This window comes from Tenebrio molitor, chromosome 2 (genome assembly GCF_963966145.1).
Source record: "Tenebrio molitor chromosome 2, icTenMoli1.1, whole genome shotgun sequence".
NCBI classification, from domain to species: domain Eukaryota; kingdom Metazoa; phylum Arthropoda; class Insecta; order Coleoptera; family Tenebrionidae; genus Tenebrio; species Tenebrio molitor.
In genome coordinates this window covers 3,823,013-3,895,101 of record NC_091047.1, presented here as the reverse complement: position 1 = coordinate 3,895,101, position 72,089 = coordinate 3,823,013, and the positions used below count along the sequence as shown (strand labels likewise).

Here is a 72,089-nt window from a genome sequence, read left to right as displayed (position 1 = left end):
CTGTGGAAAACACTTTCAAAAAGAAGACTTCATTTGTATTTAAGTTAAATACTATTTTATGGTTATATTTTGAAATGATTTATATTGGGTGGCTACTCAAGGCATTTGTTTGTACACATCCAAAAATGTCGTACCTTGTTTCCACCACTTTAGTAACACCACATTAAATTAACAACTTCGCACACAACACTTTTAAGCTTTCCACAACACATCCGCTTTCTGCGGTTGCCTCTAATAAACTAAAGTTTTGTGTGACCTTAAAAAAAGCCATCACAAAAACCGCAAATTCACGTAAAACCAACATATTTTAAAAAACAATGCACAGACCTTTACGGCACAGACATTAAGCCAGATCGAGCGGGAGTATGACTTGGCAACAATGGCTCAGTGGCGCCCGCAACGGTAGTCGAAATCGCCAGTAGTTTGAGTCATCCCCGCAGAGCGCTAGTGTACGGACGTTTTGATTTTGAAGTAAAAAAACTCTTTGTTTTTTGCTGCTTTGAAATTATATTTGTGAATCTTTTCCTTAATGTTCGTTTTTTTGTGTTTAGTGTTGTTATTGCTCTTTGTTAAATTGCGCATTGATTATTATTATTTAAGCGTGAAGCGCCAGTTTTTTTCATAATGCATTTTTAATGAAATGAACAGGCCGGTTATAATACAGCAGGTCGTGAAATTAACAATTAGATTAGAATAGGTTATGCTCTACATTTGTTTCTTAAAATAACAAGACTAATTGAAACAGATTGGTAATTTTTATAACTACAACACTGCTCAAGAGCATATGAATACAAATACCGTGTAATAGCGTTAAATACCTACAATAAAGATAATTATATAAATTTTAGTTTGAAATAAATAAAAAACTTATTGCTGTTCGAAGATTCTGCAATTGAACAATTTTATGTCCGGCAGTTCGTCGATTCTGTTCTGTGAAAAAATATTCGGCAAATCGGTACATCTATTTTTTGTGACTTCAGGGCTTCCCAGTTGTAGTTATTCAAATAGTCAATCAATATATCGCCACAAAACATATTACAATGATGTACTCAAACAATTATTTATTTATTATTTTCTGCAATTAGGTATTTTTGAATTTTTTATGTGCGCACAAGTCGCCGTTGGTCACACTTGTCCGTTTACAAAAACTCGAATGGCGGGAGTTTCCAACAATTCAAACCAAGAAAGCAAGTTATGTAATTTTGAACCATTTATAACCGCGACCCATAACAAAAAGGTCAACGACCCCTCACCTCATTTTAACGTAGTGTCGTGCAAGGGTGACCAAATGGGAGTAACTCTGTACCATTTCCCCCCGAGTGCCCCATCGCGGGGCGCCCTGCTGGTAGCAAAAGCCCTCGGCATCGAAATCGACGTCCAAATCGTGGATTTATTCGCGAAAGAACAGCTAACCGCCGACTTTGTCAAGGTAAACAAACTTTGAGGTTAGGAAATCGTGTGATGTTTTGTTTTGTTAGATCAACCCCCAGCACACCGTCCCCACGCTAGTGGACGGCGACTTCACGGTGTGGGACAGCCACGCGATAGGGCCCTACTTGGTGCGAACCTACGGCAAAGACGACACCATGTACCCGAAGGACCCGAAACAGAAAGCAGTGGTGGACCAGCGGCTGTACTTCGACTGCGGCACGCTGTACCCCCGGATTCGCCAAATCTGCGTAAGCTAGACCGTAATATGCGATTTCGGCCGCGAAAATCGAGTCGAATCAGTTTCCAGTGTTGTTCCTGGGGGAGGAGGAGATCCTGGATGAACACAAAACGTCGCTAGACGAGGCGCTCGGTTTTCTTGACGTCTTCCTCGACGGGAGCAACTTCGCAGCCGGGAAGGACCTCACCGTGGCCGATTGCTCGTTGGTAGCGTCAATATCTAGCATTGTGGTAAGTTGTAGCGACAGCCGTCGAAAAACTGTTAAAAATGTGAACCGGTTGAAGGCGGTGGGCTGGGACATCACTCCTTACGCAAATGTCGCCGCGTGGCTCGCCAGGTGCGCCTTGACCATTCCAGACTACGCCGCCGCCAACCAAGCGGGCGCCGACCAGTTTGGCAAGACCGTCCGCAGCAAGCTCGCCCCCGGCCAAATCTAGACCAATTCAACCGTAGTTTTATATTTTCGTACAAATAAAAATAGCACACGTTTTTCTAACAGTCGTTTTTTTCCACCTTCCACAAGGCCCCACTCCCTCTTATCTCGTCCCGTTGCAATACGCCTCGCAGTCGTTCCAGCCGGCCACTTGCGTCGTATCCAGCTGGATCGACACGATCAGAAACGTGACGATCGCGTTGCAAATCACGAAAATCGTCTTCTTGTTGATGTTGAAAAATCTGGCCGCCGAGAACGTGGGGAAGTTGTCTTTGAGCACGCTTATCAATTGGCGCAGCTCTTCGTTCTCCCTCTCGCCGAGCTCCGACAGGGCGTTGGTGCGTTTGTGCGCCGCTGCCAAAATTTTCTCCGCCTCTTGTTCCACTCGATCGCACAAGAAGATGTTGCCGAAAGTACCCACCTTAAAAGAGACGCGTCAAAGAGCTACTGCAGGCTCCCCACAGGTACTCACAATAAGCCACAAAATAAAACCGACTCTGTAGACCACCAGCTCGACGGTTTGCTTGGACGGTACGATGATCTCTTTGAGGAAACACAACACCTCGAGACTGGTGAAAGAGATGGTGAAGAGAAATGACAAACCGAAGAGGTCGTTGAAGATGTCCACGCTCTCCCCCAACACACACACGTTGCGTTTTATTTTGTGCAAAGAGCTAACGGGATCGTTGTTTTTGGTCGGGTTCTGGGAGAGAATCTTCGCTATGGAGCGGTACCTCAACACAAACATCTTCAAAAGGACGTAAAAAAGAAAATAGATGAAGAATTGAATGTAACCTTGGAGGTACTCTATAGCGTATTGCTTGTAAAAGTCTGCACCCATCACTTTTGCCCATATGCATGTCTCATAGATCTGGGAGGTTACGAAGAGAATGTTTCCGGTAGCGAAAAACACAATGCCGAATCTAGTGGTACTTTGGTCGTCGGCTCTTGTTGTTTTAAGATTTTTCAACAATTGGTACCATTCGCGTTTCTTCCATCTTCCTATTACCACGGAATGTATGGTGAGTAAATAGAAGAGAGCGTCGAGAGAGACTTGGATGAGAAGTCGCAAGCTGCTGTAGCTGACATAGTAGGGTTGTCTGTAAATACCAGAAACGAAGACTCCACCAGAATAAATTCCTACCATGAAGAGCGCTTGTAGTGTTGAGGGGAAAGCATCTACGTCTACTTGTGTATTTGCCGGGGTCACCGCTAGGACCCGTCCTATTTTGAATGCAACATTTAACAAGTCGAGACTCATTTCGTTTAATACTTCACCGATTGTTACGACATGTACCTATAATGGTGGCACCATTAAGTAATCCAGATTTAGTCGGTTTTTTATCACAAAAAAAAAAACAGTTGGACATGTCATACACAAATAATGGTATAGGGGCATTTACGTTGATTTATTATTAAAGATGTTGTCTGCAGACAAAAAAATGTACGATCAATTTTTATAGCGGGTCAGCACAGGGGTGACAGTGCGATCGCTCAAATTTTGCTGGTCCTGTGGCGACAAACTCAACACTTTTGGCCTTAGAAGAATATGTACTATTGGGGACACGGAAAACTGGGCAGATGTGTCATTCAGTTGTCAAAATTTCTAAACCATACCCTAGCTACTCATAATCAAGTTGACAGTTTTTTTGAAAATATCAATTATAATGACGGTAAAGGTGCATTTACATTGACACTTTTTGAAATGACAATAACAGACTGCCCAGGATTCCATGTCCCTCATTGTACAACGTGATCAAGAATGACTGAATCTGTTGGTAACAATGAAAATTTGAATGATTTTGGTACCACTGTAATCTAAACGCATTTCCGGTTGTCAACTTTGACAGAGTTGACAGGCGAATTTGACGTTTACCATCAAAGGGTCATTTTTGTAATAGAGGTATTTTCATATTTGGTGGCGGAAACAAAAGACTGAGAAATGTCACAAAAATGTATTGTCAGTGTCAAATTTGTCATAAACGCCGTAAAAAGGAATGTCTAGGTAAATTTAAACTTTCGCTCACGACCTTCTAAATAGTCGAGACCCTTGGCTCTCTCCGGCCTGTTCATTTGAGCAAAATACCATTATGCACTTGTAAGCCGTTTGGCGCTAGCGAACGGGGAATTTGAGTTCGGAACCACGCGGTTTGAAACATGGCTTTCTGTCATTGCGTTGTCACTTTGTCGGATAAAGGCATTTTAATCGAAATTTTCGGTTAGTTAAGCATATTAATTGCATAGATATAATCGTTCCTAATATACATATTCTTAAATACAACGAAATTTATGGAGATGTGAGTATGAATTTAATTATTTCACGGAATTCGGTACTTGCTATAATAGCTGCTTTCCAGGTATCTACGCGAGTAGTTCCGAACTACTCCAGGAGTACAACAAGTGTTCCATGTAATTTGTGGAACTACTCCAGAACTACTCCGTTATACCCTTCCCCTGCCCCCTGAAGTACCTACCTAAATTTTGGTACTCGGAGTTTTTTTGTGGTGGGGATGTTAAGAAATGTCAAATATACGGCGGGAATCGGACTCAGATGACACTAATGACAGTGTACAGTGCAGGAGTAAATTCAGCGTTCCAAGCGGCACAAACCAATGAACAGTTCGGCGTAGAACTGTTCGGAGTAAATTACTCCCACTTGGAAAGCAGCTAATATCCACAACATTGGAAGTAGACGAAGGAAAAGAAAATGAAGATTTAAGCAGGCAAAGGAGTGTTTGCGGTGACAGAGAATGTTTCAGTCGGGATCAGTACATTAGCAGCACTATTGGAAAGGCTTGCCTACATTATGTTAGTGAAGAATATTTTTAAAATACATTTTAAATTATTGCAAGTCTATTACTCATTAAAAGATTTTTGAAATCCCTACCTGGGCAAATATTTAAACTTTCTGAAGCCAATTCATTGAATGTTTTTGTCTTTTTATAATCCTTACACGTCTCCAAATAGCACTTTACATGTCATCTTTTTGACATTTAACGTTTCGCGCCAATTTCGGCGCCGGCAAAGTAGCGCCAAACGGCGAACGCCGAAAACTGGCAAATGAACAGGCCGGAGAGAGCCAAGAGTCTTGACTATTTAGAAGGTCGTGCTTTCGCTAAATTGATTGAAAAAATAAATTCTAAGGAAACCAATTTTTGTCAGTGGTTCAAAAGGAAAAGTTATTCTCATATAATCAAACGGATTACAAATTTTGTCTCTAATTCGATGATGAATAACTTTCTTATGGCCAATTTGCTGCATTTCTGTCGAAATCACGAACGTCTTTGAGAAATTTGACACTGACAATACAAATTTGTGACATTTCTCAGTCTTTTGTTTCCGCCATCAAATATGAAAATATCTCTAGCATGAACATATCCGACATAACCTAATTTTTTTTAATGCCGTGTCAAGTTAAAACATCCGGTCAGTGCCAATTATGAAACAGAAAAACTGTCTAAAAAAAAAGAAATTACAATTCCAAAACAAATTAAAATAATATATTTTTTTCTGTTCCCCACCCCTCTTTTTCTCTATCGTTTCCCTCCTCTTCCATACCTCTTTCATCCATCCTATCTCCCTTCCGTCTTCTCTCAGTAGTACTAAGTGAGCTTTATTTGCCCTACGGGCTTTCTGATTCTCGCTCCCACTCCTCTCCTTCCCTATTCTTTCTCTCCCATTTCTCTTTCATCCATCTCCCTGCCGTCTTCGCTCAATATTTCTTCCCGTTCCCTTCTCTCCCTCTCTCTCACTGTCCTCGCGTCACCTCCTGCACCTTCTATCTTCTCCTTCCGTCCCATTCCTGTTCTCTCTCTCTCTTTGTTCCCACCTCTAAATCTCGCCATCATTTTTCTCTCTCACACACATTCTCTCCCCTCCCTATTGTACTTCGATTCTTTTATTCTCTCTCTTCTCTCTTACTTATCCGTGTCTTTGTCCTCTACCTTTTTATTCACCCTCTCCTTGTACATTTTCTCGCCAGGTCGTCTTCTTCTTCTCTCCTTCTTCTAGAATTTTTTCTTCAGTTTCTCCTCCCTCTCATCCCATCTAAACCACTCCCCGTTTATCTGTATTTTTCTGTATCCTATTTTCACCATTTTACCTCTATCTCTCTCTTCTCTGGCCAACTCTCTTAATTTCTTTTGTGTTTCCTTTTTTTCTTTTGTCAAATCGCCATCTATATACATCCTCACATCTTTTTTTTCCTTCAACTTACTCTTATTTAGCATAATGTTCTTCTTCTGCTCCCAGCTTTCTATTTTTCCCGGCATCATCTTATCTTTATTTATCGTAAATGCTTCCTTTACATTCACTTTCACCCTTATCTTCCTTTCTAACCATTCTTCCATTCCCCTCCCTATATTTCCACTTATGTATTGCCCCTATTCCAGTTATTATAACATTATTCTTCCTCTCCTTCTTTTCTCTTTGTTCGAATTTATTTGACCACACGACTGTGATTAGCGTTAAGTACCCAAAGCTCTCAAAGTACCAATTTGTAAAAACTCTTCTGAATTGTTTCCAAGAAGTTTTCAGACACCAGAGAGATTTCTTGTCAACACTGACGTAAGCTAAACACTCGAAATAACAGGTTAGAAATTATAATTAATATAAGAAACTTACAAAAATGACAGGATATGTTTTTCTTACCTACTAACGAAACAACACTTGAAGGATCATTATCGAGGAAATTTTTCATATTTTGGTTTAAGTGTGCTTTCGATTATTTAGTCAAAAGAGAGACGTATTAAATGATAGTCAAACAATAACTTCACCGACACATTTCCAATTACTACATCCATGCCAAATTATTGGCATTTACTCCTGGATATAAAGACATCAAGAACGAAACCGTCCCCCAAAAACTGTACTCGTACTCCATGGTGACACTGATTACTGTAGGAGTTGGTATTTCTATGCGATACAGACAACCGTACTACGCCCAATTCGTCTACATCAAAGCTATAATTCAGATTCTCCTGGACTCGATCTTGTACGTCCTCAACATCTGCACGATCTTGACGGCCTTGTGGAAGCGGCCTCAATGGTACAAGCTCACCAAGAATCTGAAAACTGTACAAAACAACAACAACATCGTCGAGAAGTCGGACCGCTTCTTGTTCGTCTTCTACAATCTGATCTATTGGGGGTACCAGATCTACATGACATTGATCTTCTACGACATCATGGGGGTCGAGTTCCTCAAACAGTTCGCAATCGAGTACCTCCAACTGTACGGACAGTTCATCATCAACTTTACATTCTATGTGTTCTCAAAAATGGTACTGGTCAGGTACCGATCCTTGAGGAAAAATCTAGAGAGTCAGGTGCGCCTGGTCAGGAAACTGTCGAGCAGAAGAGTCGTCTACTCCCTCGACCACCTCAACAGAATCAAGTACGACATCTATTTGTTGAAGGAGTCAGTCGACATCATCAACAACCTCTTTGGTTGGCCGGTACTGTTGACCATCATGTTCTCAGGACTCCAGATGCTGGTCTACATGCAAGGAATCGTCGTGGGGGCTTTTAACACCTTTGACACCATTATCTACACGGTCATCGTCATGCTATGGCATTGCGTAAGTCTCTCCCAACCAAAAAGCAAACTCGTCACTTTCTTCTAGGTGATCACTTTGAGCAACATCTTTCTTTGCGATTCCGTGTCCAGCGAGGTCAACAAGATTCTATCTGTGGCGTACAGCTTGGACAAACACTCTCTCGGCGACGGTCGCAACGACCTCACCAAGTTCATCGACGTGGTCAAAGACAACTTCCCTACTTTCTCCGCCGCGAGATTTTTCGACATCAACAGATCCACGATTTTCGGGATTTTCGACGCCACCATCACATTTCTCATCGTCATGATCCAGTTCGAGTCTAACAGACTGAGAACCACTAGCTCCGGTCAGAGTTGTGGTTGCAACGGGACCAGTGAAATATGATTGGCCTCACAGCCACCCCTGTGCTGACCCACAATCAAAATTGATCGTACCTACATTGTTATGTTTGTAAACAACATCTTTAATAATAAATCACGGTAAATGAGACTTAACTGTTATTTGTATGTGACATGTCCACCTGTTTTTGTTGTCGTAAAAAACTTGTTAAATATGGATTATTTAATGGTGCCACCATTAATATGTCGTGACAGTCGGCGAAGTACGAGTATTAAACGAAATGAGTCTCGACTTGTTAAATGTTGTGTTCAAAGTAGGATGGGTCCTAGTGGTGACCCCGGCAAATACAGAATTAGACGTAGATGATTTTCTTCATGGTAGACATTTATTTTATTCTGATGGACTCTTCATTTTTGATATTTCAATTAGGTACCTATAGTAGCAACAGTGAGAGAGGAAATGAGAGGAAGAGAAGAAAAAGGGCAGGCGGAGAAAGCAGATTGGATGGAAAGGATGAAAATGATAGAGGAAAAGATGGAACAAAGAGGAAAGAAGGAGGGGAAGGATAATGTTATAATAACTGGAATAGGAACAATAAGTGGAAATATAGAGAGATGAGTGGAAGAATGGTTAGAAAGGGAGATAGAGTGAAAGTGAATGTAAAGGAAGCATTTAAAATAAATAAAGATAAGATCATGCTGGGAAAAATAAAAAGCTGGGAGCAGAAGAAGAACATTATGCTAAATAAGAGTAAGTTGAAGGAAAAAAAAAGAGAGTTATTTTCCAGCGGATTTAAAACGTAATTTTTACATGCCTTTTTAAAATGTTGAATCAATTAAGATTTACATTAAAAAATTGATCGTCAATAAAAAATGCTGTAGGGAAAAACTCGTCCTTGAAAGACGTCTGGTTTGCAAGAAAAAAGCAAAAAACTGTGTTAAACGTGGCTGCAAATGCAAAAACGTAGACGCGAATTAAACAAACGCGCAATTTTGCAGAATTTTGATCATCCCTTTTCGCAGAAGCGCAGGTGACATATTTGACGTTTATCTTGCTAACCTTACAAACACTTACAAAGTTAAAGACAACATTTGGACGTAATTTATTATACTGGATGCTTTAAGGACTAAAACACGATCGGGATATTTTAGCAAGGTAATTTAGTTCACGTACGCTTCCTGTGTCTTCAAATAAATTGACGACTCTCTTAACCTCACATTTTGTAAAGCCTACATTTGGATAGTGTTCCACGAGAAAACGATCTGTGTCATTGGAGTTCTTACGACACTCTCCATAGGCAAATTTTTGTTCCTTTTTCAACAATATTGAAATTTCTGCCGCTGTAGTCTATTTTTAGAGTACATATTTTCAATAAATTTTCACAATTTGACGTTTCTAATAAAGCACGCCCAATTTTGACAGACTTTAAAGGATGTCCAAAATGTTGCCTTGCAATTGATCATCAATTGTTTCAAAGATACCTACTCAAATACCTTCAAATTTTACATTAAATTTTTAACGACAAAATCTAATCTTTTCGCTGAATCAGACAAGTGATTTATTTAATTGTTTGTGTAGACCCCTATTTTTTAATGTTTAACAATCTAATAATAATCGCGCATAATTTTCGATAAAGGAAACATGTGTTAAAATTACATTTTTTAACTTGAGGTAATTTTATTATTACTAATTGAACCTTCGCGGTCTAAAATATCTGCATTTTAAATTTCATAAAAATCCGTTGGCTAATAAGCGAGATATTAGGCTCGAAAGTCTTAGCTGAGACACCCTGTATATAGATAACGATTTGACAAAAGACGAAAGGGAAACACAAAAGAAGTTAAGAGAGTTGGCCAGAGAAGAGAGAGATAGAGGAAAAAGAGTGAAAATAGGATACAGGAAAATACAGATAAACTGGGAGTGGTTTAGATGGGACGAGAGAGAAAGGAGAAACTGAAGAAAAATTTCTGGAAGAAGAAGAGAAGAAGAAAACGACCCGGTGAGAAAATGTACAAGGAGAAGGTGAATAAAAAGGTAGAGGGACAAAGACACGGATAAGTAAGAGAGAAGAGAGAGAATAAGAGAGTCAAAGTACAATAGGGAGGGGAGAGAGTGTGTGTGAGAGAGAAAAATGATGGCGAGATTCAGAGGTGGGAACGAGGAGAGAGAGAACAGGAATCGGACGGAAGCAGAAGAGAGAAGGTGCAAGAGGTGACGCGAGGACGGTGAGACGATCGAACACATGCGGTGAAATGAGAGAGAGGGAGAGAAGGGAACGCGGAGATGAATGAAAGAGAAATGGAAGAGGAGAGAAAGAATAGAGAACGAGAGGAGTGGGGGAGCGTAATAACATTTTTTGCCTGATTGAAAATTCTGTAGTCATTATTAAGTTGCGCAAGCTCATCAGTTACCTACTTTTTTTTGGAAATGTGTGGTCAATTAACCAGAATCATTTTTTGCCGTCTAGCTCTGTGGCAGTTAGACTGTTGCAAACGGAACAGTACAGAGAATAAGTCAGAGAATTTTCAACCAGAAGAATACTCCACAAACTCAGTACTTTTGGTTCCAGTTTCTCCACAGAAGAACAATTGCCAAGAATAGAACTATCACGATTAGCAACGGTCTTTCTGGATCAAGTAGTGCTCTTGCAAAGTAGAGCAAAGGGTACCATTTTTATATTGTCTTATCAACATTGTCACACGGTCCAGACCGATCTGCACCACATATTGCGCCGATTCTGGACCGACTTTAGTACCTTCAACATCATACTACAAACTCCTTGTTCTTGCAATGGTACCAAAATCTACACTTTCCTTCCTTTCGAACGTGTTGACCACTCTTGGGGCCAAACTCTCTCCACAAACACTCAACCAAAACTGGTTTCGAAGTTCCACGACTTGAACCAATTCCCTTTGCAAATCACAATGTTTTCGAGGTACCCTTACATGATCAAACCGCTACCGAAAGCTCTGAAAGACAAATCCTATCTACAGCGACTCGACCCACTCCAAGAGTTTTGGAGGCATCGACGCCTTCGTTCTAGGAGCGCTGGCAAAACGTCTCAATTTTGACCCCCAAAGGGTGGAGACTTTCGAAGAGGAACTTTTCGGGAGGAAACTGTCGAATGGTACCGCTGTAGGGTCTCTAGGTGACGTGGTTGAGCGCAAAGTAGGTAGAGTTCAACAGTAACAATCGTTTTTTGAAATTAGCTTTCTACGAAAGTACCCAAAGCTGTCAAAGTACCAGTTTGGAAAACTCTCCTGAATGACCTGTTTCAGTACTGTGTCTTGTTTTGTGAACACAACATTTAACAAGTCATATTATTTAATACTCCAGCGATTGTCGTGACATGTTAATGGCCGCACCATTAAGTAATCCAGATTTAATCGGTTTTTTACGACAACAAAAACAGTTGGACATGTCACACACAAATAATTGTTTAGTCGCATTTACGTTGATTTATTATTAAAAATGTTGTTTACGAACAAAAAAATGTACGACCAATTTTGACAGTGAGTCAGCACAGGGGTGGCCGTGAAACCAATCATATTTCACTGGTCCCGTTGCAACCACAACTCTGACCAGTGGTGCTAATTCTGTGAGACTCGAACTGGATCATGACGATGAGAAATGTGATGATGGCGTCGAAAATCCCGAAAATCGTGGATCTGTTGATATCGAAAAATCTCGCCGCGGAGAAAATAGGGAAGTTGTCTTTGACCACGTCGATGAACTCGGTGAGGTCGTTGCGACCGTCGCCGAGAGAGTGTTTGTCCAAGCTGTACGCCACAGATAGAATCTTGTTGACCTCGCTGGACACGGCATCACAAAGCAAGATGTTGCTCAAAGTGATCACCTAGAAGGAGGTGACTGATTTGGGTTGTTGGTTGGGAGACACTTACGCAATGCCATAGTATGATCATGACGGTGTAGATGATGGTGTCATAGGTGTAAAAAGCCCCCACGACGATTCCTTGCATGTAGACCAGCATCTGGAGTCCTGCGAACATGATGTTCAACAGCACCGGCCAGCCGAAGAGGTTATTGATGATGTCGACTGACTCCTTCAACAAATAGATGTCGTACTTGATTCTGTTGAGGTGGTCGAGGGAGTAGACGACTCTTCTGCTCGACAGTTTCCTGACCAGGCGCACCTGACTCTCTAGATTTTTCCTCAAGGATCGGTACCTGACCAGTACCACCTTGGAGAACACATAGAATGCAAAGTTGATGATGAACTGTCCGTACAGTTGGAGGTACTCGATCGCGAACTGCTTGAAGAACTCGACCCCCATGATGTCGTAGAAGATCAAGGTCATGTAGGTCTGGTACCCGCAATAGATCAGATTGTAGAAGACGAACAAGAAGCGATCTGACTTTTCCACGATATTGTTGTGGTTTTGTACAGTTTTGAGATTCTTGGTGAGCTTGTGCCATTGAGGCCGCTTCCACAAGGCCGTCAAGATCGTGCAGATGTTGAGGAGGTACAAGATCGAGTCCAGGAGAATCTGAATTATCGCCCTCATGTAGCTCAACCGGACGTAGTCCGGTTGTCTGTATCCCACAGAGATGCCAACTCCTACAGTAATCAGTGTCACCATGGAGTACGAGTACACTTTTTGGGGGATGGTTTCGTTCTTGATCTCTTTGTGTCCTGGAGTAAATGCCAATAATTTTCCAACCTGTAGAACGATCCGCAACGATCTAAAACTCATTTTTGTTCAAACTTGGCGACTTTGGGAGTTGAAGTATTAATTGGAAGTGTGTCGGTGGAGTTGTTGTTCGAGTAATACGCCTCGATTTTGACTAAATAAACAATCGAAAGCACACTTAAACCAAAATATGAAAAATTACCTCGATAATGATCCTTCAAGTATTGTTTCGTTAGCAGGTAAGAAAAACATGTCTTGTCATTTTTGTACGTTTCTGATATTAATCATAATTCCTAACCAGTTACTTGGAGTTTTGGGTTATGTAAATATTGAGAAAAAATCTCTCTGGTGTGTGGCAACTTCTTGGAAAAAATTACAACGATGACAGTTTCTTATCTCTGTCATTGTCTTCCATTATTATTGCCAAATTATCAAGAGATTCTTCTGATCCCCTTTGCAAACCTCCACCGGCATCTCCACAATCTCCGTTCTTAGATTTCTTCCTTTGCAAAATTTTTGACGCAAATCAATGTGGAGTTGTTTTTCAAACAATCTAGAAACATTTTTTCCTGATTTAAAATTCTGTCGTCATTATTAAATCAATAGCTGCTGCGGTGGTAAACAAAGGTATAATTACCCGTTCGAGCGCGAAGTCTTTTTATGTTATTTACCTACCGTGTTAGACCATGTCCAACTTCGTGATCGTCAATTTAGTTGTTGTGCAAGCTCACCAGTTACTTTTTTTGGAAATCGGTCAACATCCAAGCAATTGCCACTTGGACAGTGATGCGTGGTCAATTAACCAGAAGCATTTCTTGCCGTCTAGCTCTGTGGCAGTTAGACTGTTGCAAACGGAACAGTACAGAGACGAAGTCAGAGAATTTTCAACCAGAATACTCCACAAACTCAGTACTTTTGGTTCCAGTTTCTCTATAGAAGAACAATCCTTTGCCAAGAATAGAACTACCACGATCAGCGACGATCTGTCTGGTTTCGTGATCATTGTCTGGACTCTGGAGGTACTGGAAGATTTTCTGGATCAAGCAGTACTCTTGCAACGTAGAGCAAAGGGTACCATTTTTATATTGTCCCATCAACACTGCCACACGATCCAGACCGATCTGGACCACACATTGCGTCGACTCTGGACCCAGTTTAGTACCTTCAACATCATACTACAAACTCCTTGTTCTTGTGATGGTACCAAAATCTACACTTTCTTTCCTTTCGAACGCGTTGACCACTCTTGGGGCCAAACTCTCTCCACAAACACTCAACCAAAACTGCTTTCGAAGTTCCACGATTTGAACCAATTCCCTTTGCAAATCTCAATGTTTTCGAGGTACCCTTACGTGGTCAAACCGCTACCGAAAGCTCTAAAGACCAACCCCATCTACAGCGACTTGTCCCACTCCAAGGGTTTTGGAGGTGTTGACGCCTTCATTCTAGGAGCGCTGGCAAAACGTCTCAATTTTGACCCCCAAATAGTTGAGAATTTCGACGAGGAACCTTTCGGGAGGATACTGTCGAATGGTACCGCCGTAGGGTCTTTGGCTGACGTGGTTGAGCGCAAAGTAGAGTTCAGCAGCAACGGTCGCTTTTTGAAAGATTACGGGACAGGAGAAATCGAGTTTGTTTCGGCATACGACTCCGACCAGCTGTGCATGGCAGTACCCAAAGCTTTCAAAGTACCAGTTTGGAAAACTCTACTGAACTGTTTCAGTACTGCGTCTTGGTGTGCGATTGGTGCTGTTTGCATCGTGTGCATAGCCTTTTGGAATCTGATCAGACCATCAAGAAACATCTCTCAAGCTCTTTGGGAAGTGTTTGCGTACTTTGCTGGGATACCCTTCAAGCTAAATCCATCATACAGTCAATTTCTCTTTTTGACGTCTTGTCTCATCTTCAATTTGATCATTTTTGGAATCATTGAAGGTTCCTTTTTTACCAGTTTTACCACGACCACTTTCTACCAAGACATTGACACTCTTGAAGACTTGTACGAGTCAGGCCTACCGATTGCCACAAACTTCTGGTTCCTGGTCGAAGATGACAAATCAGATTTGATGGCTAGATTGAAACAACGAGTGGTTGGAACCGAAGACGACCCTCTAGATCTGGTCGCTTTTCATGGTAACGTCGCCACTTTAGCTAGGAAACAAGACTTGGAACTTTTGATTCCAACAAAGTACTCCGACAAGGGTGGTACTCCTTTGATACACACCGTCAGCGAATGCCACACTACTCTTCTCCTTGCCGACATTCTACCAAAAGATTCAGTCTACTACGATGCTTTCAAGTGGGTTGTTGTGGGATTGTTCGAAGGTGGTTTTACCTCCAAGTGGTACCGCGATGTAATCGATAGTCTCGTGGTTGAAGACGCGGTTGCTTCGTACCGACCAGATTTTGCGCCATGTACCCTTTACGACATACAGGCAGCGTTTTTGGCAGTACTCACAGGGTACTTCTGTTCTATTCTGACATTTCTAGTTGAAATTGTCTGTACAAAAAAGAACAGAAATAAAACTCATTGACAGTTAAACAGGTAGTACCGTGTATTCATTTTTGAAGTACCGAAATAATCGATAACATTCTATTTTCATCACAGTTTTTAATTTTCTTGACAACACAAACATATTTAGCTGAAAATGAAAAATAAACAAATGTATCAACTTGTTGGTGCAGCCCCTTCATTATTTTTCATTTAAAAGGTGATAAAAATAGTTCGGTTATTACTGAAGATTGTAATTGGGGTTTTACATAATTTCTGAATATTATTAGATAATCAATAAATGATTGACGTGTAAATAGAGGAATGGCTTTCTTTGAAAATAACAGTTTAGTCCTCACTTTCAGTATTAAACAATGTCTGGTTTTTTGATCGTTAATTTGGTGATGGTCCAAGCCCACCAGTTCCTTTTTTTGAAAGTCATTCAAAAATCAACTGATTGCAAAGTGGAGGACGACGATCTCTGGTCACTCTACCAAATGTACTTCGAGTCGTCCAGTCCATTGACAGTAACGATGTTACAAGAAGGTGAACACTTCCTCGAGGTACGGAAGTTCACAGAAGGAATAATCCACAAGCTTGGTACTTTTGACCACACCTTCTTGGTCCAAGAGAAATTTCTTGGCAACAATTGTACCAACACAACCGAGTTCAGTACCCCAGGACAAGTGGTCACTGTGTGGAGCGCAAATGTGTTGAAAGAGTTTCTAGATCGTCAAGTACTGCTTTTTCCCCACAGAGCGAAGTACGCTCTTTTTATAATTTCTGATCAGCATTGCCAAACAATCAAACATGACCTAAATCACACATTGGTGCAATTTTGGTCTAGGCTTGGTGCACGCTACGTCATCGCCCAAGCTCCTTGTTGCGGTGGTACCAAAATCTACGTCCATCTACCTTTCAAGCGTGTCGAGAACTCCTGGGGAGCGACTTTGTCTTTGGACGCCAGTCAAGTACTCGACAATTTTGAAGTGATCACAACTTCGGTACACAATTTGAACCAGTTTCCTTTAAAAGTGTCCATGTTTCCGAGATACCCTTACGTCATTAAATCACTCCACAGGTCTCTGAGGACCAACCCCATTTACAGCAACTTGACCCTATCGAAGGGTTTTGGAGGTCTGGATGCTCTCATTCTACGATCGTACGCAGAGCATCTCGATTTTGACCCAGTGGTAGTGGACCACAAACATAAAGAACCTTTTGGAAGAGTACTTCCAAATGGTACCATCACAGGATCATTGGGTGATGTAGCAGAGCGCAGAGTAGAAGTGAACTGCAATGGTCGTTTTATGTTAGATTATGAGACGGACGCGATCGAGTTTACTGTCCCGTACGACACTGACAAGTTCTGTATGGTGGTACCCAAAGCTTTGAAAGTACCAACGTGGCGAATGCTTTCTAACTGTTTCAACGTCTTGTCTTGGTTAGTGATTTTGTGTATGTGTATCACTTGTACAGTGTTTTGGTACTCGATTAGACCAACCAGAAACGTGTCAAAAGCGATTTGGGAGATGTACTCGTATTTGGTCGGCATTCCAGTCAGATTCACACCGTCCCTTGATCAATTCGTCTTTTTGACATCTTGTATGGTCTTCAACGTCATCATTTTTGGAACGATCCAAGGTACATTCGTCACCGATTTCACAACCACGCTTTTTTATCATGACATTAACACTCTTGACGAGTTGTACGAATCGAACCTACCGATAGTTACAGATTTTTGGTACTTGGTAGAAGACGACAACTCAGAAGTCATGAAGAAGTTGGCAAGTCGTACTGTGAAAACCAACGGTTTTCCTTTGTATCAAGTTGCTCATCATCGCAACGCCGCCACGCTTGACAGAAAACAAGATCTGGACCGGTTGATTAAGACCAAATACACGAGTAAAAGTGGTACCCCACTGGTACATATGGTCGCAGAGTGCTTCACGGTGCACATGGTCCACATCGTACCCAAAGGTTCAATCTTCCTGGACACTTTTAACGAAGTTATTTTGGATTTGGTCGAAGGTGGCTTCATCTCCAAATGGTACAACGATGTAATCAGTACTTTGAGGAAAATGACCAGTACCTTAGACTTCACTCCCGCCACTCTCTACGACATGCAAGCTGCGTTTAGGGTTATCGCAGTTGGTTGTTTCGGCGCCATTTTGGTGTTTCTTTGTGAAGTTGTACTGAAAGAAATGCAGAAATAAAACAAAGCTAGTACCAAAAGCGTTTATTACTTGATACAAAAATTTCCCATAACTGTTAGTAATTTTTGATGACGTCTTTGATGGCGTAGCGGTGGGTCAGGCCCCAAGTGTTGGGGGAGGTTCTGACGAAGGGGTGGTAGACGTAGATATGGGTACTACCACACAGACATGGTGTCTCAGCTATGACATTTGCAGCACCATACTTAACCCACATGGTTTGCAAAATGTGACTTAAGTCACTGTCGAGGGTTTTGCATCGAGGAGAAAGGAATAAAAGAGCGTACATTGCTCTGGCGTCGGGTACCACCCCTTGATAGTCCTCTTCAAGAAAAGTCAGTAGTGTGTCAGGATTCCACACGACGATCACGTGCCCTTCTATGGAGTCAGACGAAAGCGACTTGATTTTGACAAGATTCCTTTTGCTGCTTCTTCCTGGAACTGTCACAACTTCCACCGGAGACCAATGACCACTCTCTGTGATATTTTTGGAAAGATTTTTTTCTCGTATTGTAGCTGCCATGTCAATGTTTTTCATTATGCAAAAGGCGACTTCGTTTAGTTCGTGTCGATGTTCGTTGCTTTGCAATACCGTGAAACTGAGAGAATGGACTAGAATGAAGTGTTTTTGGTAAATCTGCAAGAGATCATCTATGTTGACTAGATATAGAGGGTTCTGGGGTGGTACCACGAGACAGATCGTTCGGGTGAAAAAAATAACTGAACCGACACACAGTAAGATTTGCGTCATTGTTCAGTCAAGTGGTAAAAGTGGTATTATTGTTCCAATTAAATGCAATAGGGATTGCCGAGCGTGAATATTTTATTTCCTTTGAAATTAATTGACAAGTATTTGTACATCCATATAATTGATAAGGCGCCTAACCAATGATTATTGGCGTCGTTAAGGATTTAACCACAGGCTACAATCGTCAAAGAGTGATTAATGTGAAGGGTGTAATCGTCTGCAAGCTTTTGTTTGGAAATTAGTTTCATAGAGGTTTTTCTTTGGAACAACCTGAGAAAAAAAAACTCATTGACATCATCTAACTTATCAAAAATGACAAGTTTATCTATGTGAAGAAGAAATTACTGCTTGACACGTTTCGAGACAAGTTCACCCAGAAACAACAATATAGAACAAGCATGGCCTAAAACAATTACGTAAAAAGCGCTCTGGATGTCACGAAGCGAAATGGATCGATTTTTTGTGTGTTGATTTTTGTATCTCTTCATCATCACCTCAGCAAGTACGCTGTCGAGTATGTCGTTGATCCATTTCCAAGTCAATCCACTTTCATGCACTTTGAAGATGATGTTGTTGAAAACATTCAGAAAAGCTGAACCTTCTGGTACAATATTGGCAAGGACGAAATTACCAGCGCATTCGTCGACGATGTGGAGAAGTGGTTGTCCATCGTCGTCGGTATATTTGCTTTGGATAAGGAAGTTCAAAAGGAATTTTATGTCAAATACGACGAGATTTCGTTGATAAGCCACCAAATCAAACCTGTTGGCAGTCGGAGCAACTCTTCTCGCCTTCAAACGCCTGACTGCGTCTGAATCATCATTGACCAAACTCCAGATGGTTGATGTTGCTGGTATTCCAAGTTGTTCCACTTCTTCCAAGGTGTTAACGTCTTTGTAATAAATTGTTTTTGTGAAACTCGTGAAGAGGAAACCTTGAATGGTTCCGAAAATGACGATATTAAAGATCATGCAGCCCACCAGAAAGAAAACTTGATGGAACAGTGGTACCACTTTGGTTGGGATACCAACAAGAAACGCAAATGTTTCCCACGACTGTTTGAAGAAATCTGTAGAAGATCCCACTTGGTATGCAAAAACAACAGATGCGGCCAGTGACAAGATGATACATATCCGCGATGGTAAGTCAAAGCAAGTCAAGAGAATTGCCCAATTCGGCAGTTTCAGCGCTTTAGGGATGGCAACGCATACCTCATTGTTTAAAAATGGTATTGTATATTCCAATCCTGCAGAGAAATTAGTAACACATCTGTTGTTAGCACTGAAGACTACTTTTCGGTTGATGACGTCGTGGAAGCTTCCTGTGCTTGTGCCATTGGGCAACACATATCCGTAATTCTCTTTGGTCGTGGTACCAAACGGTACCACATCAAAATTAAGGTATTCTGCTAAAGCCCCCATCGTTAGACCATCAACACCTGCGAACCCCTTAGACCAAGCAAGATTTTTGTAAACAGGATTAAAGCGCAACAGTTTTGGTAGCATTCTTGTAACCACTGGAAAATGCTCGTACACGGAAATGCTCAAAGGGAACCCATTGAAATCGGTCAGTGGGTTTGTGATAACTCTGAAGTTAGTCACGATTTCCTGTAAATTGTAGTACTCTGTCAGTCCCCACTGATTGTCAGTTTTGATGAAAGGACGATAGATATAGATCTTTGAAGTGTCGCAACAACACGTGGTTTGCGCAATTACGTTGACAACATTGTACTCGAGCCAGAGACGTCGCAGAAGATTGTCCATTTCAACTTTGACAGTTTTGCAAAGATGTTCAGTTGAAAAGATGAACTGCAGTGCGTACGTCGCTCGAATTTTGGGTACCACAATTCGATAATCTTGGTCCAGGAACTGGTGCAAAACTTTTGGGTGCCAAGCAATTATCACATAACCTTCGGCAGCGTCAGAAGTGAGACTTTTCATCTGGATCAGTTCCTTGCGCTCTATTGGACTAGAATCTGGGAGTACTCCATGTCGTACTGTTGCATTGTAGTAGTGAAGTCTTCGTAGTTCTATATTTTCGGTTAAAAACTTTTCTTTGGTTTTGATCGATATAATGTGGTCGTAACTATTCATTATTTTTATAGCACTTTGTGTAAACCTGTTTAGTGCAGATCTGTGCTTGCCGGTTTGCAAAACTTGTACTGTTAAGAAATTGACAAAGAGGAAGTGCGATTGGTAGACGAGCCAATAGTCGTCGGTGTAGATCATACATGTTTCCGAAGTTTTTGTGGAAATATTAGTCAAGCTTGTCCCGTTGGTAATAAACAAGAATATAATTATTATTGTATACTCTATTTTGATCATTTTTATTCAACTGGGAGTTATGAGCCATACAAGCTAAATACTGAGTAATTTTATTTATCATAAGAATTCGATATCTGATGACAGATATGAATGTTTGTAGTTATGTGTAAGAAAAACGTGCACGCATATTTATGATTTGGAAATAAACAATATAATTTGGACAAAAATAGTACTTCTAATATGAGAACAAGTGTAATTATTATTATTTTGTTTTCATTATATAAGTTTTCACACAAAAATGGCAACATAGAAGAAATATACCCTAAAAACGGAAAATTGTTATCTTCTTATAACGCAATTAAAATATTCAACAAAGGAGAAGGTTTGGGAAGAATGTGGTCATGAAACTACAACCACAACCACAAAAGGCAAACAAAAATGAATCATCGATCAGATCTATTAGTATTAATATTATATAACTTATCAAAAAATGCAATGTAATATTTTTGACGAACTATTTCTTCAAAAGTTTAGATACAATTTCACATAGAAATACCAACACCGAACAGGCATACCCAAAAATAATTGCGTAAAATGCGCTCTGAAAGTCATGCAGAGAAAAAGATCTAACCCTTGTTTTATTTTTCTTCCTTTTCATCAACTTCTCTGTAAGTATGCTGTCGTCTAAGTCTCTAATCCACTTCCACGAAAGTCCATTTTCAAAATTTTTTACGATTATGTTGTTGAAAACCTTCAGAAAAGCTGAACCTTCTGGGACAATTCTGGCAACCATGAAAGTACCAGCACATTTGTCGACGATGTGCAAAAGTGGTTGTCCATCTCCGTCAGTATATTTGCTTTTGATAAGGAATTGCAAGAGGAATTTTGTGTCCAACACGACGATATTTCGTCGATAAGCTACCAAATCAAACATATTGGCAGTCGGCTCAACTCTCTTCGCTTTCAAGCGCTTGACTACGTCAGAATCATCATTCATCAAATTCCAACAAGTCGATGCTGTTGGCAGTCCCAGTTGGTCTACTTCTTCCAACGTGTTAATGTCTTTGTAATAAATTGTTTTCGTGAAGGTGGTGAAGAGGAAACCTTGAATGGTTCCTAAGATGACGATGCTGAAGACCATGCAGCCCACCAGAAAGAAAATATGATGGAGAACTGGTACTACTTTGGTAGGGATACCAACCAGAAACGAAAATATTTGCCAGGATTGTTGGACTAAATCTTTAGAAGGTGCCACTTGCCACCAAAAAACAGTAGATGCGGTGACTGACAATATAATACAAATCCACGATGGTAGGTCAAAGCAGGTCAAGAGAATTGCCCAATTTGGCAATTTCAAGGCTTTGGGGACGACGGCACAGACCTCGTTGGTGAGGTATGGTATTGTAAATTCTATCCTGCTGGAATAATTAGCAACACATCTGCTGTTAGCACTGTAGACTACTTTGCCATGAATGACGTCGTAGAAACTTCCCGTGCTTTTACCATCGGGCAACACATATCCATAATTGGCTTCAGTGGTGGTACCAAATGGTACCACATCAAAATTGAGGTATTCTGCAATAGTACCTAACATTAGACCATCAACACCTGCAAACCCTTGTGACCACGTCAGATTTTTGTAAATCGGATTGTAGCGCAACAGCTTTGGTAGTCTTTTTGTAGCCAGTGGAAACTGTTCAAATATGGATATGCTTAAAGGAAATCGATTGAAATTTTTTAGTGGATTTGTTATAACTCTGAAGTTAGTCACGACTTCTTCGAAGTGGTAGTACTCAGTAAGTCCCCACATATTTTCAGTTTTAATAAATGGGCGAAAAATATAGATCTTTGAAGTGTCACAGGAACACATGGTTTGAGCAATCACGTTGACAACATTGTATGCGAACCAGAGACGTCGCAGAAGATTGTCCATTTCAACTTTGACAGTTTTGCAAAGATCTTTAGATGAAAAGATGAACTGCAGTGCGTACGTTGCTCGAACTTTAGGTACTACAATTTGATGGTCTTGGTCCAGGAACTGGTGCAAAATTTTTGGGTGCCAAGCAATTATCACATAACCTTCGGCAGCGTCAGAAGTGAGGCTTTTCATTTGAATCAGTTCCTTGCGCTCTATTGGATCAGAATCTGGAAGTACTCCATGTCGTACTGTTGCATTGTCGTAGTGAAGTCTTCGTGGTTCTATATTTTCGGTTAATAACTTTTCTTTGGTTTTGATCGATATAATGTAGTCGTAACTATTCATTATTTTTATAGCACTCTGTGTAAACCTGTTTAGTGTAGATCTGTGTTTGCCGGTTTGCAAAACTTGTACTGTTAAGTAATTGGCAAAGAGGAAGTGCGATTGGTACACGAGCCAATAGTCTTCAGTATACATCATACAAGTTTCCGAAGTTTTTGGGGAAATATTCGTCAAGCTTGACCTATTGGTACTAATCAAGATTATAATTACTATTGTATACTGTATTTTGAACATTTTTATGCAACTGAAAGTTGTGAGCCGTACAAGCTAAATATTGTTAGAAATGTTATTTATCATAAGAAATCGATGTCTGATGATAGATTCGAATGTTTGTAGTTATGTGTAAGAAAAACGTGCACGCATGTTTATGATTTGGAAATAAAAAATCTAATTTGGACAAAAACAATACTTCTAATATGAGAACAAGTGTAATAATTATTATTTTCTTTTCATGATATAAGATTTTACACAAAAATAGCAATATCGAAAAAATATATCCTAAAAAAAGAAAATTGTTATCTTCTTATAATGCAATTAAAATATTCAACAAAGGAGAAGGTTTGGGAAGAATGGAGTCATGAAACTACAACCACAACCACAAAAGCCAAACAAAAACGAATTATCGATCAGATCTATTAGCATTGATATTATCTAACTTATCAAAAAATGCAATGTCATATTTTTGACTATGTAGAACTATTTCTTCAGAAGTTTAGATACAATTTCACATAGCAACACCAACACCGAACAGGCATGCCCGAAAATAATTACGTAAAAAGCGCTCTGAAAGTCGTGCAGAGAAAACGATCTGACACTTTTTTTATTTTGCTTCCTTTCCATCAACTTCTCTGTAAGTATGCTGTCGACTACGTCTCTAGTCCACTTCCACCCCAGTCCGTTTTCAAAAACTTGTACGATTATGTTGTTGAAAACATTCAGAAAAGCTGAACCTTCCGGTACAATTCTAGCAACCATGAAAGTCGCAGCACATTTGTCGACGATGTGCAGAAGTGGTTGTCCATCGTCGTCAGTATATTTGCTTTTGATAAGGAATTGCAAAAGGCGTTTTGTGTCCAACACGACGAGATTTCGTCGATAAGCTACCAAATCAAACATATTGGCAGTCGGCTCAATTCTCTTCGCTTTCAAGCGCTTGATTACGTCGGAATCATCATTCATCAAATTCCAACTAACTGACGCTGTTGGGAGTCCCAATTGGTCTACTTCTTCCAGAGTGTTAACGTCTTTGTAATAAATTGTTTTTGTGAAGGTGGTGAAAAGGAAACCTTGAATGGTTCCTAAAATGACGATGCTGAATACCATGCAGCCCACCAGAAAGAAACTATGATGGAGAACTGGTACTACTTTGGTAGGGATACCAACCAGAAAGGAAAATATTTGCCAGGATTGTTGGACTAAATCTCTAGAAGGTGCCACTTGCCACCAAAAAACAGTAGATGCGGTGACTGACAAGATAATACAAATCCACGATGGTGCGTCAAAGCAGGTCAAGAGAATTGCCCAATTTGGCAATTTCAAGGCTTTGGGGACGACGGCACAGACCTCGTTGGTGATGTATGGTATTGTAAATTCTATCCTGCTGGAATAATTAGCAACACATCTGCTGTTAGCACTGTAGACTACTTTGCCATGAATGACGTCGTAGAAACTTCCCGTGCTTTTACCATCGGGCAACACATATCCATAATTGATTGTGGTCGTATCCCCAAATGGTACTATTTCAAAATTGAGGTATTCTGCCATAGTACCTAACATTAGACCATCAACACCTACAAACCCTTGTGACCACGTCAGATTTTTGTAAATCGGATTGTAGCGCAACAGCTTTGGTAGTCTTTTTGTAGCCAGTGGAAACTGTTCAAATATGGATATGCTCAAAGGAAATCGATTGAAATTTTTTAATGGATTTGTGATAACTCTGAAGTTAGTTACGACCTCTTGCAAGTGGTAGTACTCAGTAAGTCCCCACAGATTGTCAGTTTTTATAAATGGGCGAAAAATATAGATCTTTGAAGTGTCACAGGAACACATGGTTTGAGCAATCACGTTGACAACATTGTACTCGAGCCAGAGACGTCGCAGAAGATTGTCCATTTCAATTTTGACAGTTTTGCAAAGATGTGTAGTTGAAAAGATGAACTGCAGTGCGTACGTTGCTCGAACTTTGGGTACTACAATTCTATAGTCTTGGTCCAGGAACTGGTGCAAAACTGCTGGGTGCCAAGCAATTATCACATAACCTTCAGCAGCATCAGAAATGAGGCTTTTAATCTGGATCAGTTCCTTGCGCTCTATTGGACTAGAATCTGGAAGTACCCCATGTCGTACTGTTGCATTGTAGTAGTGAAGTCTTCGTGGTTCTATATTTTCGGTTAAAAACTTTTCTTTGGTTTTGATCGATATAATGTAGTCGTAACTGTTCATTATTTTTATAGCACTCTGCGTAAACATGTTTAGTGCAGATATGTGTTTGCTGGTTTGTAAAACTTGTACTGTTAAGAAATTTGCAAAGAGGAAGTGCGATTGGTAGACGAGCCAATAGTCGTCAGTGTAGATCATACATGCTTCCGAAGTTTTTGTGGAAATATTCATCAAGCTTGTCCTATTGGTATTAAACAAGAATATAATTATTGTATATTCTATTTTGAACATTCTTAGTCAACTGGAAGTTGTTGACCGTGCAAGTTAAATACTGTCAGTAAATTTATTTTTCGTAAGAAATCGATGTCTGATGATAGATATGAATGTTTGTAATTAAGTGTAAGAAAACGTGCACGCATGTTTATGATTTGGAAATAAAAAAATCTAATTTGGACAAAAACAGTACTTCAAATATGAGAACAAGTGTAATTATTATTCTGGTTTTCATAATATGTATAAGATTTCACACAAAAATAGCAATTTCGAAGAAATATATTCGATAAAAACAAGCTTGTTTTGTTCTCCATAATGCAGTTAAAATATTCAACAATGGAGAAGATTTGGGGAGAAAGAAGTCATGAAACTATTACCACAACCAGAAAAGCAAAATAGTTATTTGTACAACTAGTTATGAAAGTCATTCTATTTTTCATGAATTTGCAGTTTGATAAACGAGGGTGTAGCCCGAGTTAATCAAGCAAATGAGTGAAAAAAAGAGTCTTTCATAACGTATTGTACACGCTATTTTTTTACATATTGTTGTAAGTTGAGAAATTTGGCCTAAAAGGATTTACGAAAAATTTCAAAAAAGTATGTATGCTTTGACCAAGGAGATGGAATAAAATGATGCAAAAAGTACTAGGTACTTTCACTACAATTTTTCGTTTAAAAAGTACTACTTTCATTACGATACGCAAAAAAGAAAATTAATTGATCAGATCTATTAGCATTGACATTATCTACTTCATTAAAAAATACTAGGTATGTAATGTTGTTGAACTAGAACGCTTTCTTCTCACGTTTCGTTAGAATTTCACAGAAAAACACCAATACCGCACAGGCATGTCCAAAAATAATTACGTAAAAAGCGCTCTGAGAGTCATGCAGAGAAAACGATCTAACACTTGTTTTATTTTTCTTCCTTTTCATCAACTTCTCTGTAAGTATGCTGTCGTCTAAGTCTCTAATCCACTTCCACGAAAGTCCATTTTCAAAATTTTTTACGATTATGTTGTTGAAAACATTCAGAAAAGCTGAACCTTCCGGGACAATTCTGGCAATCATGAAAGTACCAGGACATTCGTCGACGATGTGCAGAAGTGGTTGTCCATCGTCGTCAGTATATTTGGTTTTGCTAAGGAATTGCAAGAGGATTTTTGAGTCGAACACGACGAGATTTCGTTGATAAGCCACCAAATCAAACATATTGGGAGTCGGATCAATTCTCTTCTCTTTCAAGCGTCTGACTATGTCAGAATCATTACTCATCATACCCCAACTAACTGACGCTGTTGGCAGTTCCAGTTGGTCCACTTCTTCCAAGGTGTTAACGTCTTTGTTATAAATTGTCTTTGTGAAACTCGTAAAAAGGAAACCTTGAATGGTTCCTAAGATGACGATACTGAAGACCATACAGCCAACCAGAAAGAAAATGTGATGGAGAACTGGTACTATTCTAGTTGGGATACCAACCAGAAACGAAAATATTTCCCATGCTTGTTGGATGAAATCTTTCGAAGGTGCCATTTGGTACCAAAACAGAGCAGATGCGGTGACTGACAAGATAATACAAATCCATGATGGTAGGTCAAAGCAGGTCAAGAGAATTGCCCAATTTGGCAGTTTCAGAGCTTTGGGGACGACGGCACAGATCTCGCTGCTGATGTATGGTATTGTAAATTCTATCTTGCTGGAATAATTAGCAACGTATCTGCTGTTAGCACTGACGACAACTTTTCGATGGATGACGTCATGCAAGCTCCCGATACTTGTGCCATTGGGCAACAGATATCCGAAATTCTCTTTGGTCGTGGTACCAAACGGTACTATATCAAAATTGAGGTATTCTGCAATAGTGCCTAACATTATCCCATCAACACCTGCAAACCCATGTGACCACGTCAGATTGTTGTAAATCGGATTGTGGCGTAACAGCTTTGGTACTCTTTTGGTAGCCACTGGAAACATTTCAAATACGGATATGCTCAAAGGAAATCGTTTGAAATTTTTTAGTGGATTTGCGATAACTCTGAAGTTAGTCAAGACTTCTTGGAAGTGGTAGTACTCAGTAAGTCCCCACATATTGTCAGTTTTTATAAATGGGCGAAAAATATAGATCTTTGAAGTGTCACAGGAACACATGCTTTGAGCAATCACGTTGACAACATTGTACTCGAGCCAGAGACGTCGCAGAAGATTGTCCATTTCAATTTTGACAGTTTTGCAAAGATGCTCAGTTGAAAAGATGAACTGCAGTGCGTATGTTGCTCGAATTTTGGGTACCACAATTCGATAGTCTTGGTCCAAGAACTGGTGCAAAACTTTTGGGTGCCACGCAACGATCAAATAACCTTCTGCAGCGTCAGAAATGAGGCTTTTCATCTGGATCAGTTCCTTGCGCCCTATTGGACTAGAATCTGGAAGTACTCCATGTCTTACTGTTGTATTGTAGAAGTGAAGTCTTCGAGGTTTTATGTTTTTGGATAAAAAGGTTTCTTTGATTTTGATCGATGTAATGTGGTCGTAACTGTTCATTATTTTTATAGCACTCTGCGTAAACATGTTTAGTGCAGATTTGTGTTTGTCGGTTTGCAAAACTTGTACTGTTAAGAAATTGACATAGAGGAAGTGCGATTGGTAGACGAGCCAATTGTTTTCAGTGTACATCATACATGTTTCCGAAGATTTTGCAGAAATATTCATCAAGCTTGTTCGACTGGTAGTACTGAACAAGATTATAATAATTATTGTATACTCTATTTTGATCATTTTTACTCAACTGGAAGTTGTGAGTCGTACAAGTAAAATACTGTTAGTAAATTTATTTTTCATAGGAAATCGATGTCTGCTGATAGATACAAATGTTTGTAATTAAGTGTGAGAAAAACGTGCACGCATGTTTATAATTTGGAAATAAAAAATTTAATTTGAATGAAAACCAAATATGGGAACAAGTGTGGTTATTATTCTGGTTTTTATTATTTAAGATTTCACACAAAGATAGCAATGTTGAATAAATATATCCTAAAAAAAGAAGATTGTTATCTTTTCATAACGCAGATAAAATATTCAAGAAAGGATGATGTGGCAGAATGTAATCATGAAACTATAACCATCGCCAGGAAAAGCAAAAAGACAATTAATCGATCAGATTTGTTAACTTTGACATTATATTTATAACTCATCAAAAAATGCTAGGTTTTTGAACTAGAACTATTTCTTCTCACGTTTCGTTAGAATTTCACACAAAAACACCAATACCGAACAGGCATGTCCAAAAATAATTACGTAAAAAGCGCTCAGAAAGTCGTGCAGAGAAAGCGATCTGACACTTTTTTTATTTTTCTTCCTTTTCATCAACTTCTCTGTAAGTATGCTGTCCAGTAAGTCTGTAATCCATTTCCCCACCATTCCATTTTCAAAAACTTTTACGATTATGTTGTTGAAAACATTCAGAAAAGCTGAACCTTCCGGTACAATTCTGGCAACCATGAAAGTCCCAGCACATTCGTCGACGATGTGCAGAAGTGGTTGTTCATCGTCGTCGGTATATTTGCTTTTGATAAGGAATTTCAAGAGAAATTTTGTGTCGAACACGACGAGATTTCGTTGATAAGCCACCAAATCAAACATATTGGCAGTCGGATCAACTCTCTTCGCTTTCAATCGCTTGATTACGTCGGAACCATCATTCATCAAACCCCAACTCGCTGACGCTGTTGGCAGTCCCAGTTGGTCCACTTCTTCCAAGGTGTTAACGTCTTTGTAATAAATTGTTTTTGTGAAGGTGGTGAAGAGGAAACCTTGAATGGTTCCTAAGATGACGATGCTGAAGACCATGCAGCCCACCAGAAAGAAAATGTAATGGAGAACTGGTACTACATTGGTTGGGATACCAACCAGAAACGAAAATATTTCCCATGATTGTTGAAAGAAATCTCTAGACGGTGCCACTTGGTACCAAAAAACAGCTGATGCGGTGACTGACAAGATAATACAAATCCACGATGGTATGTCAAAACAGGTCAAGATAGCCCAATTTGGCAGTTTCAGAGCTTTGGGGACCACGCCACAGACCTCGTTGGTAGTGTATGGTATTGTAAATTCAATCCTGCTGGAATAATTAGCAACACATCTGCTGTTAGCACTGTAGACTACTTTGCGATGGATGACGTCGTAGAAACTTCCCGTGCTTTTACCATCCGGCAACACAATTCCATAATTGGCTTCAGTAGTGGTACCGAATGGTACCACATCAAAATTGAGGTATTCTGCTATAGTACCTAACATTAGCCCATCAACACCTGCAAACCCTTGCGACCACGTCAGATTTTTGTAAATCGGGTTGTAGCGCAACAGCTTTGGTAGTCTTTTTGTAGCCAGTGGGAACTGCTCAAATATGGATATGCTCAAAGGAAATCGATTGAAATTTTTTAGTGGATTTGTGATAACCCTGAAGTTAGTGACGACCTCTTGCAAGTGGTAGTACTCAGTAAGTCCCCATAGATTGTCAGTTTTTATAAATGGGCGAAAAATATAGATCTTTGAAGTGTCACAGGAACACATGCTTTGAGCAATCACGTTGACAACATTGTACTCGAGCCAGAGACGTCGCAGAAGATTGTCCATTTCAATCTTGACAGTTTTGCAAAGATGTGTAGTTGAAAAAATGAACTGCAGTGCGTACGTTGCTCGAACTTTGGGTACTACAATTCTATAGTCTTGGTCCAGGAACTGGTGCACAACTTTTGGGTGCCACGCAACTATCACATAACCTTCTGCAGCGTCAGAAATGAGGCTTTTCATCTGGATCAGTTCCTTGCGCTCTATTGGACCAAAATCTGGAAGTACTCCATGTCGTACTGTTGCATTGTAGTAGTGAAGTCGTGGTTCTATATTTTCGGTTAAAAACTTTTCTTTGGTTTTGATCGATATGATGTAGTCGTAACTGTTCATTATTTTTATAGCACTCTGTGTAAATTGGTTTAGTGCAGATCTGTGTTTGCCGGTTTGCAAAACTTGTACTGTTAAGAAATTAACAAAGAGGAAGTGCGATTGGTAGACGAGCCAATAGTCTTCAGTGTAGATCATACTCGCTTCTGAAGTTCTTGTGGAAATATTCGTCAAGCTTGTCCGATTGATACAAAACAAGATTATAAATATTACACACTCAATTCTGAGCATTTTTTTCAACTGAGATTTGTGAGCTGTACAAGTTAAATACCGTCACTAATTTTATTTATCATGCCGAATCGATGCTTGATGATAGATACAAATGTTTGTATTTAAGTGTAAGGAAAACGTGCACGCATGTTTATGTTTTGGAAATGGAAACTAGAGTTTGGACGAAAATAATAACTCAAACATGGGAAAACTTGTAATTATCATTTTTTATTTTGCTTTATACAAAATTTCATACAGAAACAGTAATATCGAAGAAATGTACCCCAAGATAATAACGTAAAATGCACTTTGAACGTCATAGAGTGTAAATGGTTTGGTGGTAGTACGGTTTCTGCTGAGGTTGATCATTTGCTCTACTGTCAAACTGTCAACGATGTCGTTGTCCCATTTGACTGTCAATCCAGCTTCGGTCACTTTGGTGATGACGTTGTTGAAGACTGTCAAAAAAGCTGAACCTTTTGGCATAAGATTGCCCATCAAAAATGTGGTTAAACATTCGTCGACGACATGTAAGAGTGGTGACCCATCATTGTCTACATACTTGGTTTTCATAAGAAACTGCAAGTACGACTTGGTCTCGCACATGGCAATATTTCTCTGGTAAGCCACGGAATCAATACTGTCTTGGTATTTCCGAATGGTTTTATTTTGCAATCTTCTCATCAAGTCGGAATCCGCTTTCATGAAGCGCCACACAGTCATTGCTACTGGCAACCCTGATTGGTCTAATTCTTCAAGCGTGTCAATATCAGCGTAGTACGTTGTTGTTGTATAATTTTTAAACAAGGACCCTTGAAAGACTCCTAATATGATGATGCTGAACACCATACAAGCAGCCAAAAACAAATACTGTCCTGTTCTTGGTACCAGCTTGGTAGGCGTCCCAAGTAGAATCGAGAACATGATCCACGATGCTTTTGCAAAAGGTTTGGATGAAATCCAGTACCAAAACATCGTGCAAATGATAGATGTCAAGAGTATCGCGAATCTTGTCAGTCCAGTGAAACATAACGGAGATCCAGTTTGGTAGTTTGGCAGCTTTTGGTACCACTATACACATCTCTTCAGCTGAATTTGGTACCGTAAACTCTATCTCACTCACGGTGTAGTCTACCAGAAATCTACTGTTGGCAGCGTAAACTACTCTGCGATAGACCACATCACCTAAAACTCCAGTCACAGTTCTGTTGGATAGTACCACCCCAAATTTTCTTTTTTGATTTCCTGGTACAACTATGTCGAAGTTGAGGGACTCGGCTAAGGTTCCAAGGATCATGCCGTCGATACCTGCAAACCCTTTGGATCGAGAGAGATTTTTGTAGATGGGATGGTTGTTCAAAAGTTTTGGTAGGTCTTGAATGGCGCTTGGAACTCGTTCAAAGACGGCAATGTTCAGAGGAAATCCGTTAAAGTTTTCTAGTAAATTTGTAATTAGTCTGTAGTTGTTGGTGATTTCTTGGAGAGTGTAGACGTTTGTTATTCCCCAAGTAGAACCCACTCTAACGAAAGGACGGTAGATGTAGACTTGCTGACTATCGCAAGAACACGGCGTCTGCGCAATCACGTTGACAACGTTGTAGTCGATCCAAAAGCGTCTCAAGATGTCGCTCAATTCGTACTTGACACCTTGACAAGAGTCCCACGATGTGAAGACAAAATGGAGCGAGTACGTCGCTCGAGCTTCCGGGATGACGATTTGATAGTTGTCGTCTAGGAATTGGTGAAGGGTGTCAACATCCCAAACTATGATGAAGTACCCTTTCAAAGAGTCCGACGAGAGTCTCTTGATGTCTGCAAGTTTCTCATACTCCACTGGTTTTATGTTGTGACCTCCGATCTCGTCGACTATTGATTCATCAAAATCACGGCTAGTGTGGTTCTCGTTTGGATCACTCAAGAAATATTCTTCGATCTTCAGCGCAACAGGGAATTCATAACCACTCATCACTTTGAGTAAAGCTTCAGTAAAGTAATTAATCTCGAGTTTGTGTTTTTCTGTTTGCAAGACGAGGATTGTGAGGAAGTCGACCAAAAGGAAATGTGTCTCACAAACTAACCAAAAATCGGTAGAGTTAATTGTGCATTCTAGAGGGTTGTTTGTGGATGGCAAAGAGATCTGGGCGTTGTTGCGAAGTAAGGGCAACATTGTGAAAATAAATAAATTTCTTCTCATTGCTGGAAATGTTTGATTTACACTAGATGGAATTTTTTGAAGGTTTGTTTACGTTAGTTCTAAATTCAAAGTGTATTATTACTTTGCTTTGACCACAATGAAGTATATTTCTAGATTTATTTATTCCCTTATTATTGACAGTTTATGTGGCCAATCAATTTAATCTATCAAATTATATTTATCGTTAGTAGGTCACAGCAAATAAAATCACACCAAATAGGCAGAGCCTCTAGAAGAATCTCCATGTGAGTTTTGAAGATCAACGAACTATTAATTAATTAATTGTTAACTGTGAAAAAGAAATCAAATATAATAATTATAATGTCACCGACGGTAAAACAAATCCAATGAAGCGCTAGTCAGATTACCCCGGGTTTTGCATCCCGTAGTTTTGTCGCAGACCAATCAGGTGACTTCACGTACCCTCGACTTTTTGATTTTTGTTTTTTGTTGTTATTAATTAATTGTTAACTATGAAAAAGAAATCAAATACTTACAATAATTATAATGTCATGGACGGTAAAACAAATCCAATGAAGCGCTAGTCAGAATACCCCGGGTTTTGCATCCCGTAGTTTTGTCGCGGACCAATCGGGTGACTTCACGTAACCTCAACTTTTTGATTTTTGTTTTTTGTTGTTTTCTAAGCGGATAAAAACAAGTTAATTTTTAGGCCGGTAATGTTGAAAATAGCGAACGTTTTTCAATCCTCGCGTAACGGATTATTTTTTTTTTTTGACCATAATTTCCAAAGGAAATTTCCAAATGAAAGTACGATTAATTGTACTTACGCATGTTGTTGCAAAAATTGTCATTAGCTTCTGCCTTATTCTTGTTATTGTTTATTTATGTAAATATTCACACAGAAACAACAATATGGACAAACTGTGTCCCAAGATGACAACGTAAAAAGCTGTTTGGACGTCGTACAGTGAAAATGCTCTGACACTAGTGCGATTTCTACTCAGACTGATCATCTTTTCTGCTGTCAAACTGTCAATGATGTCGTTGTTCCACTTTACTATTAACCCACTCTCCATAGCTTTGGTGATGACATTGTTGAACACGCTCAAAAGAACTGAACCTTTTGGTACAATGTTTGCAACCAAACACGTGGTCAAACATTCGTTGACAATGTGCAAGAGGGGTAATCCATCGTTGTCTATATACTTCGTCCTCATTTGAAACTCCAAGTACGACTTGCTATCACATGTGGTAAGATTGCGCTGGTAAGCTACTAAATCCAAAGTCATGTCAGTCTGAAGAATAGATTTATTTTGTATTCTCCTGATCAAATCGGAATCAACTTGGAGAAACTGCCAAAGAGACATTGCTATCGGCAGTTCTGATTCGTCCAATTCTTGGAGTGTATTAATGTCAGCGTAGTGCGTCGTGGTGGTAAAATTCGTAAACAGAGATCCTTGAATCACTCCTAATATTACGATATTGAAGATCATACAGGAGACCAAGAAGAAAGATTGTCCATTGTTTGGTACTATCTGAGTGGGGGTTCCTGCGAGTACTGCAAACATAGTCCAGAACGCAGTGTTGGAAGATCGTATGCAGTGCCAAAACATTGTACAGATGACACACGTCGAGATTATCAGGAGCCAAGTGGTAATGGTGAAGCTTTTGAAAATCGAGGCCCAAGTGGGTACTTTCGCAGCTTTCGGTACCACCATGCAGATTGCATCTGCGTAATTAGGTGTTGTGAATTCTATCTGTTGCAAATCTTGGTCGGTTATAAGTCTACTGTTGGCACCATAGACTGCTCTGCGTTCACTCACATCACCTAGAACACCGGTTGTTGTTCCATTAGGGAACGCATATCCAAAGTTTTTTTTGCGGTTTCCGACGACCACCACATCAAAGTTTAAGGATTCGGCTAGTGTTCCCAAGATCATGGCGTCCACACCTGCAAATCCTTTGGACCAAGACAGATTTTGGTAAATCGGGTTGTTTTTCAAGAGCTTGGGCAGGTCTTGGAGAAGAGCTGGGACTCGTGGGAACATGGCGATTCTCAGAGGGACTCGATTGAAGTTGTCCAACGGATTTGTAATTAGTCGGTAGTTGTTGGTGATTTCTTGTAGAGTGTAGACATTTGTTACCCCCCAAGAGGACTTTGTCCTGACGAAAGGACGATGGATGAAGACTTGCTGATTGTCACATGAACACGGCGTCTGCGCAATCACGTTGACTACATGGTACCCCAGCCAGAAGCGCTGCAAGATATCGCTCAATTGGTACTTAATGCCTTGACAAGGTTCTGAGGATGTGAAGACAAAATGGAGGGAGTACGTCGCTCGTGCTTCTGGTATGACGATTTGATAATCATCGTCAAGGAATTGGTGAAGCGTGGCCACATCCCAAACTATGATAAAGTAACCTTTCAGAGAGTCTGATGAGAGTTTCTTGATTTCTGCAAGTTTCTCGTATTCCACTGGTTGAATGTTGCGACCACCCAACTCGTCGATTTTTGCCTCATTTGAAAACGGACGAGTTTGGTTTTCGTTTGGATCGCTCAAGACATGTTCTTCAATCTTCAGAGCAACAGGGAATTCATAACCACTCATCACTTTCAACAGAGCTTCAGTAAAGTAATTAAGCTCGAGCTTGTGTTGTTCGGTTTGTAAAACAAGGATTGTGAGGAAGTCGACCAAAAGGAAATGTGTCTCACAAACATTCCAGAAATCGCTAGAATTAATTGTGCATTCTAAAGGGTTGTGAAAGGACGTCAAAAAAATCTGGGCGTTGTTTCCAAGCAAGAGTAGTATCGCGAGGATGAGTAAATTTCGTGGCATGATTGGAAATTCTTGACATGCACTGGATGGTATTTTTAAGGATTTGTGTACGTTCGTGACAAACACAAGTGTAATTACTTCTTTATTATTGGCTACTTGTAGTATGTTTACAGATTTACTTTATTTTGATGTATGTGTTTATGACCAATCAACGTAGAGTAGTAGGTCATTGCAATTAAACCTACATAACAAAGACAGCGATTTATAATCTACGCAGTATTTGTTTTTGTTAGACATTTATTTAGACTTTGTTTATTTATTTATTTAGAATAAAACCAACTATTTATTTATGTTTCCATACAATTTCTCCTAGAAGTACCACTAACGAACAGACATATCCTAAAATAATGATGTAAAAAGCACTCTCAGTATCATGCAAAGAAAAAAACTGAACACTCTTTCGTTTCTTGCTTATGCTGATCATTTTCTCTATAACTATGCTGTCGAATACGTCACGGTACAATTTCGTAGTTAAATCACTTTCCTAAAGACTGATAATTAAGATTGTCGAAAACATGCAAGAAAGCTGATTCTTTGGGTACAACTGTAGCGACCACGAAACTGCTAACGCACTCGTTAACAATGTGCAGAAGTGGTTGTCCATCATCGTCGACATATATACTTTTGCTCATCAAGTTCAACAAAATCTTCATGTCAAACGCGACATATCTCTTCTAAAATGACGAGATTGAAGATCATGCACCCCATCAGGAAGAAAGCAATACAAGACAATAAATCTTTGTGGTCTCTTATTTATTCAAAAATATTTACAAATACAGAGAATGTGATTTATTAATTTGCTTCATTGGCAATATCTAGAAACGATTCATAATTGATCGAAAAAAACGAATTTATATTTCTGAGGTAATTTTTTTTTAAACGTTTTGTGCAAGATCTCTCCCAGAAACACCACCACCGAACATCCAAGTCCCAAAATAATAATGTAAAAAGCACTCTCAGTATCATGCAAAGAAAAAGATTTCAGACTTTTATGTTTCTTGCTTATGCTGATCATTTTTTCAGCAACTATGCTGTCAAACATGTCATTGAACCATTTCCAAGTCAAACCACTTTCATGGACCTTGATAATGATGTTATCAAATACATTAAGAAACGCTGATCCCTTGGGTACCGTTGTGGCGACTTTAAAGGTGCTAACACACTCGTTAACAACGTGCAAAAGTGGTTGTCCATCGTCGTCCACATATTTACTTTTGGTGATAATCATCAAGAAAAGTTTAGTATCTAATGTGATAATATTCCGTTGAAAAGCCACCAAATCAAAAATGTCATTTGGGTCAACTTCTTTTGTCTTGAGACGCTTCATTATGTCAGAATCTTTGTACATGAAAGTATACCTGCTAGTTGCCATTGGTAGTCCCAGTTGTACCACTTCTTCGAATGTGCTAACGTCCTTGTAATAAATTGTCTTTGTGAAACTCGTAAAGAGAACACCTTGAATGGTTCCTAAAATGACGAGATTGAAGATCATGCACCCCACCAGGTAGAAAGCTTGATGCAGAACTGGTATTACTTCGGTGGGGATTCCTATCAGGATCGAAAATATTTGCCACGATTGTTTTACGAAATCTGTAGAAGGTCCCACTAGATGCCAAAAAATACCGGATGTGGCGACTGTCAAGACAATAGAGGTCCACGATAGTTGGTCAAAGCATTTTAAGAGAATTGCCCAATTTGGTAGTTTGAGAGCTTTGGGCACCACGACACAAAACTCGTTTGTGACGTATGGTATTGTAAATTCTATGCCGGCGGGCGCGTTGATTATGGTTCTGGTATTAGCACTGTAGACCACTTTTCGATGTATCACATCGTGCAAACTACCAGTTGTGGTACCGTTGGCAAAGGCAACTCCATAGTTTGCTTCGGTGGTTTTACCAAATGGTACCATATCAAAGTTGAGATGTTCTGCCAGAGTACCTAGAACTAGACCATCGAAACCTCCAAATCCTTTTGACCACGTCAAATTTTTGTAAATCGGGTTATTTCGCAACATTCTTGGAAGTTTTCTTGTCGCAATTGGAAATTGTTCAAATATGGAAACCTTCAAAGGAAATTGATTGAAATTTGTTAATGGATTGGTAATGACTCCGAAGTTAGATGTGATATCTTTTAGATGATAATATTCTGTGAGTCCCCACAGATTGTCAGTTTTAACAAACGGGCGATAAATATAGACTTCTGAGGTGTCACAAGAACAAGTCGTTTGCGCAATAACATTCACAACATTAAACTCAATCCAAAGACGTCGTAAAATGTTGTCCATTTCAGTTTTCATAGTTTTGCAAAGATGTTTTGTTGAAAAGATGAATTGTATTGCGTAGGTTGCTCGAATTTTGGGTAGGACAATTTGGTGGTCTTGGTCCAAAAACTGGTGCAAGACACTTGGATGCCACGCAATGATCACATAACCTTCAAAACTTCCAGATGAGAAGGTTTTGATTTTGATTTTTTTTTTATTGTCTATAACCTCTCCATGTCTTACAGTTGCGTTATACAATGCATGTTTGCTGGAGTTTGCACCTTTGCTTAAAAAGTTTTCTTTGATTTTGACCGCTATGAAGTAGTCGTAATTGTTCATTGCTTCTATGACCTTCTCTGTAAATCGATTCAGTGCAAATGCGTGGTTTTCGGTTTGCAAAACTTGTATCGTTAGGAAATTGACCAAGAAGAAGTGTGATTGGTAAACGAGCCAGTGGTCTTCAGTGTAGATCATACAGCTGTCCACAGTTTCTTCCGGAAATTTCATCAAATTCATAAAATTAAAATAAAATGAGACTATGATAATTGTGTGTTTAACTTTGTCCATTTGTTAAGTGTTACTTTGAAGTTCTCTAGAGTACTGCACATATATGTTGGTTGCCACGGAGGCTTACCATAATCGATATTTGATGACATGTTCCGGATGTGTATTTAACTGATTAAAGCAAATGCACGCATGTTTGTTTTGGAAACAGTAAAACCTAACTCGGAGAAAATAATATTTTTCTATTTGTTTTGATACAAGGAATCGCATTAGGTTCACCTTTACTTTTAAACTTCATAGTGTTTATTTGTTTTTATACAAAACTTCACACAAAAACAACAAGAGAAAAAAATGTATTCCATTACAATAACAAAGCATGCGCTTTGAACGTAATATATTGAAAATGATTTGACACTGGTGTGGTTTCTATTCATATTGATCATCTTTTCAATTGTCAAACTGTCAACGATATCGTTGTTCCAAAGATTGTTAAACCACTCTCCACAATTCTGGTGATGACGTTGTCGAAAACTGTCAAAAACGCTGAACCTTTTGGAGCAATGTTTATATGCAAGAAGGTGCTCAAACATTCGTTAACGATATGTAAGAGTGGCAACCCATCTTGGTCTACACATTTCATCTTCATCAAAAACTCCAATTATAACTTGACTTCACATAAGGAAAGATTTCGTTGATAAGCTACGAAATCTAGACTGTCGCCAGATTTACGAACGGTTTTATTTTGTAATCTTCTCATCAAATTTTAATCAGGTTTAATAATGCCAGAGCATCATTGCTATTGGCAATTCTGATTCGTCCAGTTCTTGAAGCGTATTTATGTCAGCATAGAACATAGTAGTGGAAAAATTTGTAAATAGAGATCCTTGGATCACTCCTATTATGATGATATTAAAGACCATACACGCAGTCAAAAAAAAAGATCGCGCGAAATTTGGTACCGCCTTAACAGCTGTTCCTACTAGCCTACATAAAAGAGACAACGATTTATAATCTACGCAGTATTTGTTTTTGTTAGACATTTATTTAGACTTTGTTTATTTATTTATTTAGAATAAAACCAACTATTTATTTATAAGTTTCCATAGAATTTCCCCTAGAAGTACCACTAACGAACAGACATATCCTAAAATAATGGTGTAAAAAGCACTCTCAGTATCATACAAAGAAAAAGACTGAACACTCTTTCGTTTCTTGCTTATGCTGATCATTTTCTCTATAACTATGCTGTCGAATACGTCACGGTACCATTTCATAGTTAAACCACTTTCATAAAGCCTGATAATAAGATTGTCGAAAACATGCAAGAAAGCTGATCCTTTGGGTACAATTGTGGCGACCACGAAACTGCTAACGCACTCGTTAACAATGTGCAGAAGTGGTTGTCCATCGTCGTCGACATATATACTTTTGCTCATCAAGTTCAACAAAATCTTCATGTCAAATGCGACAATATCTCGTTGATAAGCTACCAAATCTAGAATGTTGTCATCCGGGTCAATCTTCTTCGTCTTCAAGCGTTTCAATATATTGGTATAATTGTTGATCATGGTCCAGGCTCTTGGTGTTGTTGGTAGTCCCAGTTGGACAACTTCTTCCAAAGTGTTAACATCTTTGTAATAAAGTGTCTTCGTAAAACTTGTAAAGAGGAAGCCTTGAATGGTTCCTAAAATGACAACATTGAAGATCATGCACCCCACTAGGAAGACAGCTTGGTGGAGAACTGGTACTACTTTGGTTGGGATTCCCACCAAAAACGAAAATATTTGCCATGAATGCTTGACGAAGTCTCGAGATGGTCCCACTCGTTGCCAGAAAATAGCAGATGCGGTGACCGTTAATGCGATCAAGATCCAAGAAGCTTGGTCAAAGCAATTTAATAGAATCGCCCAGTTTGGTAGTTTGTGAGCTTTGGGAACGACAGCACAAAGCTCGTTGGTCATGTATGGTATTGTAAATTCTACGTTTGTGGAATAGTAGTTGAAACTTCTGCTGTTAGCGCTGTAAACTACTTTTCGATGTATGACATCATGCAAACTCCCCGTGGTAGTACCGTTGGGAAATATAACTCCATAGTTCATTTTGGTCGTAGTACCGAACGGTACAACATCAAAATTGAGTTGTTCTGCCAAAGCTCCCAACATTAGACCGTCGAAACCTCCAAACCCTTTAGACCAAGTCAGATTTTTGTAAATCGGGTTGTTTTGCAACAACTTCGGAAGAGTTCGAATAGCGGTCGGAAATTTCTGAAATATGGAAACCTTCAAAGGAAGTCGACTGAAGTCAGTTAGTGGATTTGCGATAACTCTGAAGTTAGTCACGACTTCTTGTAATTGGTAGTACTCAGTAAGTCCCCAGAGATTGTCAGTTTTTACAAACGGGCGATAAATATAGATTTCTGAGGTGTCGCAAGAACAAGTCGTTTGTGCAATCACATTCACTACATTAAAGTCGAGCCAGAGACGTCGCAAAATATTGTCCATTTCAGTTTTGATGGTTTTGCAAAGACTCTTTGTTGAAAAAATAAATTGTAGGGCGTACGATGCTCGGATTTTGGGCAGGACAATTTGATGGTCTTGGTCCAAAAACTGGTGCAAAACACTTGGATGCCACGCAATGATCACGTAACCGTCTACATCACCGGACGCGAGGGTTTTTATGTTGAACAATTCGTCATCGTCGATCGGGGAAAAATCCGAAACCTTTCCATGCCTTATACTTGTGTTGTAGAATCGAGATTCTGAAGGATTTACACTTTGGTTCAAAAAGTTTTCTTCGATTTTGATCGCTATGAAGTAGTCGTAACTGTTCATTACTTCTATGGCAGTCTGTGTAAACTTGTTCAATTCAAAGATGTGGTTGTCAGTTTGCAAAACTTGTAGAGTTAGGAAATTGACTAGGAGGAAGTGTGTTTGGTAAACGTACCAATACTCATCTGTGTAAATCATACAGTTGTCGATAGATTCAGTCGGAATTATCATCAAATGTGTGTAATTAAAATGGCATAGGATTATGATTATCGTGTATTCAACTTGGTTCATTTTATTTGTACCTTTTGTTCTGAGAAATAGAATGTTGTAACTATATTGGTGGTTTTTATTCATCGCAATCAATCGATTCTTGATTATAGGGTCAGAAACTAGTTATTAAACGATACCATGAGTTATTTATTTAAAATCCAATAAAATCTAATTTGACGGAAAATAATAATGCTTTGGTAGTATTCTTATCAAAAGTCAAAACAAGACAATAAATCTTTGTGGTCTCTTATTTATTCAAAAATATTTACAAACACAGGTAGTGTAATTTATTAATTTGCTTCAGTGGCAATATCTAGAAACGACTCATTATAGATCGGAAAAGACAAATTTATATTTCTGAGATAATTGTTTTTTTAAACGTTTTGTGCAAGATCTCTGCGAGAAACACCACCACCGAACATGCAAGTCCCAAAACAATAATGCCAAAAGCACTCTCAGTGTCGCGCAAAGAAAAAGACTTCACACTTTTGCGTTTCTTGCTTATGCTGATCATTTTTTCAGCAATAATGCTGTCAAACATGTCATTGAACCATTTCGAAGATAAACCACTTTCATGAAGTTTGGTAATGAGGTTATCAAAGACATTAAGAAACGCCGATCCCTTGGGTACTATTGTGGCGACTTTAAATGTGCTGACACACTCGTTAACAATGTGCAAAAGTGGTTGTCCATCGTCGTCCACATATTTACTTTTGCTGATAATCATCAAGAAAATTTTAGTATCAAATGTGATAATATTTCGTTGAAAAGCCACCAAATCAAACACTTCATTTGGGTCAACTTGTTTCGTCTTCAGACGCCTCATTATGTCAGAATCTTTGTACACCAAATTCCAGATGCTTGTTGCTGTTGGTAGTCCCAGTTGTACCACTTCTTCCAATGTGGTGACGTCTTTGTAATAAATTGTCTTTGTGAAACTCGTAAAGAGAAAGCCTTGAATGGTGCCTAAAATGACGATATTGAAAATCATGCAGCCCACCAGGAACACAATTTGATGGAGGGTTGGTACTAGTTTGATGGGGATTCCTACCAGGAACGAAAATATTTGCCACGATTGTTTTACGAAATCTGTAGAAGGTCCCACTTGATGCCAAAAAATACCGGATGTGGCGACTGTCAAGACAATAGAGGTCCACGATAGTTGGTCAAAGCATTTTATGAGAATTGCCCAATTTGGTAGTTTGAGAGCTTTGGGCACGACGACACAAAGCTCGTTTGTGACGTATGGTATTGTAAATTCTATGCCGGCGGGCGCGTTGTTTATGGTTCTGGTGTTAGCACTGTAGACCACTTTTCGATGTATCACATCGTGCAAACTACCAGTTATAGTACCGTTATCAAACACCACTCCAAAGTTATTTTCGGTGGTTGTACCAAATGGTACCATATCAAAGTTGAGATGTTCTGCCAGAGCACCTAGAATTAGACCATCGAAACCTCCAAATCCCTTTGACCACGTCAAATTTTTGTAAATCGGATTGTTTCGCAACATTCTTGGAAGTCTTCTTGTCGCGATTGGAAATCTTTCAAATATGGACACCTTCAAAGGAAATTGATTGAAATCTGTTAGTGGATTCGTAATGACTCCGAAATTAGATGTGATATCTTTTAGATGGTAATATTCAGTGAGTCCCCAGAGATTGTCAGTTTTTACAAACGGGCGAAAAATATAGATTTCTGAGGTATCACAAGAACAAGTCGTTTGGGCAATAACATTCACAACATTAAATTCAATCCAAAGACGTCGTAAAATGTTGTCCATTTCAGCTTTGATAGTTTTGCAAAGATGTTTTGTTGAAAAGATGAATTGTATTGCGTAGTTTGCTCGAATTTTGGGTAGGACAGTTTGGTGGTCTTGGTCCAAAAACTGGTGCAAGACACTTGGATGCCATGCAATGATCACATAACCTTCAACACTTCCAGATGCGAAGGTTTTGATTTTTATTTTTTTTTTATTGTCTATCGCGTCAGAATCTGTAACCTCTCCATGTCTTACAGTTGTGTTATACAATAGATGTTTGCTGGGTTTTACATTTTCGCTTAAAAAATTTTCTTCGATTTTGACCGTCATCAAGTTGTAATTGTTCATTGCTTCTATGGCTCTCTCTGTAAATCGATTCAGTGCAAATGTGTCTTTTTCGGTTTGCAAAACTTCTATCGTTAGGAAATTGACCAAGACGAAGTGTGATTGGTAAACGAGCCAATTGTCTTCAGTGTAGATCATACAGCTCTCTACAGTTTCTTCCGGAACTTTCATCAAATTCATAAAATTAAAATAAAATAAGAATATGATAATTGTGTGTTTAACATTGTCCATTTGACTAATTTTTACTTTGAAGTTTTCTAGAGTACTGTACCTATAAATTGTTACGAACGCTCACCATAATCTATCTTTGATGATATGTTCTGAAGTTGTGATTAAGTGATCACGCATGTTTGTTTAGGAAATGGTAAAATCTAACTTAGAAGAAAATAATGTCTTAGTATTGGTTTTACTACAAGGACTCGCATTAGGTTCACGTTAATTTTTAAACTTTGTAGTGTTTATTTTTTTTTTTATATAAAACTTCACACAAAAACAAGAGGAGTGAAGAAATGTATCCCAATACAATAATATAGAATGCGCTTTGAACGTCATATATTGAAAATGATTTGACGTTAGTGCGGTTTCTATTCAGATACGACATCTAGACTGTGAGGTTTATAGACGGTTTTATTTTCTAAACTTCTTATCAAGTCTGAATCCGCTTTGATAAAATTCCAGAACCCCATTGCTATTGGCAATTCTGATTCATCCAGTTCTTGAAGCGTATTTATGTCAGCGTAGAACATAGTAGTAGAAAAATTTGTGAACAAAGATCCTTGGATCACTCCTATTATGATGATATTAAAGACCATACACGCAATCAAAAAGAAAGATTGGCCAAATTTCGGTACCACCTTAATAGGTGCTCCTACTAATATTGAAAACACAATCCAAGACGCTTTTGTTACAGTTCCGGAAGATCCCATCCAATACCAAAATATTGTACACGCGATACACGTCAAGCTTATCAGGAACCAAGTCGTTGGGGTGATAGTTTTGGAGATCGAAGCCCATTTGGGTATTTTAGTAGCTTTTGGTACAACTGTACACAGTGTATCGGCGGAAATTGGTTTAGTAAATTCTACGTGGTCTGTAAGGTGGTTTGCTAGAAGTCTACTATTCGCACCAAAAACTGCTCGGCGTTCAGCCACATCACCTAAGACACCACTGATTGTTCCGTTGGGATAAATCAAATCAAAATTCCTTTTCTTATCCCCAATCAGAATCACGTCAAAATTGAGAGATTCAGCTAATGTTCCAAGAATCATGCTGTCCTTCCCTACAAATCCTTTGGACCAAGTGAGATTTCTGTAAATTGGATTGTTGTTCAAAAGTTTTGGTAGATCTCGAACGGCGTTGAGATGAGTAGGAAAGACAGCAGTGGGAAGAGGGATTCGATTCAAGTTGCCCAACGGATTTGTAATTAATCTGAAGTTGTTGTTGATTTCTTGCAGGGTGTAGATGTTTGTAACCCCCCAAGAAGAATTAGTTCTAACGAAAGGACGATAGATATAGACTTGTTGATGATCACACAAACACGGTGTCTGTGCAATCACGTTGACTACTTGATAGTCGATCCAGAAGCGTCTCAAGATACCGCTCAGTTCGTACTTGACGTCTTGACAAGTTTCCGACGAAGTGAAGACAAAATGGAGCGAGTACGTCGCTCGTGCATCAGGTATCACAATCTGATAATCGTCATCAAGGAATCGGTGAAGCGTTGCCACATCCCAGACTATGATGAAATAGCCTTTCGGAGAGACCGACGAGAGTTTTTTGATTTTTGCAAGTGTCTCATATTCCACTGGTTGAACGTTGTGACCACCGACCTCGTCGACTATTGATTCATCAAAAATATGTCGAGTTTGGTTCTCGTATAGATCGCTCAAGAAATATTCTTCAATCTTCAGCGTAACAAGAAATTCGTAACCACTCATTTCTCTTAATAAAGCTTCAGTAAAATAATTAAGGTCGAAATTGTGTTGCTGGGTTTGTAAGACGAGGATTGTGAGGAAGTGGACCAAAAGAAAGTGTGTCTCACAGACTCTCCAAAATTCGCTAGAATTAATCGTGCATTCCGGAGGGTTGTATGTTTTTGTCAACAAAATTTGAGCGTTGTTTGGATGCAATAATAACAAAGCTATTATAAATGAAGTTGTCGTCATTACTAAAATTTGTTGACTTGTACTGGATTTTGTTGTTTGGAGATTTGATTACTTTATGATATGACATAAAAATAAATTTGTATTGTTGCGTTGCATTAGGTTAGCCACTCAAGCTCTAATCACTGACCACGAAACGGAGAAGCGCACTATACTCTATTAGGTGTGAAAGGATATAGAGAGGGAGAGTGTATAATTATTTCTTTACTTTGATAAAAGCACCTGCACGCATGTTTGTTTTGGAAATGGTAATATCTAACTTGGAAGAAATAGCTATTTGTGCAATAAGTTAGGCAATGTAATTTTTTTCCGTATTAGGCATGGAATTGAGGTGAGAAAATTCAACTTTCTCGCTAAGGTAAGAATGTTAATCATGAAATGTTTATGGTAAAACTGTACCAAAATACAAATGTCAAAAGTGTCAAAAGTGAAATAAGTTATTGATAAATGAAAGCCAATTCAATAAAGCAAGTTGGTAGATCAATCATATAATTTGGAAAATAAACAGATAAGCTAAGTAGGTAGATTACTTTACCCTGTTTATATCAAATTTTCGAACAATCGTTAAATCCTCAAATGCGATGACAAGTTAATTAAACAAATAACCCAGCCTACTATTCAATTCTCAAATTTTTCGTTTTAATCAGGAATATAACCATCTATTTTGGACTTTTTTCAACGAAGTTGTGCCGGTAGGGAAAAAAATAGTATTCAAACCTTGTTAAGAAAGTGCCCTTGCAGACCTTAGGCACTTACAAACCTCGCCTACGGCTCGGTTTATAATCTTTGCCTGCGGTCTGCAAGAAATCACTTTCTTACCTTGATTTGAAATATACTATTCTCTCAATTAAATACCACTTTTTACGTTACGTATCCCAGGAAACAACCAAAATTGAACTTTTAGTGTTGAAATATTATTTCCGCCCTTAGTAGGAAATTTTTCACTTTTCCTAACTCAAATTAGTATTACAATGTTAAAGTTTTCCAAACTCCAGTAGAAAAACAATATTTTACTATTGATTTTGGTACAATGAATCGCACTGGGTTCACCTTTATTTTGAAACTTTTTAGTGTTAGAGAGCTGTAGCAAAAATATGCTTAAATTCCTTATGGGGTAAATTTGGTCAGAGACAAAATATGGGCGCAACAGAGTATGTTACAGATATTAAAAGATTTTATGAAATTTTATTAGATAACAGACTTGATAATATACATATCAATGAATTAAACGAAAATATGTTACAGATTGATTACAAGTATAAAGATTGCTATGTAGAAAATGATTTCAATACCAATATATTCATAGCTGCTTTTACAACTGCAAATGCAAGGCTAAGATTGTACGAAATGTTAGACATATTAGGAGAAAGTGTACTATATTATGATATAGATAGCATTGTATATATAGATAATGGACAAAACAATGTTAAAACAGGTTGTCTATTGGGAGATTGGACCGATGAATTAGGTAAGGGCGTATGGATTGTTGACTGGGTATCAACAGGTCCAAAGAGTTATTGTTATAAAACTAATACAGGTGAAGTTGTTTGTAAAATAAAAGAATTTACATTAAACTATGAAACGTCCGAAAAGATTAATTCCGATAGTATAAATAATATTTTAGAAAACAAAGACAAAAAAATCAGTACACAATATCATCGAATTACGAGAGATACTAAAACTAAAGAACTTTTCAATAAAATAGAAACAAAGGAATTTGGTTTTGTTTATGACAAGAGAGTTATTCTAGAAAACTTTGATACAAAACCGTTTGGACATTGATCCTTTTCCTTGTTAAATAGTAATAAATCAATTGAAAACTCAACGTTCAAGTATTTGGTGTACTAAGGAATTTTAAAATTTTTATTAATGTATGTATCTTATTTTTTGAGATGCATTGAAATTTATCAGCATGAAGAAAAATATATCTATATTATTTCTGAATCATAAATTGGTACTTACTTAATTTATTTGGCAAACAATTTATTTGTCAACGTTAGAAAGTACCCTGTGCTCACCGAATGTTACGCCTATGGTGTCGAAGTATAATATGTGTCGTTAGAGGCGCTACAGTCGTACTATGCATAAAGTCACTAAATATACCTAGTATATCTAGTGACTTTAACTATGCAGTAAAATCACTACAAACTAGTTTCTAGTGAGTTTAACGACTTTAACATGTTCTGTGGTTACTCGTTAGTTTGATTCTAATTGTGGATGTGTTGGTAAGTTATCTAATATTAATATTTATCATTTACAACTTAAAATTTATTTGTTTCGGACGGTAGGTATGGCGGAAGCCAATGTAAAGCTAATTCCTTGTGTGGACCATAATCAGGAGACAATAGCTAGAGCACATCAAATATTCATAGAAAATTGTTTAGCTGAATTTTTTGTGGCTAACGTGGAAGCGGATAAATGTCCTGGCAAGACGCCCTGTCGGTGGATGGTATCTAGCATATAAATTTCGAGATGTACATCGGCAGTATGAAGGGGGACGTTTTGCCAAACAGCTGGTTAAGAGATTTGATGCTGGGAAACCTCAACGTACCAATATAATGAAACCAGCAGTAACTCTTCGCATGAACCCTAATGATGGTCCGCGTTATATAATAAATTATGGCGTTCTTTGCAACTGTGAATATGACGAAATTCCTTATTTTGGTGAAGGTGACGACAGCCCATTCGACATTAGTTAGATTAGTATTTGAGCATAGAGAAATCTGTAAAATGTAATGTAAAATGTATCGAGTTTCTGTGTAAATTGTGCTTTTCTAATTCACATAATTATTTTAAATAAATTTCATATTTATCTATTTTTGACATATTCTACAGTATGTTATTGAAATGCGTAAGAAAATTGAAACGGTGATAGAACTCATCAAAACAAATTACTTTTCTATTTACCATTTTTTCGAAAAATCTTTCTAAACCCAGATAAAATTTTAATTGATTTGATCGTAAATTCCAGTACCCGCCAATGTCTCCGCGCGTACATTAAAAGCGAAAGAAGATAAAAACTTAGATAGTCAAGCAAAAACCACTTCTTTATTCGTAGTAAGTGAGAGTGACATTGAAGTTACGCACCACACTTGATCAAGGGCACTAACCTTTAAATGTTCGAAATGACGCCCTCCGTAACCGATGCACGCTCTTGTGTGCCCTTCGAGCCACAGACTCTTGAGTTCTCATCAACATGTCAGAATTTTATCGAATTGCCTCGGTGTCAACTGGAGTCTCATACACAATCTGTTTTAAAAGGCCCCATAAAAAAGTCACAAGGGTTTAAGTCCGGTGAACGAGCTGGCGATAAAACTGGTCAATTACGACCTATTGAAGAAGCCATTGACAAAATGCAATTCGACGTGGTGGATCTTCTGATCTTAAGTGTTGGACGCGTTGAAGATGAAGACTAAAAGTCCCATAATCTCTTAAATGCTGAACAGCATTCAGAAACTTGGCGACCAGGACATCTCTTCATGTACCTACATATGTACAAACGCCTGGTTGCATCAGGATTTGATAAAGTTCCCCGTAGATGAGCACCATGTCTGTTAACTCCGGATTAGTGTACTTCACCATTTTTAATGATAATTACGGGAAATTCACTTTCTAATAAATTGTAAACACGGCCGCATGCAGGTGAAGGACGTGACTAAATTGTGTCAGTAAGTTTTTGCAAGACCTAACCGCCTGGGTTTTTGCCGTATTTACTTTTTTTGCGTTAACGTTTTTCGTATGAAGCCGTTGTTCTTTCACCGTCCCATCCATAAACGACTCGATGACACGGAATATGCAAGGACGTAGCAAAGGGGGGGGCCAGATGGGCCCGGCCCACCCCAGAATCCTTCTGGCCCACCCCAGAATAAAAGTAAAACACATTAAAAACAAGATACATCTGCAATATCTATCTATCATCTGTCTGTGGTTTAAAATCTGACCCACTCCAGCAAAAAATCATTGCTACGTCCTTGGGAATACGGTGAAAATAAATTCGAGCATAAATTTGAGTTTTCAAAAAAATGGTAAATAGAAAAGTAATTTGTTTTGATGAGTTCTATCACCGTTTCAATTTGCCTAACGCATTTCAATAACACGCTGTAATCCTTTATTGTTGCTATAATAGGGTAAAATCGCATATAATCCTAATTAATTTTAAAATATACCTTAAAAACAAGGCAAAATGCTTAAAGAAACAAAGTGTTCTAAATGGGCCCACTAGTATAAACTTCAAAATAGGGTAAAATCTTTGAAAAATGTTAATTTTAAAATATAGCTTAAAAACAGAGCAAAATGATTAAAAAAACAAAGTGTTCTAAAGGGGCCTTACTAGTAGGTTTTTATGTTGAACAATTGTTCATCGGTTATCGGGTTAAAATCCGAGACCGTTCCATGCCTTATAGTTGTGTTGTAGAATCGTGGTTCTGAAGGATTTACACCTTGGTTCAAAAAGTTTTCTTCGATTTTGATCGCTATGAAGTAGTCGTAACTGTTCATTACTTCTATGGCAGTCTGCGTAAACTTGTTCAGTTCGAAGATGTGGTTGTCGGTTTGTAAAACTTGCAGTGTTAGGAAATTGACTAGGAGGAAGTGTGTTTGGTAAACGTACCAATACTCATCTGTATAAATCATACAGTTGTCAATAGATTCAGTCGGAATTATCATCAAATTTTTGTAATTAAAATGACATAAGATTAAGATTATCGTGTATTCAACTTGGTTCATTTTATTTGTACCTTTTGTTCTGAGAAATAGAATGTTGTAACTATATTGGTGGTTTTTATTCATCGCAATCAATCGATTCTTGATTATAGGGTCAGAAACTAGTTATTAAACGATACAACGAGTTATTTATTTAATCCGATAAAATCTAATTTGACGGAAAACAATAATGCTTTGGTAGTATTCTTATCAAAAATCAAAACAAGACAATAAATCTTTGTGGTCTCTTATTTATTCAAAAATATTTACAAATACAGAGAATGTAATTAATTAATTTGCTTCATTGGCAACATTTAGAAACGATTCATTATTGATCGAAAAAGACAAATTTATATTTCTGAGATAATTGTTTTTTTAAACGTTTTGTGCAAGATCTCTCCCAGAAACACCACCACCGAACATGCAAGTCCCAAAACAATAATGCAAAAAGCACTCTCAGTGTCGCGCAAAGAAAAAGACTTCACACTTTTGCGTTTCTTGCTTATCCTGATCATTTTTTCAGCAACAATGCTGTCAAACATATCATTGTACCATTTCCAAGTTAAACCACTTTCATAAATCTTGATAATGACGTCGTCAAAGACATTAAGAAACGCTGATCCCTTGGGTACCAGTGTGGCGATCTTAAAGGTGCTAACACACTCGTTCACAATGTGCAAAAGTGGTTGTCCATCGTCGTCCACATATTTACTTTTGGTGATAAGGGTCAAGAAAAGTTTAGTATCAAATGTGATAATATTCCGTTGAAAAGCCACCAAATCCAAAACGTCATTTGGGTCAACTTGTTTTGTCTTCAAACGCCTCATTATGTCAGAATCTTTGTAGATCAAATTCCATCTGCTTGTTGCCGTTGGTAGTCCCAGTTGTATCACTTCTTCCAATGTGCTAACGTCCTTGTAAAAAATTGTCTTTGTGAAACTCGTAAAGAGGAAACCTTGAATGATTCCTAAAATGATTAGATTGAAGATCATACACCCCACCAGGAAGAAAGCTTGATGCAGAACTGGTATTACTTCGGTGGGGATTCCTATCAGGATCGAAAATATTTGCCACGATTTTTTCACGAAATCTGTAGAAGGTCCCACTTGATGCCAAAAAATGCCGGATGTGGCGACTGTCAAGGCAATAGAGGTCCACGATAGCTGGTCAAAGCATTTTATGAGAATTGCCCAATTTGGTACTTTCAGAGCTTTGGGAACGACGATACAAAGCTCGTTTGTTACGTATGGTATAGTAAATTCTATGCCGGCAGGCGCGTTCATTATGGTTCTGCTGTTAGCACCGTAGACCACTTTTCGATGTATCACATCGTGCAAACTACCAGTTGTAGTACCGTTACCAAACACCACTCCAAAGTTTATTTCGGTGGTTGTACCAAATGGTGCCATATCAAAATTGAGATGTTCTGCCAGAGTACCTAGAACTAGGCCATCGAAACCTCCAAATCCCTTTGACCACGTCAAATTTTTGTAAATCGGATTGTTTCGCAACATTCTTGGAAGTTTTCTTGTCGCGATTGGAAATCTTTCAAATATGGAAACCTTCAAAGGAAATTGATTAAAATCTGTTAGTGGATTCGTAATGACTCCAAAGTTAGATGTGATATCTTTTAGATGATAATATTCAGTGAGTCCCCAGAGATTGTCAGTTTTTACAAATGGGCGAAAAATATAGATTTCTGAGGTGTCACAAACACAAGTCGTTTGGGCAATAACATTCACAACATTAAATTCAATCCAAAGACGTCGTAAAATGTTGTCCATTTCAGCTTTGATAGTTTTGCAAAGATGTTTTGTTGAAAAGATGAATTGTATTGCGTAGGTTGCTCGAATTTTGGGTAGGACAATTTGGTGGTCTTGGTCCAAAAACTGGTGCAAGACACTTGGATGCCACGCAATGATCACATAACCTTCAACACTTCCAGATGCAAAGGTTTTGATTTTGATTTTTTTTTTTTATTGTCTGTAACCTCTCCATGTCTTACAGTTGCGTTATACAATAGATGGTTGCTGGATTTTACACCTTTGCTTAAAAAGTTTTCTTTGGTTTTGACCGCTATGAAGTAGTCGTAATTGTTCATTGCTTCTATGGCTTTCTCTGTAAATCGATCCAGTGCAAATGTGTTGTTTTCGCTTTGCAAAACTTGTATCGTTAGGAAATTGACCAAGACGAAGTGTGATTGACAAACGAGCCAGTAGTCTTCAGTGTAGATGATACAACTGTCTACAGTTTCTTCCGGAACTTTCATCAAATTCATAAAATTAAAATAAAATAAGACTATGATAATTGTGTGTTTAACTTTGTCCATTTGATTAAGTGTTACTTTGAAGTTCTCTAGAGTACTGCACATATATGTTGGTTGCCACGGAGGCTTACCATAATCGATATTTGATGACATGTTCCGGATGTGTATTTAACTGATTAAAGCACATGCACGCAGGTTTGTTTTGGAAACGGTAAAACCTAACTCGGAAAAAATAATATTTTTGTATTGGTTTTGGCACAAGGAATCGCATTGGGTTCACTTTTATTTTTAAACTTTATAGTGTTTATTTGTTTTTATACAAAACTTCACACAAAAACAACAAGAGGGAAAAAATGTATCCCATTACAATAATATAGAATGCGCTTTGAACGTCATATATTGAAAATGATTTGACGCTGGTGCGGTTTCTATTCATATTGATCATCTTTTCTATTGTCAAACTGTCAACGACATCGTTGTTCCACTTGATTGTTAGACCACTTTCCACAATTCTGGTGATGACGTTGTCGAAAACTGTCAAAAACGCTGAACCTTTTGGTACAATGTTTATATGCAAGAAGGTGCTCAAACATTCGTTAACGATATGTAAGAGTGGCAATCCATCTTGGTCTACATATTTCATCTTCATCAAAAATTCAAAGTATAACTTGACTTCACATACGGAAAGATTCCGTTGATAAGCTACGAGATCTAGACTGTCGCCAGATTTACGAACGGTTTTATTTTGTAATCTCCTCATCAAATCCGAATCCGGTTTAATAAAATGCCAGAGCATCATTGCTATTGGCAATTCTGATTCATCCAGTTCTTGAAGCGTATTGATGTCAGCGTAGAACATAGTAGTGGAAAAATTTGTGAACAGAGATCCTTGGATCACTCCTATTATAATGATATTAAAGATCATACACGCAATCAAAAATAAAGATTGGCTAAAATTCGGTACCACCTTAACGGCTGTTCCTACTAGTATTGAAAACATGATCCATGACGCTTTTGCTACAGTCTCAGAAGATCTCATCCAGTACCAAAATACTGTACACGCGATGCACGTCAAGCTTATCAGGAACCAAGTCGTCAAGGAGAAACTTTTAAAGATCGACGCCCATCTGGGTACTTTAGCAGCTTTTGGTACAGCGATACACACTACATCATCGGAATTTGGTTTAGTAAATTCTATCTGGTCCAAATGATAGTTTGCTAGAAATCTGCTGTTAGCAGCAAAAACTGCTCGGCGTTCTGCCACATCACCTAGAACACCACTGATTGTTCCGTTGGGGTGTAGGAACCCAAAATTATTTTCCAAATCCCCAATTACAACCACGTCAAAATTGAGAGATTCAGCTAATGTTCCAAGAGTCATTCCATCCGTTCCTACAAATCCTTTGGACCAAGAGAGATTTTTGTAAATCGGGTTGTGGTTCAAAAGTTTTGGTAGATCTCGAACAGCGGTGAGAGAACGAGGAAATACGGCAATGGGAAGAGGGGCTCGATTCAAGTTGTCCAACAGATTTGTAATTAATCTGAAGTTGGTGTTGATTTCTTGGAGGGTGTAGATGTTTGTTACCCCCCAAGAAGAATTAGTCCTAACGAAAGGACGATAGATGTAGACTTGGTGACTATCACATGAACACGGCATCTGTGCAATCACATTGACTATATTGTAGTCGATCCAAAAGCGTCTCAAGATATCGCTTAATTCGTACTTGACGCCTTGACAAGATTCTGACGATGTGAAGACGAAATGGAGCGAGTACGTTGCTCGAGCTTCCGGTATGACAATTTGATAATCGTCATCTAGGAATTGATGAAGCGTGGCCATATCCCAAACTATGATGAAATAACCTTTCCGAGAGTCCGACGAGAGTCTTTTGATTTCTGCAAGTTTTTCATACTCCACTGGTTCGATGTTGTGACCGCCGACCTCGTCGATTATTAACTCATCAGAAATGGAACGAGTTCCGTTCTCGTTTGGATCACTCAAAAAATATTCCTCAATCTTCAGTGTAACAGGATATTCGTAACCACTCATCATTTTTAATAAAGCTTCTGTAAAATAATTAATATCGAGTTTGTGTTTTTCTGTTTGCAAAACTAGAATTGTGAGGAACTCGACCAAAAGGAAGTGTGTTTCGCAGACTGACCAGAAGTCAGTGGAATTAATTGTGCATTCTAAGGGATTGTGCATGGATGGGAAGGAAATTTGTGCGTTGTTTCTAAATGACATTTTATACATGAATAAAATAATTCTTGTCATTACTGGGAATTAACAAATACTGATTCGTATTTTTGTACGATTATTTCCATAACATGACACATCACAAATGTGACTGTGTAATTATTTCTTTGTTTTCGACTACCTGAAATATGTTCATTGTTTTATTTTCATTTTATTGACAAATGTCATGTCCAAACAATAGAGCGTTCTAAAAACAAATACAACAAAAAAACAATCCAGTCAATCTACGAACCATAGAAAAAAGTAAATGAGTGATAATGAGCCCGGCGGAACTGAAAATGCAACCCACAATACATCTGCAACGCTAAAATATTGTATTATTTTAAAGTGAAATTATGAATCCATGATGGCTTTGCTTCCAGTAACGCTATTATTTTTCACAACTGACATTTGCGAAAAAGTTAAAATACGACGATTAAAATGGATTCCAATGATTGAGAAAAGAAACATGCTCCTGATTTATGGGGAAAGTAATAAAAATGCTTCAGGCGTTGCGCGTTTATGCAGACAATAAATATTTTCCCAAAAACTCTTCGTTTTTTCACAATTTCATTTTACCAAGCGAAGATGACGTTTATGTCAAAATTTACGAAACTGCAAGTTTTTAAATCAAAAATCAAATATTCACAAGTGTATTGTGGGTTGCATTTTCAACTCGTCGGGCTCATTATCACTCGTTAAATACCCTGTATAAATACATGCATTATTAGACCATATTATACAGTGTGAAAATAAAGTTTGGAACAAAATTCTAAAATTTATAATAGAACAAGAAACAAAGATTTAGTGTTTTTTTTTCTGTTCTATTCAAGGAAATAATTTTCAGATTTTTCGTTGTTTTTATTCTTGCCTTTTAAATAAACAAAGTCTTCTACACAGTTTCCTAAAATATTCAAAATTTTCAGATGTATTGATTTTTTTATCTCCAAAGGAAATCCGGTAGCTTGAAGGTGTTCTTCTGGAAAATTTTCTTATTCTTTCTTGACGAATTTGTCACAGGTCCTCATCGAAAAAAACGCTTGTCCTTACGAAAACGAACTCAGCAATTTACAATCAATGTCACTTTTATGAAATAATTAACTGTAATGTCTGCAATAATTACTGCAATGAACATAAATATTGTCCTATTTTTTTTTTAAATCACGAAAGAGAACTGAATCATTGATCATTTAATTAAGGTGCTGAAGTAATGAAAGGATGATCACGTAAAGATAATAACAACTCTGTGCGTTAAACCTAGAATTACAAAAATTCCTTCCAATAACCAATTACCTATTTATAAAGACAGCAAAAGCACGCTCGTCCTGACAAAACATCGAGATGTCCCTTAATCCGGTCGTGATCCTGCTCCTGCTTTCATTTTTTTCCATAATAACTCACAGTAAACCAACAAACACCAATCTGACATTATCGACTGTCGATTTTATCAATTCGTTAAAAGTTCCATTGAAAATAAGCGTGTACATTTGTTGGACTAGAGGCAAGTTGTAAAAATAAAAATATATGAAAAAATAATGTGTGTCTTTTAGAAAACATCGGAACTTTTATGAAACAACTAACTCACAATTATCACGTCAATATGATTAAAGAAATCAAAACACAACACACTCTACCTGAGCATCAATTATTCATAATCGACTTAACCTGCCACGATTCTCTTCCGCTGCTGAAACAGGTCCATCGATTTGGTGTTGAAAATAATTAATAACTTCAGTTTTCAGGCTGAAAAATTAGGTCTGTTTAAGAGTCCCTTCAGATGGATCCTGTATGGACCTGTTGCAACAGTATCAAGTTTCTACTTTGCAGTGGACAGTCAAGTATTTATCATAGAACCAGATCGTGTTGAAACGATTTACAAATATTCTCCAAAATCAACGTTTGTGAGAGATGACGTGACAAGTTTGTCCAAAAGGACAAATTTGATGGGGGCTACTATCAAGATATCAATCGTGATCACAAACCCGGACTCTTTGAACCACTTGTGGGACTACAGGTTTGATCATTGATCAAAAACCACCATTTTTGATTCTTCTTTTTCTTTAGAAACAAGCACATTGATGCCATCAGCAAACTAAACTACATCCTGGTGCACCAGTTGATGAGTTACTTAAATGCCAGCAAAGAAATCATCATACAGAAGACCTGGGGCTACAAGAACCAGACCACAGGATTGTACTCCGGAATGGCGGGAGATTTGCAGACAGGAGTTGCAAATCTAGGAGGTAAACTCTTGGAGTATCTCTGGACACTCTCAAACCGTGTCGCTTCAGGTACACCTTTGTTTTTCACAACCGACAGAATCGACATCATCGACTACATCGCCGCCACAACTCCAACTTACATGAAGTTCATCTTCAAGGCGCCGCCGCTGACTTACGTGACCAACGTGTTTACACTGCCATTCGCCGCTTCCGTCTGGCACTACTGTTTCGTGATGGTGGCGGTTGTGGTCATTTTCGTCTACTTGGTGGTGTTATGGGAATGGAAGGAGGTGAAGTTTCGGAAGACGATTTCAGGCAAACGCGGAGACACTCTAAGACCTAACATCTTCGACGTAATAATGATGGAGATCGGGGCCATCACCCAACAAGGCAGCGACGTGGAACCGCAAAGCATCGCCGGAAGAATCATCTTCATTTTTACCTTAACCACTTTGATGTTCTTGTACACTTCCTACTCGGCCAACATCGTGGCGCTGTTGCAGTCAACAACTGACAGCATCAAAACCTTAGATGACCTCCTCCATTCCAGGATCAAGTTGGGAGTTGAGGATATCGTCTACGCGCACTATTACTTCGAGGTGAGTCGCGAGTAGAGTGGTACCAGTTGGTGAAGTTGCATGTTTAGAACGCTGTTGACCCCACCAGAAGAGCTATTTACGAGCAGAAAGTTGCCCCGAAAGGCCAAAAACCGAGTTTCATGAAAGCAGAAGAAGGAATTCGTCGAGTGCAGGAGGGATTCTTCGCCTTCCACATCGAATTGAACACGGGGTACAAAATAATCAGCGATGTCTTTCAAGAGGGCGAAAAGTGTGGGCTAAAAGAAATCGAATACGTCAATTTGATCGAACCGTGGCTCGCCACCGAAAAAAAATCTCCTTACAAAGAAGTCATGAAGATCGGGTGAGTTATCAAAGATTTATCCAGTACCAAGAGTGAGTTTGCTTTTCAGAATGAGAAAAATACACGAGACTGGGATACAAAACAGGGAGATACGAAGAGTGTATACTAGAAAGCCGCAGTGTCATACTCGTGGAAGCAACTTCGGGAGCGTCGGACTGATTGATTGTTATTCAGCGTTTTTGATATTTGGAATAGGAATTGGCCTCGGGGTGTTGTTGTTTGTGCTGGAATTTATCGCGAAGGAATATTTCTTGAGAAAAATTCACACAGAAAACTGATTGTCAACGTCTTAGGATTAGATTAGTTTGGGGGACAACAGTAAGGACATCCTCACTGATGGAGCAGAATTAGTTTGACGAATGAAGAGAAGGTAGATGTAGGCTTGTAACATTGACTAGTAGAAGCGCCTCAAGAGGTCGTACTTGATGCCTTGACAACATTCTGACAACGTGAAGACGAAATTGAGCGAGTACGTTGTTGACAAGTTGATAATTGTCGTCAAGCAATTGCTGGAGCGTGACTACGACTACGGCGAAATCGCTTTGAACATGAAGATCATTCTTGGCATTACTGGGAGCTAAAAATGCACTTGATAGTACTAAAATGTACTTGGTAGTACTAAAATGCACTTGGTAGTACTTTTGGACGCTTGTGTACAGTGGGGAGCACGGAATTTCGCACACCAATTTGTATGTCATTAAAAAAAACTATCTAGTCTAAGCTTTATGGTCATTATAATCAATCATGATATATGTGATCATGACTGATGTTTCACCTAAACTGTCACGAAACTGCCGCCAGTGTCTCATTTTAATAAAATTATGTCAGTGAAATGTCCAATGTGTGCGAAATTCCGTGCTCGCCACTGTACATGATATGACACATTACAAATGTAGAGTGTCTAGCTATTACTTGTTTTGGGGTACTTCGCAGATGTTAATAGGTGTTATTGACAACTTGTATGTCCAATCAAACAAACATATGTATAATAAACATATAATAAAATTTCACACAAAAACAACATTATGGCAGAAACGTGTCCTAATATATGTAATAATATAGAATGCTCTTTCAACGTTGTACCACTTGACTGTTAAATCATGTTCTAGAACTCTGGTGATGACGTTGTTGAAAACAGTGAAAAGAAGTGAATCTTTTGGCATAACACTTGCAAGCAAAAAATTGATAAAACATTCGTTAACAACATGTAATGAATAGTCTTGTTTAGTAATTTGCTATTGGTAGTTCTGATTCATCCAGTAGTACTAAAAATATCGTCCGGGAAGCTTTTGGGACAATTTTAGACTGTCCTATTCAATACCAAAATATTGTGCATAGGATACACGTTAAGCATATTGAAAACCACGACATCGTAGAGAAGTTTTCGAAGATTAAGAAGATTAATTCTAATGGGTTGTGTAGATGTCAAATAAATCTAAGCTTTTTTCCCAGCAAGAGTAGAAAGAACCAGAGAAGTGTATGTTATGAAAAAGACCAAAGAAGGGAAACCTATTTGTTTATACGTTTCCAGACAATTTCGCTAAAAAATACCAGTACGGAACAGATGCTTCCTAAAATAAGTATGTGAAAAGCACTGTCAACGTCGTGCAAAGAAAAAGATTTAACTCTGGTGTGTTTCTTGCTTTTTCTGATCATTTTCTCGGCAGCAATGCTGTCGAGTAAGTTGTTTAGCCATTTCATAGTAAAACCACCTTCAAAAAGCTTAATAATGATACTATTGAAGACCTTCAGAAAAGCCGATCCTTTGGGTACAATTGTGGAAACCGCATAGGTACCAACACATTCCTTAACAATATGCAAAAGTGCTTGTCCATCGTCGTCAACATACTTACTTCTGGAAACCACATTAAATAACATTTTTATCTCAAATGCAACAAGATTTCGCTGATAAGCCACCAGATCTAAAATGTTGTCATTCGGATCAGCTTGACTTGTTTTTAAGCGTCTCATTATGTCAGAATTCTTTCCAATCAAATTCCAACGATCTCTGGCTATCGGTAGTCCCAGTTGTACCACCTCTTCCAAAGTGTTAACATCTTTGTGATAAAGTGTCTTTGTGAAACTCGTAAAGAGGAAGCCTTGAAGGATTCCTAAAATGACGACATTAAAAATCATACACCCAGTCAGGAAAGCAAGTTGATGGAGAACTGGTACTAGCTTAGTTGGGATTCCAAGGAGAAACGAGAGTATTTGCCAAGTTTGTTTCGTGAAATCTGTAGACGGTCCCACTTGGTACCAAAAAATAACAGATGCGATGATTGACAAGACGATAAAAATCCACGATGCTTGGTCGAAGCTATTTATAAGAATTGCCCAGTTTGATAGTTTCAGAGCTTTCGGAACGACAATACAAAGCTCTGCAGTAGAGTACGGTGTTGTAAATTCTATCAGTGTAGAATAATTGTGAACACCTCTGCTAGTAGCATCGTAAACCACTTTCCGGTATATAACATCATGTAAACTACCTGTAGTGGTACCATTGGGGAATGCGATCCCTTGGTTGTTTTTGTTCTTACCAGCAACAGGAACAACATCAAAATTAAGATGTTCTGCCAAAACACCTAGCATTAGACCATCCACACCTCCAAAGCCTTTCGACCATGTCAGATTTTTGTAAATCGGGTTGCTCAGCAACATTCTTGGTAGATTTTTTATAGAAGTAGGGAATTTTTCAAATATGGAAATTTTTAAAGAAAATCTATTTAAATCTGTTAGTGGATTTGTGATAACTCTGAAGTTAGATGTGACATCTTGTAGATGATAATATTCAGTGAGTCCCCACACATTGTCAGTTTTTACAAACGGGCGATAAATGTAGATTTCTGAGGTGTCACAAGAACATGGCGTTTGGGCAATAACATTCACCACATTAAATTCAATCCAGAGACGTCGCAAAATATTGTCCATTTCGGTTTTGATCGTTTTGCAGAGATGTTTTTCGGAAAAGATGAACTGCAGTGCGTAAGTTGCTCGAATCTTGGGTAGGACAGTTTGGTTGTCTTGGTCCAAAAACTGATGCAAAACAGTGGGATGCCATGCGATGATCACGTAACCTTCTACAGAACCAGATGTGAGAGTTTTAATTTTAAAGAATTCTTCATAGTCAATCGGATCACAATCTGCAACCACTCCTTGCCTTATTGTTGCGTTATGAAATTGGTGCCTTTGGGCTTTTGCATTTTTGGTTGAGAAAGTTTCTGCAATTTCGAACGCTACGAAGAAGTTGCTCATTACTCTCAGAGCAGCTTGTGTAAACTGATTAAGTGCAAGCGTGTCACCCTTGCTTTGCAAAACTTGTACTCTGAAGAGCTTGACCAGGAAGAAGTGTGTTTGGTAAACGAGTCGATAATCTTCTGTAAAAATAACACAGTTTTCTGTATTTTCATCATGAATTTTCATCACGCTTGCAGAATTAGAATAAAATAAGATTGTGATGATTGTGTATACAGCTTTATCCATTTGATTGGGTTTGTACTCTGGAATTTCTTTATAATAGTCTACACTTATATTGTCATGGACTTTCAGCATAATCGATGTTTAATGATGGTTCCAGCGAATTATGACTAAGTGGTAAATGGACGTGTTTGTTTCGAAGAAAATAATATTAAAATACTCGTAAGATTAAATTGTTTTTGACATGAATCGAATAAACATTATTTTCAAATGTTTATTTGTTTTTATATAGAATTTCAGACAAAAACAACAATATTGGAAACATATATTTCAATATAAACAACACAGAAAGAAGGTAACTCTTGTGCCGTTTCTGCTCATCACCTTTTTTTTTTACCAGTTTGGTACTGACTAATTAATAAGACGAAACAATTCAACACATTTGTAAACATCAGATCATACAGCTCTCTACAGTTTCTTCCGTAACTTACATCCAATAATTCATAGAATTAAAATCAAATAAGATTATGATAATAACTGTGTATTCAACTTTATCCATTTGATCTTCTTTTTACTTTGAAGAGCTTTAGAGAACTGCACCTAAAATATTGTCACGGAGGTTCACAATAATCAATGTTTGATGATATGTTCCGAAGTTGTGATTAAGTGATTAAAGCACCTGCACGCATATTTGTTTTGGAAACGCTAAAATCTAACTTGGAAGAAAATAATATTTAAGGATTGGTTTTTAGTACAAGGAATCGCATAGTGTTTATTTGTTTTTATACAAAACTTCACACAAAAACAACAGCAGTGCAGAAATGTATCCCAGTAAAATAATATAGAATGCGCTTTGAACGTCATATATTGAAAATGATATGACACTGGTGCGGTTTCTATTCAGATTGATCATCTTTTCTATTGTCAAACTGTCGACGATATCGTTGTTCCACTTGATTGTTAAACCACTCTCCACAATTCTGGTGATGACGTTGTCGAAAACTGTCAAAAAAGCTGAACCTTTTGGTACAATATTTATAAGCAAGAAGTTGCTCAAACATTCGTTAACAATATGTAAGAGTGGCAAACCATCTTGGTCTACATATTTCATATTCATCAAAAACTCGGTGAATAACTTGCTGTCACATGACGAAAGATTACGTTGATAAGCTACGACATCTAGACTGTCGCGCGATTTACGAATGGTTTTATTTTGTAATCTTCTTATCACGTTTGAATCCGCTTTAATAAAATTCCAGTGCATCATTGATATTAGCAACTCTGATTCATCCAGTTCTTGAAGCGTATTTATGTCAGCATAGAACATAGTAGTGGAAAAATTTGTAAATAGAGATCCTTCGATCACTCCTATTATGATGATATTAAAGACCATGCACGCAGTCAAAAAGAAGGATTGCCCAAAATTTGGTACCATCTTAACAGGTGATCCTACCAGTATTGAAAACATGAGCCACGACGCTTTTGCTACAGTTTCGAAGGATCCCATCCAGTACCAAAATATTGTACACGCGATAAAAGTCAAACTTATCAGGAACCAAGTCGTCAGGGAGAAACTTTTGAAGATCGAGGCCCATCTGGGTACTTTAGCTGCTTTTGGTACAGCGATACACAGTAGATCGTCGGAATTTGGTTTAGTAAATTCTATCTGGTCTAAATGATAGTTCGCTAGAAATCTACTGTTAGCAGCAAAAACTGCTCGGCGTTCAGCCACATCACCTAAGACACCACTGATTGTTCCGTTGGGGTGTAGGAACCCAAAATTATTGTCCATATCCCCAATCACAACCACGTCAAAATTGAGAGATTCAGCTAATGTTCCAAGAATCATTCCATCGGTTCCTACAAATCCTTTGGACCAAGTGAGATTTTTGTAAACCGGACTGTGTTTCAAAAGTTTTGGTAGATCTCGAACAGCGGTGGGAGAACGAGGAAAGACGGCAACGGAAAGGGAGACTCCATTCAAATTGTCCAACAGATTTGTAATTAATCTGAAGTTGTTGTTGATTTCTTGCAGGGTGTAGATGTTTGTTACCCCCCAAGAAGAATTATTTCTAACGAAAGGGCGATAGATGTAGACTTTATGATTATCGCACGAACACGGCGCCTGTGCAATCACGTTGACTGCATTGTAGTCGATCCAAAAGCGTCTCAAGATGTCGCTCAATTCGTACTTGACGTCTTGACAGGATTCTGACGATGTGGAGACAAAATGGAGCGAGTACGTCGCTCGTGCATCAGGTATCACAATCTGATAATCGTCATCAAGGAATCGGTGAAGCGTGGCCACATCCCAAACTATGATGAAGTAGCCTTTCGGAGAGTCCGACGAGAGTTTCTTGATTTTTGCAAGTGTCTCATATTCCACTGGTTGAACCTTGTGACCACCGATCTCGTCGATTATTGATTCATCAAAAATATGTCGAGTTTGGTTTTCGTTTAGATCACTCAAGAAATATTCTTCAATATTTAGTGTAACAGGGAATTCGTAACCATTCATCTCTCTTAATAAATCTTCAGTAAAATAATTAAGGTCGAAATTGTGTTGCTCGGTTTGCAAAACGAGGATTGTGAGGAAGTGGACCAAAAGAAAGTGTGTCTCACAGACTCTCCAAAATTCACTAGAATTAATTGTGCATTCCGGAGGGTTGTATGTTTTTGTCAACAAAATTTGAGCGTTGTTTGGATACAATAACAACAAAGCTAATATAAATGAACTTGTCGTCATTACTAAAATTTGTTGGCTCGTACTGGATTTTGTTGGTTGAAGCTTTGTTTGCTTTATGATATGTCATATAAAAATAAATTTGTATTGTTGCGTTGCTTTGGGTCACCCACTCAAGCGCTCTAATTACTGACCACGAAACGGAAAAACGCACTATACTCCATTAGGAGTGAAAGGATATAGAGAGGGGAGTGTATAATTATTTCTTTATTTTCGGATAAAAAGAGTATGTTTGCTGGTTTAGTTTCTTAATATTGACAATTTATATGTTCAATCAATGTTACTAAATAAAACTGGGAACTTTTTGAAGTCTTTATATGAAAATGAAGTAAGAAGTTTATTATTTCATTTTCCTATATGTATACAAAATTTCACACAGAAACAGTAATATCGAAGATATATCTATCCTTTCAGAATAACATAGAATGGACTTTGGACATCATACAAAGAAAATGCTTTGACTCTGGTACGAGTTTGGTCTTCGTTTGGATCAGATAAGAAATATTCTTCAATCTTCAGTGCTTCTATAAAATTAATATCTAAATAAATATTTATTTATTTAGAATAAAACCAACTATTTGTTTATACGTTTCCACATAATCTCACTTAGAAACACCAGTACGGCACAGATGTTTCCTAAAATAAGTATGTGAAAACCACTCTCAATATCGTGCAAAGAAAACGATTTAACACTTGTGTGGTGTTTCTTGCTTCTTCTGATAATTTTTTCTTCAACTATGCCGTCAAAAAAGTCGTATAGCCATTTCCATGGGAAACCACCTTCAGAAAGCTTAATAATGATATGATTGAAGACCTTCAGAAAAGCCGATCCTTTTGGTAGTATCGTGGCAACCGCATAACTACCAACGCATTCGTCGACAATATGCAAAAGCGGTTGTCCATATTGGTCGACATATTTACTTCTAGAAGCCAGTGTAGAGGAAAATTTTGACTCAAACACAACAAGATTTCGCTGATAAGCCACCCGATCTAAAATCTTCTCTTTCGGATCAGCTTGAATTATTTTCAAGCGTCTCATTATGTCAGAATCCGTTCCGATCAAATTCCATCGATGGGTAGCTACCGGTAGTCCCAGTTGTACCACCTCTTCCAAAGTGTTAACGTCTTTGTGATAAAGTGTCTTTGTGAAACTCGTAAAGAGGAAGCCTTGAAGGATTCCTAAAATGACGATATTAAAAATCATACACCCCATCAGGAAAGCAAATTGATGAAGAACTGGTACTAGGTTAGTTGGGATTCCAAGGAGAAACGAGAGTATTTGCCACGTTTGTTTCGTGAAATCTGTTGACGGTCCCACTTGGTACCAAAAAATAACAGATGCGATGATTGACAAGATGATAAAAATCCACGAAGCTTGATCAAAGCTGTTTATAAGAATTGCCCAATTTGATAGTTTCAGAGCTTTCGGAACGACAATACAAAGCTGGTTAGTAAGGATTGGTGTTGCAAATTCTATGAGGGTTGAATAATTTTGTACAGCCCTGCTAGTAGCACCGTAGACCACTTTCCGGTATGCAACATCGTGTAAACTACCCGTAGTGGTACCATTGGGGAATGCGATCCCTTGGTTGTTTTTGCTCTTACCAGCAACAGGAACAACATCAAACTTAAGGTGTTCTGCCAAAACACCTAGTAGTATACCATCCACACTTCCAAACCCTTTCGACCATGTCAGATTTTTGTAAATCGGATTGTTTAGCAACATTCTTGGTAGATTTGTTAAAGCAGAGGGGAATTTTTCAAATATGGAAATTTTCAAAGGAAACCCATTTAAATTTGTTAGTGGATTTGTGATGACTCTGAAGTTAGATGTGACATCTTGTAGATGATAATATTCAGTGAGTCCCCACAGATTGCCAGTTTTTACAAACGGCCGATAAATATAGATTTCTGAGGTGTCACAAGAACATGGCGCTTGGGCAATAACATTCACCACGTAAAATTCAATCCAGAGACGTCGCAAAATATTGTCCATTTCGGTTTTGATCGTTTTGCAGAGATGTTTTTCGGAAAAGATGAACTGCAGTGCATAAGTTGCTCGAATCTTGGGTAGGACAGTTTGGTTGTCTTGGTCCAAAAACTGATGCAAAACACTTGGATGCCATGCGATGATCACGTAACCTTCTGGGGAACCCGATGTGAGAGTTTTAATTTTGAATAATTCTTCATACCCGATTGGCTTAGAATCCGCAACTACTCCATGTCTGATTGTTGCGTTATAAAACCTCTCTCTTCCTGTTGTCACACTTTTGGTAACAAAGTTTTCCGCAACTTCGAACGCTACAAAGTGGTTGCTCATTGCTTTTATAACATCTTGTGCAAACTGGTTAATTGCTAACGTGTTTGTGCCAGTTTGCAAGGCTTGTACTTTCAGGAAATTGACCTGGAGGAAGTGTGTTTGGTAGACAAGGCGATAGTCGTCAGTGAGGATCATACAGTTCTCTGCAGTTTCAGTCGCAATTTGGAGCAAGTTTGCAGGATAAGAACAAAATAAAGTTGTGATTATTGTGTATACAGCTTTGTCCATTTGATTTGCGTAGTTTTTGTTGTGGAAATGCCAAGCTCTCCATAGTATTGTATACTTATATTGTCAAAACTTTGACCATAATCGATGTTTGATGATGGGTTCCGCGAATTGTGATTAAGTGGTAAATGGAGCTGCAGGTGTTTGTTTCGAGAGAAAATAATATTTAATTAAGATAAAACTGTTTTCCATAAAAACACGAATAGGATAAACATCATTTTCTGGTGTTTTTATATGAAATTTCACAGAAAAACAAAAGTATTGAAAGAATAGAAAGCATAGAGTGGCGACACTGTTGTTGTTGTTGTAGAATTGTTATTAAGTCATTTTCGGCTCATTTCTGTCTTCGCACTTGGAGCAGCAGTAACTGTTTTTTTTTGGCCACTGAACTGTCCACATCTAACCTTACAGAAAAAATCATAATTATGATTTCTTAGCATCCACTTTTTAAAGACAATATTCCAGAATAAGCACAAAAACAAGAACGGGACATGTATTGTATGTCTAATATCTTCGTAATCTTGTACCTAGTAATTATTATTAGACATTTTATCAGACTAGGTATATTCAAATTGCGCCTTGAACATTTATTGCACTTCGTCCATTTGTTTCACCCTTTTTTCCCACTTTTTGTACTGCCTTGTCTATTTGATTATGTTTTTATTTTGGAAGTGTTGATTCGTCCAGGCCGCTGTATACTTATCTTGTCACGAGCTTTCACGATAATCGTCGTTTGATGATGGGTTGACAGAATTGTGATTAAGTGGTAAATGAACCTGTATTCTTCTTTGTTTTATTCAAAATAATATTGAATTAAACACCAATAATATTTTATTGTGGCGTTTTATACAGGGTTATTCACGAGAGACTTCCGATGAAAAGTTCGTTATATGCAACCCAAAATACAAGTAATCCATAGAACTTGATATTTGTTTAATTCGAAATAACTTAGCAATCCAAGTAGCTTGACGAATAAGATTAATCATGACATTTTCTCTTTATTGAGGTTATGTGCAAACATTTTTACAACAAACATGGATGTTGCCTATTTGGAAATCGCCGTCTGTAAATAAATATAGCTTGCGCACCATTTTTTTTTTACATTGTCCATATATGAGATTCATATCCATGTACTTTTTGATGAGTTAATTTTGCTAATTAATTCTAAGAAAAAGTCTCGCAAAAACAGATACGGTGTAGATTATAAATGGTTGTCTTTTTTATGTAGGTTTGATTACAATGACCTACTATTCTTCATTGATTGGCCATAAAAAGCATAATATCAAAATAAGTAAATCTGTAAACATGGTGAAAGTAATCAAAACAAAGAACCAATTTACATTTGTATTTGTCACGAAAGTACACAAATCTAAAAAATTGTTACTATCCAGTGCATGTCAAGAATTTATAACAATGACACGATATTTATAAATGCCCGCGATGCTACTCTTACTAGGAAACAACGCCAAGATATCTTTGCCATCCACAAAGAACCCTCTAGAATGCACAATTAACTCTACCAATTTCTGGAAGGTTTGTGAGACACACTTTCTTTTGGTCGAATTCCTCACAATCTTCGTTTTGCAAACTGAACAACACAAGCTCGACCTCAATGATTTTACTGAAGCTCTATTAAAAGTGATGAGTTGTTATGAATACCCTTTCGCTCTGAAGATCGAAGAATATGTCTTGACCGATCCAAACAAGAACCAAACACGTCCTTTTTCAGATGAGACAACAATCGATGAGTTGGGTGGTCACGATATTCAACCAGTGGAATATGAGAAACTTGCAGATATCAAGAGACTCTCGTCGGATTCCCTGAAAGGGTACTTCATCATAGCTTGGGATGTGGCCAGCAACTGCTAGACCACAATTATCAAATGGTCGTACCGGAATCTCGAGCGACGTACTCGCTCCATTTCGTCTTCACGTCGTCAGAATCTTGTCAAAGTGTCAAGTACGAATTGAGCGACATTTTGAGACGCTTTTGGATCGACTACAACGTTGTCAACGTGATTGGCCAAACGCCGTGTTCATGCGATAGTCAACAAGTCTACATCTACCGTCCTTTCGTTAGAGTGGGTTCTTCTTGGGGTATAACAAACATCTACACTCTCCAAGAAATCACCAACAACTACAGACTAATTACAAATTTACTAGAAAATTTTAACGGATTTTCTCTCAAGATTGCCGTGTTTGAACGAGTTCCAAGCGTCGTCCAAGAGCTGCCAAAACTTTTAAACAACCATCCCATCTACAAAAATCTTTCTCGATCAAGTGACCGAAGCTGGTTTGACAGTCAAATGGAACAACGATATCGTTGATGGTTTGACAGTAGAGAAAATGATCAGTCTGAACAGAAACCGTACTACCACCAAACCGTTTAAGCTCTATGACGTTCAAACAGCTTTTTACGTTGTCATCTTGGGACACAGTTTGTCCATATTGTTGTTTCTGTTTGAATATTTACGTAAATAAATAATAACAAGAATAAGCAGGACCTAATTTCTTGAACAACAAGCATTATTATAATTATTTGTATTTTACAAAGGATTAGCTTTGTTTGGTACGACCAGTGACAATTAATTTGAATGCCACTTTGGAAATAAGATTCAAGCAAAATTTTTTTCTGGAATTGAAAATACCAAACGGCAAAAGCGACATTTCAAATAAAAATTTAGCCTGTACGCTGATTTGTATTTCATACCTTACATGGAGGTTTTCTTTTAATTAAATGTTATTCGTTACGAAATTGATCAAAAGGAAGTGTGATTGGTAAACTAGTAAGCCAAGTGTCTTCAGTGTAGATCACACAGCTGTCTACTGTTTCTTTCGGAACTTACCAAGCATCATGGCCAAGCGTCTAGCGCGCCACTATGCACTAGGGAGGTCCCGGGTTCTAATCCCGCGGCCGCCTGATCTGGTGTGGTTTTTTTTCATACCATCATATCGTTGTTTGAGCACAGATCTCATATCACAGACAAGCTCACCCTTCAGAAGCTACCACTTTCCTGCCGCACCCACCCTCACCGTACCCATCCCAAATCTTCCCGTCTGGAAAGCCCTTTGGGGCAATGAAGATATGTCTTTTTTTCGGATTACATCAAATTCGTAGAATTAAAATAAGATTATGCTAATTGTGTATTCAACTTTATTCATTTGATTTTTATTTCTTGTTAATTTTGTTTGTTGTGGAAATGGTACAATCTAACTTGGACGGAAATAATATTTTAGCATTGGTTACAAGGATTCGCATTGGGTTCACCTTTATTTTTAAACTTTGTAATGTTTACTTGTTTTTATACAAAACTTCACACAAAAACAACAAGAGTGAACAAATGTATCCCAATATAATAATATAGAATGCGCTTTGAACGTCATATATTGAAAATGATTTGAGACTGGTGCGGTTTCTATTCATATTGATCATCTTTTCTATTGTCAAACTGTCAATTATATCGTTGTTCCATTTGATTATTAAACCACTCTCTACACTTTTGGTGATGACGTTGTCGAAAACTGTCAAAAACGCTGAATCTTTTGGTACAATGTTTATAATCAAGTAGGTGCCCAAACATTCGTTAACAATATGTAAGAGTGGCAATCCATCCTGGTCTATATATTTGCTATTCATCAAAAACTCAGTGTATGCCTTGCTTTCACATGAGGAAAGATTGCGTTGATAAGCTACGAAATCTAGACTGTCTTGAGATTTACGAACGGCTTTATTTTCTAAACTTCTTATCAAGTCTGAATCCGTTTTAGGAGAATTCCAGTGCATCATTGCTATTGGCAATCCTGATTCATCCAGTGCTTGAAGCGTATTTATGTCGGCATGGAACACACTAGTAGAAAAATTTGTAAACAGAGATCCTTGGATCACTCCGATTATGATAATATTAAAGATCATACACGCAGTCAAAAAGAAAGATTGGCCAAAATTTGGTACCACCTGAATAGGTGCTCCTAGGAATATTGAAAACATGATCCACGACGCTTTTGCTACACTTTCGGAAGATCTCATCCAATACCAAAATATTGTACACGCGATACACGTCAAGCTTATCAGGAACCAAGTCGTCAGGGAGAAACTTTTGAAGATCGAGGCCCATCTGGGTACTTTAGCAGCTTTTGGTACAACAATACACAGTGCATCGGCGGAGTTTGGTTTAGTAAATTCTATGTGGTCCATAAGATGGTTTGCTAGAAATCTACTGTTAGCAGCAAAAACTGCTCGGCGTTCAGCCACATCACCTAGAACACCACTGATTGTTCCGTTGGGATATACCATACCAAAATTTTTTTCCTTATTTCCAATCAGAACCATGTCAAAATTGAGAGATTCAGCTAATGTTCCAAGAATCATACCGTCCTTCCCCACAAATCCTTTGGACCAAGTGAGATTTTTGTAAATCGGATTGGTGTCCAAAAGTTTTGGTAGATCTCGAAAGGCGGTGAGATAATTAGGAAACACGGCAATGGGAAGAGGGACTCGATTCAAGTTGTTCAAAAGATTTGTAATTAATCTGTTGTTGCTGTTGATTTTTTGAAGAGTGTAGACGTTTGTGATCCCCCAAGAGGAATTAGTTTTGACGAAAGGACGATAGATGTAGACTTTTTGACTGTCGCATGAACACGGCGTCTGGGCAATCACATTGACTGCATTGCAGTCGATCCAAAAGCGTCTCAAGATGTCGCTCAGTTCGTACTTGACGTCTTCACAAGATTCCGACGAAGTGAAGACAAAATGGAGCGAGTACGTCGCTCGTGCATCAGGTATCACAATCTGATAATCATCGTCAAGAAATCGGTGAAGCGTTGCCACATCCCAAACTATGATGAAGTAGCCTTTCGGAGAGTCCGACGAGAGTTTCTTGATTTTTGCAAGTGTCTCATATTCCACTGGTTGAACGTTCTGACCTCCGATCTCGTCGACTATTGGTTCATCAAAAATACGGCTAGTTTGGTTTTCGTTTGGATCACTCAAGAAATACTCTTCAATAGTCAGTGTAACAGGGAATTCGTAACCATTCATCTCCCTTAATAAATCTTCACTAAAGTAATTAAGATCGAAATAGTGTTGCTCGGTTTGCAAGACGAGGATTGTGAGGAAGTGGACCAAAAGAAAGTGTGTCTCACAGACTCCCCAAAATTCACTAGAATGAATTGTGCATTCCGGAGGGTTGTTTGATTTTGTCAACAAAATTTGAGCGTTGTTTGGATGCAATAATAACAAAGCTAATATAAATGAAGTTGTCGTCATTACTAAAATTTGTTGACTCGTACTGGATTTTGTTGTTTGGAGGTTTGTTTACTTTATGACATGATCTATAAAAATAAATTTGTGTATTGTTGCGTTGCGTTGGGCTAGCCACTTAAGCACTCTAATCAGTGACCACGAAACGGAAAAGCGCACTATACTCCATTAGGTGTGAAAGGATATAGAGAGGAAGTGTATAATTATTTCTTTACTTTCGGATAGGAAGAGTATGTTTACTAGTTTGTTTTCTTAATATTGACA

At 38.3% G+C, this 72,089-nt stretch overlaps 5 protein-coding genes across 5 annotated transcripts; 2 read left to right on the top strand and 3 right to left on the bottom strand.

Moving 5' to 3' along the window:
* The first annotated feature begins 1,115 nt into the window (after nt 1–1,115).
* Nucleotides 1,116–2,165, top strand: LOC138122796 (glutathione S-transferase 1-like). Its single transcript, XM_069037096.1, has 4 exons — nt 1,116–1,429; nt 1,479–1,679; nt 1,732–1,899; nt 1,954–2,165. The coding sequence occupies exons 1-4, from the start codon at nt 1,154–1,156 to the stop codon at nt 2,104–2,106; spliced, it is 798 nt and encodes a 265-aa protein (XP_068893197.1). The 5' UTR covers nt 1,116–1,153; the 3' UTR covers nt 2,107–2,165.
* Nucleotides 2,166–11,543: 9,378 nt separating this feature from the next.
* Nucleotides 11,544–12,714, bottom strand: LOC138125031 (gustatory and pheromone receptor 39a-like). The gene is made up of 2 exons (XM_069040240.1): nt 11,902–12,714; nt 11,544–11,855 (listed from the first exon to the last, which is right to left on the bottom strand). The coding sequence occupies exons 1-2, from the start codon at nt 12,712–12,714 to the stop codon at nt 11,544–11,546; spliced, it is 1,125 nt and encodes a 374-aa protein (XP_068896341.1).
* A 20,612-nt stretch (nt 12,715–33,326) lies between these two features.
* LOC138125023 (uncharacterized) lies at nt 33,327–35,218 on the bottom strand. The gene has a single exon (XM_069040233.1). It carries the CDS (start codon nt 35,216–35,218, stop codon nt 33,488–33,490), a length of 1,731 nt encoding a protein of 576 aa, XP_068896334.1. The 3' UTR covers nt 33,327–33,487.
* Nucleotides 35,219–52,724: 17,506 nt separating this feature from the next.
* On the bottom strand, nt 52,725–54,895 carry LOC138123971 (uncharacterized). The gene has a single exon (XM_069038859.1). The coding sequence runs from the start codon at nt 54,757–54,759 to the stop codon at nt 52,789–52,791; it is 1,971 nt and encodes a 656-aa protein (XP_068894960.1). The 5' UTR covers nt 54,760–54,895; the 3' UTR covers nt 52,725–52,788.
* A 1,653-nt stretch (nt 54,896–56,548) lies between these two features.
* LOC138124471 (ionotropic receptor 75a-like) lies at nt 56,549–58,515 on the top strand. Its single transcript, XM_069039511.1, has 5 exons — nt 56,549–56,734; nt 56,785–56,963; nt 57,012–57,541; nt 57,589–57,863; nt 57,913–58,515. The coding sequence occupies exons 1-5, from the start codon at nt 56,664–56,666 to the stop codon at nt 58,139–58,141; spliced, it is 1,284 nt and encodes a 427-aa protein (XP_068895612.1). The 5' UTR covers nt 56,549–56,663; the 3' UTR covers nt 58,142–58,515.
* Nucleotides 58,516–72,089: the final 13,574 nt, after the last annotated feature.

What these genes read in the sequence shown, in the direction of transcription:
- LOC138125031 (XM_069040240.1), bottom strand. Translation starts at nt 12,714, where the DNA reads ATGAGTTTTAGATCGTTGCGGATCGTTCTACAGGTTGGAAAATTATTG. An exon ending in TGATCATACTATGGCATTGC is followed by an intron (nt 11,856 to 11,901) that starts GTAAGTGTCTCC and finishes ACCTCCTTCTAG; the next exon opens with GTGATCACTTTGAGCAACAT.
- LOC138122796 (XM_069037096.1), top strand. Translation starts at nt 1,154, where the DNA reads ATGGCGGGAGTTTCCAACAATTCAAACCAAGAAAGCAAGTTATGTAAT. An exon ending in TAACCGCCGACTTTGTCAAG is followed by an intron (nt 1,430 to 1,478) that starts GTAAACAAACTT and finishes TTGTTTTGTTAG; the next exon opens with ATCAACCCCCAGCACACCGT. An exon ending in CGTCAATATCTAGCATTGTG is followed by an intron (nt 1,900 to 1,953) that starts GTAAGTTGTAGC and finishes AACCGGTTGAAG; the next exon opens with GCGGTGGGCTGGGACATCAC.
- LOC138125023 (XM_069040233.1), bottom strand. Translation starts at nt 35,218, where the DNA reads ATGAGTGGTTATGAATTCCCTGTTGCTCTGAAGATTGAAGAACATGTC.
- LOC138124471 (XM_069039511.1), top strand. Translation starts at nt 56,664, where the DNA reads ATGGGGGCTACTATCAAGATATCAATCGTGATCACAAACCCGGACTCT. An exon ending in AACCACTTGTGGGACTACAG is followed by an intron (nt 56,735 to 56,784) that starts GTTTGATCATTG and finishes CTTTTTCTTTAG; the next exon opens with AAACAAGCACATTGATGCCA. An exon ending in AGGAGTTGCAAATCTAGGAG is followed by an intron (nt 56,964 to 57,011) that starts GTAAACTCTTGG and finishes GTGTCGCTTCAG; the next exon opens with GTACACCTTTGTTTTTCACA.
- LOC138123971 (XM_069038859.1), bottom strand. Translation starts at nt 54,759, where the DNA reads ATGACAAGAATTATTTTATTCATGTATAAAATGTCATTTAGAAACAAC.